The sequence below is a fragment of the Lactuca saligna genome, chromosome 3 (genome assembly GCF_052625555.1).
Source record: "Lactuca saligna cultivar CGN05327 chromosome 3, ASM5262555v1, whole genome shotgun sequence".
NCBI classification, from domain to species: domain Eukaryota; kingdom Viridiplantae; phylum Streptophyta; class Magnoliopsida; order Asterales; family Asteraceae; genus Lactuca; species Lactuca saligna.
In genome coordinates this window covers 5,164,632-5,236,720 of record NC_136419.1, presented here as the reverse complement: position 1 = coordinate 5,236,720, position 72,089 = coordinate 5,164,632, and the positions used below count along the sequence as shown (strand labels likewise).

The 72,089-nt window shown below is 39.0% G+C and overlaps 1 protein-coding gene across 1 annotated transcript; it reads left to right on the top strand.

Annotated features, from left to right (window-relative positions):
• The first annotated feature begins 45,745 nt into the window (after positions 1-45,745).
• On the top strand, positions 45,746-48,016 carry LOC145034302 (uncharacterized). Its single transcript, XM_078982682.1, has one exon. It carries the CDS (start codon positions 45,983-45,985, stop codon positions 47,837-47,839), a length of 1,857 nt encoding a protein of 618 aa, XP_078838808.1. The 5' UTR covers positions 45,746-45,982; the 3' UTR covers positions 47,840-48,016.
• The last annotated feature ends 24,073 nt before the right edge of the window (positions 48,017-72,089 follow it).

Below are 72,089 nucleotides of genomic sequence, written 5' to 3'. Positions count from 1 at the left end.
ATAATTCATCATGTTCATTAAAGCATCTGCAAGCATTGTTTCTTCAATATTTGAGAAGCCTCGATAGTAGTGTGTATTGTGGCTCGTCATCCCTAAAATTAAATAAAATATTAATAGATAATTCTTCATTGTTGTATAATTAAGATGCTTATGAAACAAATACCATGCATGGTTCAATAGATCATATTTAATCTCATGCAGCAATGCTAATGGAAGTGGCAATAGTATTGCATAGTAAAATATAAAGATGTTTGTGAAACAATTAATGAAAATGAAAATACCCTTGAATTTATAAAATAATAATGCATATCCTAAGATAACTACATCGAGGTTATATTTCTTCTAATTATCCCAATAATTCTAAGGCTTTAGGGAGTAGGGTCTTCAAGCCCCTTGCTAGGGTGCGCCACCTATAAGGGACAAATATACCACCAAGTCTGCATAAGCACCATATAAGGAAAGTATATAGAGTTGTATTGTACACAATATATTTACATGTTATAGTTCCTGTATTACCCAGTCAATTCTTTTAATCACTTTGTTACCTTGTTGTACTTTGCCTATAAATGGTTACACATAGAATGTAATTGATTATTCAAAACCAATAATCTCTCTAAGCATTATATGGTATCAGAGCTCCTTTTCTCCTCCAATCCTTCATAATCCAAATTCTGCAATCATCTCAAACATGTTTATTGTTCACATTACCACACATACCCATTTCCCATCACACTCACATCATCAAACTTCCCAATTTAGAGGAAACAAGTATTATCCAAACTCATAGGTCTTAACCTTGACAAGTATGTCAAGGATTCAGATGAAACACCACCAAAAATCATTAATGGAAAACCTCACCCACTCTATTAAACATGGTATCGTCGGGATCAAATACTTGTTGGTGCTCTCCTACGAAGCTGCTTTGACATAATTTAGCCCATCGTCTTCTCCATAGAGACCTCGTGTCAGGATTTCAAATTCCTAAGTGAGAGTTATGCTAGTCTCTCTCGATCTCACATCATCTCTCTAAAATCAAAACATGCAAAGAACCTTAAAGGCTCAAAGTCAATGGCGAAATTTCTCCATGGGATAAAAGGTCTCTCTAATGAATTAGCCTTGGCCCAAGATCCTATTGTTGAAGAATACCTAATTTTCCATATCTCTTCTCTAAGCTTATCGATTATGAATGACCCTTAAATGAAAATCCTCCATCACCCACAATCGTTACTATCAATTTCATGAAAAATCAGCTGACTCGCTGCACTGGACGCATAGTTCATGACTCATGAAACAAAATTCGACCTAATTCCTTTAGGCCACGTAATAACAGATCCCAATTCAGCAGGTTTAATTCTAATCCAAATTGTCATGATACGTGTAACTCGTTATTTTGTCAACATTGTAATATTCCAGGCCACGAGACTAAAGACTGCAGAAAGTTAGCTCGCTTCCTCTATGAAAACAACATCACCATTTCATCAAGTCCATGATCTAGTCCAGTGGTCAACTACTCAACGACTGCTTCTTCTTCGCCAACCCCACCATGGATGTTTGACAGTGGAGCTTCTCACTACGCAACATCTGACTGTTCTTCATTACACACCCTATCAGATTTTGGAGGACTAGATGAAATCATACTAGGAGATGTTAAACATCTACCCATATCTCACACCGGTCACACTTCTATCTCAACCTACTCTCAATCCCTAAATCTAGATAATTTTCTTGTTGTTTCTCAATTACAAAATAATCTTATCTCTGTAGCAAAACTATGCCGGTTTAACAATATTGCGGTTGAGTGTTTCCCCCATCACTTTATGGTTAAGGATCTTTGCACAGGGGCACATCTAAGGTAGGGAATGAATGCTAATGATGTCTATTGTGTTTCCATCAACCCTCTTCATCATTTTTCACTAATAAACTCTACCGCCCTTCCTATCGGATCTATTCTCTATTGGCATCACAAGTTTGGATATCCTTCCATCAATGTTGATACATGAAAAGTGAACCTTTAGCAATCTAAAGTCAAGCCAATCCGAAGTGAAGTGTATTCCAAAGAGTGATGAGTTCCGAAATAAAGCTGCTTTTGAAATAACGACCTAACCAAGAAATACCTTTTATTCAGTGTTACTTTGAGTGTATATTTGCATTTAATGATTCTTTTCATTTAGTCATTTTTTATTGTAAAGAGCATGGGACAAGATCGAGAAAATCCTATGTGTTAGCTCTTTGACTTTGCAACTTTACATAGTCCATGCAGTCCTCCTAGTTTGTATTTTTTTCCCTCTTTGTCTATTTAAAGATATGTGATTTTCTTGCAATGTAACACTTTTGAACAACATTCTCTTTCACATCAATACCAAGTATCTTGCAAGTCAAATCATTATCTCTATTCATTCTCATTGTTCTTCAATTCTCTTTACATTGTTCATACTCATTTTGTCATGCTTGAATACTTTGTTGAACTTCTTATTTCAAGGCAATATCGGTTTACTAGACTTGACTAGACTCTTATATTACCAACATACATTGATCTTAAGTTAATTCAAGGTTTGAGTTTTCAAACCTTGTTCGCACACATATTCTTGCAACCTCAATTGGTATCAGAGCCTAAGTGGATGTCCTTTGAATCCATAAGAACGTGTTATATTCGATTTGAGATTACCTTGGTATCTCAATCATTTTTGTGTTCAAGATAAGAGTTCTTCTGTATACGACTTTAGCTTTATTACTTTAACTTCAATGGCTTCTCCTAATCCAACTCAACAAATGTACCCAATTCAAATACAAAATAGTATGATTTGCCCAACGCATGCCCCATTGCCAGTTATTGAAGAGTATGATCACTGGAAAGGTAGAATGGAGGGATTTTTACTTGGTAAGGAAAAAGGTGAAGAGATATGGGGATCTGTAACAGAAGGTCCTCATGTTCCCGTAAGACAAAAGGTTAGAGATGTTGCTACTACTCTAATGGGTCAAGAAGCACAACGTCCAACACCTCTAACTGCATCAGACCTCGAAAAGCTTCATGCAGATCAAATTGTGTTCTCAGAAATGGTCTTTGGTGTTCCTCCTTCTCTCTTTGAGCACATTAAGTTGTGCAGATCTGCCAAAAAGATTTGGGATACACTTCAAGACTTGTTAGAAGGTTCAGAGAACATAAAGGATAAGCGCTTGACATCTGTTTTGAACAACTTTGATACTTTCGCTACAACTCTCGTTGAATCCGTAGCCTCCGCATCGAATCGGTAAAGGATCGTTGTGAACAATATGACTGCACATGGAATAGTCAGAACTCCACTCAAATATAATCTGAAGTTCATCAACAACCTCGGAAAAGGGTAGGGAAATGTTAAGTCATGTCTTCAGAGTAATGGATCTTTGAAGAAACTAAAGCTCTATTAGTTATTTGACGAACTGCAAGGCCATGAGTCTAACGTTGCTCAAACGTTAAGAGAACTATCAGGAGGTCCTCTCGCATTAGTCAGTTTTGTTAACCCACTAATCCTGAACCCACATGTTTCAGATCCTTTTGGAACTATTCCATCTGTTTCATCTACTTAACCAAATCATCCTACTCCACCTATCCCACTTGTTTTGAATCATTCATTAGTAGAAAATCTTGATCTCGATTCAGTTGATTCCGAACTTTGTTTCCAACAAGAAATTTCACTCCTGTCTATGAAGTACAAATGTCCTTGAAATTTAGTCATAAACCTTTTCAAAACTGATTTTAAGCCCCTCATCAATGCAATCCTCAACGTTTCCCTAAACCAACAAAAAAATCCATTGGCATACCGACCCAACATTCTGAATCACTCCTTGGAACCTCAGAAAGTTCCAAAACCAGTCAAACCTAAGATTTTGTGTCATAAATATGGTATCGAAAACCACTTTACAAAGGACTGTTTCGCTGAAACTTATCAAAAACCAAAGGTAAAAGACTCTGCCTTCTATACTCGTAGAGCACAAGAACTTGCTAAAAGTGAAAAGGCTTTTGTTACCACAGTGTCAAGAAATGTTGATGGGTACTGGTCTTCTGGTGATGAGGGTGAAGAAAAATATGCAAGGAACATGTGTCTTATGGCTAGAAAATAAATTAAGTGTGATGAAGTCTAGTGGTATTCTGGTTTAGAAGTAGACGATGACGATTCTGAGCCAAACTTTTATTACATGGCAACAAATGATCCGCCTGGCAAAAGCATCATCCAACAGGTAAAATCCATGATTACTGACAATACTTTTGATTTACCTGTTTGTGAATCCTATCTAACTCAAATTTTATTAGATGTGATAGTTATTCATAGAGCCTATGAGTCTTCCATAGAAGTTAGTGAGAAGTTGGATAGTGAATTGACTCATCCTAGATTATGATTTAAAGACTGCAAGCTTAAGATTGGATCATTAGAGAGAGAACTTGTTATGAGTAAGGATGAATATATTATTTTAAAGAAAAATGTGAAATAACTTTCAGTGAAAGAAACATATTAGTTCCTAATTATAAACGTCTTAATACAAAAAAATGATCTGTTGTATAACTCTATTGATATTCTTGAAGCAAACAAACGAATGAGAGATAATTTTCGTCACCCATGCTCCAAAGCACTAGGTCTGGGAAGCGATTTTCCTAAACCCATTTTTTGTCCCTTAAAGGAACTTCAAAAGCCACTACTAGAAAAACAGCCTTTTACGACGCGCAAACCATGACACTCATTAATTTATGTTACGCAACCGAGAGTGACATTAAAAACGTGTCATCTATTCAGAAAATTTAAGGATTTAGGTCACGCATTACTACACGCCCTTAAATTATTATCATAAGAAAAAAAATTAAAAACACGGAGGGCGCTGTATCTTAAATGCGCGCCCTCTGTAGGTGTCGTTTTATAATTTTTATGAACACGCGTTCTTTAGTTACAAGCGGGAAAAGAAAAGACGAAAAACATTAGAAAAGCCCGCTACGTCTTTGACCTAAGCGTTTTGACGCATCTTTCATTCTCTTCACACTACTGTGCAACCTTTTCCAAGGTTACGATTTCATCTCCATCTCTCGACTTCATCATCTCAATTAAGAAAAAAGGCTTCTGATTTCCATTATCTGCTTCATCTCTGCTGTGATTTCACCTGTTTCATCTCTGCTGTTCTTGAGAATACTCGCCAACAGTGTTCTTGCACTATTCCTTGACCTGATTCTTTCTGTATTCTTTTCTCCACAATATCTTCAAAGACATTCTCACACACTTTCTCAAAAAAATCATTTTTTCTCTCTCAAGAACCCTAGCCGTCACTCACACCACCATATTTGTAGTGTGATCTGTTCAGATATATATGCATCGATGAAACAAGGAACCGTGATATGGAAGGCCACCCAAGTATTAACTCTTCAAGATTCAGGCCCCCAACACCCCATTTACATCGGACTACCAACACCACCGCAAACAAAGGTTCGAATTCCCCTTCTCCGCCGGTCAAAAATCGCTTCTCCTTACAAGCCCAACATCCGATTGACGGGTTCGATTCTCCTCTTCTGGTTATATAAAGGTATGTTGTGCTTACCATATTTCATCTACCTTTTCTCCATCCACACTCGATACCTTTTTGTATTTGGATCCGTTAACATTGTACGTCTCTTCTTCTTCCTCTCATACCGACGAATTATGGTAAAATCTTCACCATCTTCAGTCAACTATGGAGGCCAACAACACAAATAACTATGAGATCTTGGGTGTTCAAGTCCATCGATTTCTTTGTTGGTGTTGCTTCAATCTTGGGTTAGAGAATTGAAATGGATCTGACTGAAGAGATCGAAAACAAAGGTGGCATATGGGCTTTGGAGCAGAAGACCGATCAACCAATGTATGTTGGTGGTTTGGTCTCACACCTTCTTTACTGTGGGATAGAGATCCTAACCATCTGACCCCTCTCTCTCTCTCTCTCTCATGACGAAGAACACAATTTGAAGTATTATCAATCAAGAATGATTGGTTATGGTTATGATTTAAAAGGCAAATAAAAATGCAGTTGAGGTAGCTGGATCATTTTTTATCATGGGACTTGCGATTGGAGGGTTTTAGGCCCAATTATTCTTCTAATTTTAAATTGCAGGTAGGTAAACTGAATATATCAGTCGATATCGATGGAGGGTTTGTGACAACTAAGGTAATAATTTTGATTTGCTTTTAGTTGGTGTTTCTCTTACTGGTACCCTTCTTTCACATTCTCAAATTATGTGTTCTTCTATGTAGATTGGTTTGACATTTGAAAGAAAGTTTTATGAAGCACTCCAACTGCTCGATGAAATGCTTGAACAAGGTTTTTGGATTCATTCCATTCAGTTATTAGATCGTGCATTACTACATTTAATCTCAATTTAGTTGTGGATTTTGTTGACTTAATCTATGTTATGAGCATATTAGATCATATTTAAATTATTATGTTATTGAATACATGCTAAATTTCAATGTATGTATAGCCCATATAAAGTTTAAGAGATAGAAGGTTATATGCAACTTCATTGAACAAAGAAGAGTTACAAATAGTTATGTCGAATTGACTATAGTCATAGTAAAAGAGATTTGATTTTGATGTGATTTTTTTAATAAGGAGCCTCTAAATAAATGTGAAAATTTAAGGACTAGGAAATAGGACAACCCGGGTTAATTTATATAAATTGTAACTGAATCCTTAAAGGATATTCTCCTTCCTACAGAGTCGCGCCTATTTTGTCACCTACCACATGGTATCATATCCTAGGCTATTTTCTATTTTTTAGGAAAAGAATACGGTCTTTTCCGGAGAGCTTCTTGTCGCCTCTTGATTTGGTTGTTGTTCCAGGAGACAATAAGATGACATCGCTCCTCACCACCTCCTACTGATGGCACACATTTTGTCTTTACTACTTGCCAAACTTCAAAGTTTCTTTCATCATATCACATGAACCATTAGAAAATTAATTTGAAGGCCTGTAGCCATCTCTCTCTCTCTCTCTCTCTCTCTCTCTTCACCCTTTTCTCCCGATTTTTTGGGTCCAATATTTCTTTATTCATTGTCATTGCTGCTTGTTACCTATCTATGGCCACCATGAAATATTAAATAAACCAATTTTTATTTAATTTGGTTGAATGCAGGTAGTTTTTTCATTCGAAGTTTGGATCTTTTTATCTTCCTTTGTTTAGGTTATAATCCAGTTGGGTTGTATCCAGTATATGAGTTTATGGCTTGTTATATGTCAGTAGTTATATATGATAGTTATAATTCTGACCTTACCATGTTCAAATACAGGGCTTATCCCTTTTGTATTATGTATCTTCAATTCGGTTTATTCTTTGTAATATAGCCTTTCTAGATTTTGTAATTTTCTAATTGGTGTAATTTATTTTTGTATTGTTTTAAGCAGAACTTTGTGTTTAAACACTAATTCCAATAGGTTATTGCAGGTTGCAGTCCAGGCAGACATCAAGCTTCTCCACCAGCCTTGCCAGCAACAGTTACCTTCTGTGTCCCTGAGTACCTGTATAAGAATGACAACCTTACATCTTGAATGACAACCGTACCCTTGATGCACCCTTTAACTTCTCTGCTGTGGAAGGGCAGTATCGTAATTATGTTTATGGGCATGAATATTACATATTTTTCTTTTCTTATTTCTATCCCAGAGCATCTACGTAAGGAAGAAGGTGAAAAGTGCCCAACCACCACGCAAGTGATGAGAAATTAAGCATTTAGAAAGAAGTTTGGTCTTCGATCAAATAGTTGTTCATAAAATTGATAAGTCTTACCTTTGCAACTGCTTCTTTCTTACAGGTTGCAGTTCTTCAAATGTTGGAAAAACAGATGGGCCCCGAGTCATTTTATAAAGCAAGATGGTTAGCTTTACCTTCATTCCTTAGTATTATACTACTAAACTAATAAGGCATCTTCATTCCACTGTATTATTATTATTCTTCTTGGCAATGGCAGGTTTTGAAGAATCCGGTTGCACCACCTAAAGATACAACTCGTCCTTTGAGAACTCTTAGCACAAAAGAGGTGATTGCTTTGATTTCACATGAAAAAAAATATTATTATAAATTGATGGTAATTTTAAATTTTAAGATGCAGTTTCGCCACCTGGCTAATGAAGTTGTTTATTTCTTCTACCTATCCATTGAAAAATCTACCCAGTTATAGAATTTTCAAAGTAAGAAATTCTTTTAACATAAAATGCTTTAGTTTTTTGTAAGAAAATTATTAAAGTGCAACTATGACCTTTTCTGCCTTGTTAAGGCCTTTTGGCGTGTTCGGATTGAGGCGATTTTTGCTTTAGCTAGCATAGCATCCGAGGTATTATACTCATTTGTATAAATGACTGGAATACCATTTCTGAGGTTATTACTAGATTTTCTTGATATTGGTCATTGACTGGAATACCCTTTCCTAAAGGTAAATTTTCTTTTCATGCTCAAGCCAAATGACTTTCATGATTTTGCAGAGTATTTTGACTGAAATACCCTTTCTTAGGTTGTATTTCGTATTGGAGTAGTCAACAACCTAACCACGGCCACACGGCAACATTTGTTAATATTTATCACCCGCCTCAACCGGTAACCACTAGTGCCGTTGACCATTGGCCGGTGGTGGACCGGGTAGTGTGGACATGGTGGGACCTGCAGCAGCAGCTAGTGTCTATCAGCAGCAACAACCCTAACCAACTCAAATCAACTGGCCTAACAACTACTAAAGTAACAAACTTCAACAATCAAAACCCAAAACCCAAAAAGGTATGAGTGGATGGAATTGGATTATTAGGGATTTGATTTGAGTGTAAATCATCTTATATAGGAGGGAGAGGAGGTTGGAAGTTTTGATAGAAGAGGTTATGTTATTGTTGGAGGATATAATATATATATATATATATATATATATATATATATGATACATATAAAAAAAATGAATTCCTCTTATGTATCATATATATATATATATATATATATATATATATATATATATATATATATATATATATATGATACATATAAAAAAAATGAATTCCTCTTATAACCGATAAAAGCGACCATTTTTAAAAGGTAGAGAATGATGTGGTGGGGCCTTTTGTTTTTTTGTAAAATGTTAATCGTTACTGAAAGGAAAAGAAAATCAAAATGTAATTTTGATTTATTTAATGTCTCGTGTCTTGTAGTTTCATGATGAGTACTTATATACTCAGATGATGCAGGGAAGACACTTTCAGTAGGCTGCAAGTTAGTATATTTGACATCCATACCCTTGCACTCTTGACATGTGGAAGCTCATGCGTTTCTATTAATGTATAAACACAGGTGCGATTTGCATTTGGTCAGCTTCATATAGGTTCTGGAGTTAGATGGACTCTTGTGGATTTTCTTCGAGGCCATGGTGATGAACAAATAAGTGCACTCTCATGGAGTCCTGGTGGAAGATATCCTAAGTAGCTTTTGTTTTGCTTGCATGCTGCTTTTCTTATTCAGTGCTACTTTGATCTATTTTGAAATGTTGATTTTTAGAGTCTTTTTGCATGACCAAATTTAATATCCAGTTATAATATAATGCTTCCCTTAACGTATCTTCACATATGTAGCATCTGCTTCATATGAGAGCTCATCATTCACAATGTGGGATTTTGCTCCAGGTATATTCTTATGCATGTTGAGTTTTTCAATATACCCCAGATTAGTTTATCATGACTATGCTCTTGTTGGTTTTTTTTAAAAGGAAGTTAAAGGCGTATTTCTCTTTTGATATGTAAAAAAGCTAATGGATTAGAACTTACTAGAGATTATGTTAAAAAGATGATCTTTCTTCATATATTGAGCTTGATTTAAGCAATTCTTGTTGTGGGTATTTGTACAGGGGTGAGCACACCCATTCGGCAAGGATTAGGGAGAATATCACTACTAAAGTGGTCTCCTACTAGAGATTACTTCTTTGCTGCAAAATTGTAATGTTATTTATCATTGGACTCAGATGTATTCAGTTGATATATTCATTCAAGCACATATTAAAAAAGCTTTGGAACTAAAGCAATTATCATGTTGTTATGTAGTGATGGAACATTCTATCTGTGGGAAACAAACACATGGACATCAAAATTGTGGTATTTAACAAGTGGCTTTGTTACGGTTAGTTTTTTTTTTGCATATACAATATTGCTCCAGTGCTTGTAGAGATGTCATGTAAAATTGTTGTAGTATATTTTTCATGTGTAACAAACACAGCATTAGGGTTTATCTTGTTGATCACTGAGTTGTTTACATAGATACCACATGATATTTTGCTGAAGTTGGTGCTAATTGCTATATATGTAGGGAGCATCATGGGATCCTAATGGGCGTAATTTGTATGACATTAAATTAATGCAATGGATTGTATTTTTTGTATCTAATTCGTTTGTAAATTTTTGTTACAACTTCTATTGATTTGGTTTATCATTCCATGGAACGATTATTTGTATGACATTAAATTTATGCAATGGATGCAATGGATTCTATTTTTTGTATATGATATTTTATTTTCTATTATGAAGCATTAAATACAAATTTAATTTGAAAATAAGTAAATCTATAAATAATATTTTTTTAAACATTTAAAATTATGATACGCAAAAATGTGTGTCATCATTATTTATGACACGGCCTTTCTTGACAGGGGCTTTCTTTATATGCATTGCATGTCATTAACACACGCGTCATAAGGTTACGACACGCGAATGCACGTCGTCTTCCTTTATGACAGGGCCTTCCTTGAGACGCATTGCGTGTCGTAAACGCGTGTCGTAATTGCACGTCGTAAATGAGCATCGTAAATGTGCGTCGTCTCTCTTTATGATAGGGCCTTCCTTGACGCGCATTTGCGCGTCGTCTGAGCCTTTTATGACGCGTAATGAGTGTCGTAAAAGGCCGTTTTTCTAGTAGTGAGCTAATGTTTATGGGTGATGTTTCGAACCATACTTATTCGGATACCCCTGTCTAACCTTTGTCATCCCTTCTTGAGACTTCAGACAAGTGTCAATCTCTGATTCCTGAGTTCAAACCTATCAATGTTACATGTCCTGATTCCAAGCTGCTTCCTCCTTTGATATCCTTGGACCTGAATAGGTATTCGAAATATTTCCCTAACATCATGTAACATCCGGATTCCCATGTATTATATTTTTATCATTTTTTTGATAAAAACAGAGGGAATCGACGAGTTAAGTCTTAAGTCGTAGACTCGTAGAGTAGGACCGCAAATGTTGACTGGATTAATGAACGGACTCGACGAGTCGGGAAGGGTGGACTCGACGAGTCTGCACTGTGGATTGAAACCCTAATTCTCGGGGTTTGTGCCTTATTTAAACGCCTTTATGGCCTTCATTTGTGGCTACCATTCCAGAGAGAAAGACCCTAGCAATTGTGAGTGAGTTGTGAGAGAGTTCGAGCATTTTTATCATATTTGGTGTGATTTTTGCAAGGAAAAGGTGTTTCCAGCAAGGGGAGGTCAGGAGGATTGCATTCCAGTGGGTTTCTAGCTTGGATCTTCAAGTTTGAGGTAGCTATTCGATCCTATCCTTCTGTTTTGCTTAAGAGCATTGAATTTAGGGTTTTCTATACCCTTTTATGGCTTGTATAGATGAGTATAGTGTCCTACTGAGTGCTAAATCCTAGATCTGGACCTTTTGAGGTCCAGAGAGCCTGAACCATGCTACTTTTGTGGTTCTATGGAGGAAATGGACTTTGGTTGCCATGTTAGAAGAGATTTCACCAAAATAAGCCTAGAGTGCCTTGCATGTGTACCAAGATTCGACCTTTACATGTTTATTGGTCATGGGGAAGTCAGATCTATAGATTAGAGCAGATCTAACCTCAGGAGGTCAGATGAGTGTTTTCATGGGAGGAACTCGCCGAGCCCATAAGGGGACTCGACGAGTCGAGTCGGTTTGCCCCGCGATTCGCGACTTGTGATAAACCATTGAGTGTGGGATTGACTCAGCGAGTCGAGTGAGGACCAGGGGCGAAGAGGACATGCATGTACTCGCCGAGTCACATGAGTGCACTCGACAAGTCGGGTCAAAGTCTGACCGTTGATTCTTGTTGACTTTTAGGGTTTAGTCAGTGTTTGGACTTATGAGCCATTAGAGGGGTAGAATGGTCTTTTACCTTTCTTATAGAACTTATAGAGAAGGGTTAACCTAGCCTTTAGAAGTTTTATTAATTAGAGTGATTATTTATGTGATTAGGTGGAGGCTAGTGCAGTATTTCAAAGTTCGAGGTTTACCGAGTTACCCGAGGTGAGTCTTCTCACTATACTATACCTTGAGTGGTACTTAGAGTTATGAGATAGAGTATCTTGCATGCTATTTATGTGATGTGTTGCACAACACTATTTCTATGTGATTATGTTGTATATCAGAGTTTACAGAGTTAGGACGGGAAGGTCCACAGAGTTAGGACTAGAGGGTCCAGCGAGTTAGAGCCAGAGGGCTCACAGAGCTATAGCCTCGAGTGGATATTATGTGTTACATGTGGTATTTTGGGGAACTCACTAAATGCTTACAGTGTTTTGTGTTATGTGTTTCAGGTACCAGTGAGGATCGCGGAAAGGCGCCGACATGATCAATACACACTGTTGGAGTTTTTATACATTTTGATCTTGGGAAGTGTTTTTAAGGATTTGATATGTGATACAATGAGATATAAGAATGTTATGAATGAAATTATAAATTTTCTTTTTTAAAAAAAAGCGAAAAATTGTTCTGAAATTTACGTTATTACACATCGGTTGTATTAGAGCTCAGTTTCCGAACTCTGGTCCATCGCACAATTGCGTTATTGAGGAAATCATTTCTGAGACAAATGGACATGACACTGACAAATCCGACTTCATGTGGGCATCATTTGATAGTGATGTAGATGAAAAAATTGTGTGTGACAATTCATCCGACTCTTGTATCTCAAACTCTGATGTGATATCGAAATCGACTCTAGTGCCAATAAGCCTCGTTTCAACAATCCATCGACTAGACAAACTTCCAGGTCATCATATGACTCTCGGAAGAAACCGTTGCTGAATAATAAAGATATTTTTCATCCAAAACCGAAGCTAGGAAAGCCTATAAGAAAGAAAATAGGTCTAGGCAAGATTCTAGATTCCAAGAGAAATCTGATAAGAAAGTGTCTCAAACAGTCAATCCAGCTACTAGGAATCATAATACGTTCATGTCTGTTAAGGTCCTTAAAAGGTCCTCTAGTCCTGCTAGTTCAGATGTTCAGGACAAATTTTTCAATAGTGATATAAAAACGTCATTGTTGAGACTTCTATGAAAACTGACCTTCCCCATACATTTTTCCCTTTTGTGTTTATTGCTAAATCGGTTGGCACGATTTTCAAACCAAAACAATCTCCAAAACCTAATGTTCCTTCGAAAGTAGCAAACAAAGGACAAGTTTTTAGGAACACAGTTGTTCAGAAACCTTCCAAAGGCTAAAAAAATGTTCGAATATAAAGTGGAAAAGTCTGAAAACACAACTGTAACATCTGTGACCACAGTTATTCCTACAACATCTTGAAAAATTGTTTTTCAAAGAAAAGCAGTATCCAAACAACCATCGGTTGAATATAATTTTTGGATAAATGAAAAGACCATGACATTCTTCTTCTTTCCAAAAGAATCTCTGAAAAAGCCTTCCGAGATTCCAATTGGTCAGAAATCACAAACCAAGTCCAAAGCCCATGCTAAAATCCTTAAATCTAACTCAGAGCCTAAAAACTCAAAGTCACTGATTTTGTAGGCATTTTGTGCTTCGGAACAAGATACAATATGGTATATCGATAGTGCTTGTTCCATGCACATGAATGGACATAAAGACTTTATGCATGATCTTAAGCTCGCTCTTAACGCTAGAAACGTTACTTATGGCAACAATTCAAATTCTCAAATTTGAGATTATGGCATCTTGACCAACGAAAATTTCTCTGTCTCTAATGTGGTGTATGTAGGCGTTCTCAAGCATAATCTGATTAGTGTGGCTCAACTCACTGATGAAAACTGGAGAGTCGAATTCTGCAAGAAACATAGCTACGTTATGACAAAAGACCGGAAATAATGTCTTATCAAATTAGATCGCATCAAAAACATGTATCCTTTAGACATCAATATGATCATCGGGAAGCCTCAACTTTGTCTTCTTTCCAAGGTCATTCCTGACGAACATTGGCTATGGTATATGAGGCTATCTCATCTCAACTTTCGATACATGAATGATCTAGTTTCTGGTGAAATGGTCCAAGGTTTGCCACTTCTCAAATTTAAAAATGATCATCTTTGAGTTGCATGTGAATGTGGAAAGCAATCAAAGAAAGGTCATCCTGTGATCATTGAAAAGTCAATTTCGGAACCGTTGGAACTTCTTCATATTAATCTCTTTGGACCATCTACCGTAGAAAGTCTACATCACAAAAAGTATGTTCTTATGATTTTTGATGATACACAAAGTTCACCTGGGTCTTCTTCCTAAGGCTAAAATCTAAAATAGCCTTTGAACTCATTAATTTCATTAAAGGAATTAAATTTTTTGTTAAACTCCCTGTTTGAAGAATCCAAAGTGATAATGGCTCCAAAATCACAAATGCTACCATTGAGAAATTCCGTACTGACAAAGACATCGACCACAATTTATCTGCTCCCTAGACTCCTTAACAAAATGGTGTGGTTGAAAGAAGAAACCAAACTCTCGTTGAAGCCGCTCGATCGATGTTGAACTTTGCAAATCTTCCTCTCTATCTTTGGGCTGAAGCCGTCTCCACTACTTGCTTGACTCAAAATCGAAGTATCATCAATCGTCTTCTACACATGAGATTGTATTAAGCAATGAATGGTCGCAAGCCGAGTATCGCGTTCTTACAAATTTTTTGTTTCAGATTCTTTTTCAAAATAATCGTGATCAACTCACCAAGATTCAACCAAAAGCCGATGAAGACATCTTTTTGGGATACTCATCTAAGTCGAAATCTTGCAGAGTTGTGAATCATAGAACTTGTGTACTTGAAGAATGCATTGAAGTCACTTTTGATGATAATTTTATTCGGAATTTAGACCATACTCATGTTACAACACACACATCATGGAGTCTGATGCTCCACCTCTTAGGCCTCCAAATCCTTAAATTATCTATGAAGTTGATTTTGAAAGAATGTTCGGACCAATAGAAAGTGCTCTTGATTTAGAATCTAGATAAATACCATCCTCATCAACTGAAGCTCCGTTTTTTCAATATGCCTCTGGTCCAAAGCCAACCTTTCCTCTATTTGATTCCGATCCACTTCAAATTTCTCAGGTTGAGGGGGAGAATAGACATCCAACTCTCGATTCAAATGTTGACAAATTTCAAGATGCAAAAGATCAATTCGTTGAATTTGATCCCATTCTGAAAAACAACGAAGACGATGCCAACTTCTTTGAATTTTTGAATGATGACGATGTTAACATATCTAGTTTAGAAGTTCAGGGGGAGAATCATCCTCAAATTCAAACTATTCAGGGGGAGCAACATAACCCCATTGTTGATATCGGATCATCCGCTGCACAAGAACTTATGATATTTCATATCTGGAGAAAGGATCATACTCAAAATAGAGTCATTGGAAATCTCAATGTTGGAGTTCAAACTCACTGTTACCACCATTCAAAATGAGTGTCACTTCTCGGCATTCATATCAACAGTTAAACCAAAATCCATCAAGGAAGCCTTAGAACATTCTGATTGGATTACATCCATGTAAGAAGAGCTGGTTGAATAGGACATAAATCAAGTATGGACTCTTGTCCCTCCTCCTTAGGATCAACCTACTGTCAGTACAAGATGATTTTTCCGAAAAAAACTCGGCGATGACGGAGTTATAATCATAAACAAATCGAGATTGGTACCCAAAGTATTTACTCAAATCAAATGACTCGATTATGATGGGGCCTTTGCTTATGTTGTTCGTCTTGAAGCCATACGAATCTTTCTCGCTTATGATACTCACAAAGACTTCAAAGTTTACCAAATGGACGTCAAAAGAGCCATTCTCAATAATGAACTGGATACTGAAGTGTATCTTCAACATCCCCCTAGATTTGTAAATCTTTCATATCCAAACCACAACAACAATGTAAAGCTTGGACATTTAGATTGGGCCTTGGCCTTGGGCCAAGATATTGGAAGGGTAAAATGGTCTTTTACTATAATCTGGACTCGTAGTGTGAGTCAGGACTCAATTATTAATTTGTGGTCATTTTGGTATTTGATAGTGCGGGGATTTAAGCGGATTTGTAGTCAGAATTTTATTTGTGGGTTTCAGCTGTCTTAGGTGAGTCTTCCTCACTGTAATTTTGGGTCGAAGGCACCAAGGCCGGCCCATTGGATTTATATCATGGTTTATTGGGGATTTTAGCGAATTTGCAGTCAGAATTTATCTGTGGGTTTCAGCTGTCTGAGGTGAGTCTTCCTCACTGTACTTTTGGGTTGAAGGCACCAAGGCCGGCCCATTAGATTGTTATCCTAGTTTATTGCATGTTGATATTCTGTAGTGATCTGTTAGATCTTTATCCTGGTATATACGATGATGTTATACTTAATAATCTATAAGATGTGCCTGATTGTCTGTTGACTGGTTATATGTTTAACTATGTATATGACGTCGTGGTGTAGGTGGGTTGAGACTGTAATGCATTGTGTTGTCATTCAACAAACCTGGTAATGTTTATATCGATATGTTATTATGGGTTACTGAGCTTATATGTGTTTTGTATTTGTATAAGTTGACATGTTGTGTGTGGTTGGGTTGAGTTGGTCTTGCTATGTGCTAAAGGCCAAGAGACCCAAGGCACCCCGGATAGACTACATGCCTGAGGGGCATACCAGTCAGGCCGAAGGCCCGAAGAACATTTCAGATAGGTTGAAGGCCCGATGAGGTGTACTAGTCATGCTGAAGGTTTGTAAGGTCCTCAAAACGGATCTTAACCAATTATCAAGCAATCAATCAATCAATATAACAAGAATTGGAGTAGAGGAAGAATAAAATCAAGCTTACACATGTTTATATATCAAAAACGTCTGGTACAACTTGAATGCTCTTGGCTGTGAACTCTAAACGAACAACCCATACAAATGACCTAGACAAGCCCTATATATAGAAGACATTGGTCGTAAACAGGGTTTATGGCCGTAAACACTAGCCCTGTCCGTAAACACCTAAACACCCCCCAAAATACATAAAATGACTCAATAGACCTTATACAATGGAAAGCCTAGACCAAACCACAGACTAGACCCTTGAATCTCCCCCTTGGTTTAGGACTAGCTTGACTTAGTCCTTGTCGACAAGAAGAACATCTGATTCGCCCGTCGCCCCATTCCACACCTTTTTGTTAATGATATCAGCAACCATAGACGTATACTCTTTAGCAGCTGGCTCAAAAATGTCTTCTGCAACCTTGATCTGATGAAAGTTCAACTGATGAATATCCCATTTCCCAAACTGAAACAGATCTCTTTTGTTATATAAATGAATGCATCCATCTTTAAGCTTTATGACAACGGAAGTTGAAGTTTCATCAAAAACCTAGTAAAGCATGGACGATAATGATCCATCTGGATAATTCTGAAGCACATGGATCTATTTTACTTGACTGGTAGCAAGCCACATCACATTTCAAAGAGGAAGATTAGTTTTGGGATCAAGTACACTTGAGTATAGTTTGATGATTGACTCGGCAGTCTTCATTAAAGGAAAACCCTTTTTCACTTGATGTTCCAAAAAGAGCTTGAATTGTGTTGCCTTGGGATTTTGTGAAGGAATTGCAAAAGGAGCTTTCCATAATTTTGAAAGATCAACCCTGGTCCAGGAATGGAAATCATGAATATCTTTATAGAATTCTGTGTTGCCACTCTTGCGTCTCACTAGCCACATGTTTAGCGTATCATGAGAGCCCCATGAGACAATTCCTGACCTATCACCATATATATCTCTAAAACATTTTTCTTGAAGATCTGTGATGGTAATTTTGGGCTGATCTCCAGGAGCATTTTGATCTGAAATCCTTTTAAACAAAACTTGACCATTCTTAGCTGCTTTGGCCAATTTGGTACGTTTCAGAGCTACGATATTTAGAACTTGAACTGGTTCCACTTCAAAACGATCCCCAACTTGGGATGTTTGTACAGGTGGTGGCACAACCGGGGGAGCTTAAGAAGGCAGATGCATCCTTGACTCATCAACAGAGGACTTAAACTAGTCACCAAGTTCCTATTCCAACTTCTTCTTCAAATCAAAGTAGCTAGCTGTGAGAAGACCAAAGTGAGTCTGAAGATCAGTGATCTGTTTAGTCTTTAGAGTCTTGTCTTCTTCAAGATCAGTAACTTGAATCTTGATCTTGTTATTTTCAGTCATAAGATCAGCTACCCGAATGTCAAGCTCAATGTTCTTTTGATTAAGCACATTTATTTCCTTTTGAAGCTCAATAATAGAGGGATTATCTTCTCCTGAGTGGCCTTCTCCAATATAAATTCATTTAGCTTGGGGAAAAGGAACTGAGCTTTGTTCTTTAGCTAAAAATTTAGCAAGCCTCACAGAGGCATCATCATGATCAGGTCGAGGAGCAGAAAAGTCTGTTGGTACAGAAGAACCACCAACATCAAAGGTTGTGCTTGGTCCTTCAAGAGATGGTCCAGATGGGTCAGCGGTAAGAATAGGTGTTGGATGAATAGGGAGACCTTGAGATGGTTCATAGATCAGTACATCAGGTCTTGGGTCAAGTCTTCTTCTTTTAATTGGAGGCAAGGAGGTCAGAGTTGTTATGGGATCACTCTCAGGCGGCTCTGAGGTAGGAAGAACATTAACAAGGGGAGGAATCCCTGAAACTGTATCCTTAGGAATTGAATCATTAGCCATCTGTTTGTAGGTAGGAGGCATATTCTTGAGAACATCTTCAGTATCCCGTATCTCCGTTGCTGGATGAGCAACATCATTGATACTGTCAAGGAATAAGTCGAGGTTTTCATTGGATTAAAGATTCTCATTGCTTCCAAAATTCAGTGGAATGTCATCCTTGTCATAGCCAGTAATATCGAGATATTCGAAAGAATCTTCAGCATTTGCAGATGCCTTTTTCTTTGTTCCTTCGATGTAGTCACTTTGAACAGGAACAGATGTCATATCATGTTCTTCTACCACAAATACACTAGGAGTAGCTTCCATTTCATGATTAGATACAACTATGACATCATCATATGAATATACTTGCTCTAAAGAAACATGCTCAAAAGCTATTTTGTCAGAAGACCCATGAGATTCGGATGCATCATTCAGCTCAACAAACTTTCCAAATTTCACCAAAGGAAACTTTCCTTGAAAGACAACTTTACCCTTGCGATTCTGTTTAATCAGTCCAACAGTGTGTGGACCAAGAGACTTCATATCTAGGGTCTCTCCTTCTTTAGCCATCTCTGGGAATTGCAAATTGACAAACACCTGAATAAACCTAGGATACATCAAGAAAGTATCTCTAGTCTTCGCGTTGATGTTTACAACGAATTCGTCCAAAATAAACCTTGAAAAGTTGAATTTTGTCCCTTCAGCAAGCGCGGCGATAACTCCTGTGTTTCTTAGAGAAATATCATCTGCAACAGTCCATCTGCCTGATAGAGGTCACAAAGGTGTGAGCCAGGTTTCTCCAGTAAGGCGGTATGAGTTTCTTTATTGTGGGAGGAAAAACGCCTTCGTAGCCCATTTTGTTAAGAACTTCTTAGACTTCATCAACAACAATCTCAATAGGGTAGGATGATTGATCATCAATTTGTAATGCATCTCTGATGGTTTGCTCTATGATGATAATTTTGCATCCTTTCACCTCAGCCTCATTAGACACAGATCTGTCATCTCCTCGTTTCATCATGGATGACATCCAAAATTCTTTAATGATTCCTTGATACACAACAGGACTCGCAATGAGAGTAGTGGACAAACAACACTCCTTTAGCCCATGAATCATTGATCTGAACTCTCCATGAGCAACAGGAGGTTCCACCAGTAGAATTGCAAGATTATGATTGTCAGCGAACTTGAGGCTTGCCATTTAAACAACACAAAACAGGCCAAGTGAGAAAACAAAGTAATTAAACGATATAAAGTTTATGGTTTTCTCAATCAAACAATTTAATTTTGGCCTTAAGAAAAAAATCAACAGTTTATTGACCAAAATAAGTTTATTGACAAACTACAATTTTCGGTCGTAAATAGCCTAGCCGTACACGGCTGGGCCGTAATCGCCGATAGTTAATATTCTTCGATTAAGCCCTCAAAAACCATCGATTTGATGAAAAACTCACATATCAACGGTCGGTTTTAGCATACCTACAAGAATCACGAGCCAATTTCACAAAAGAAATCGAAATTTTTTCGAGAGGGAGAGAGAGATTGGAAGAGTTTACGGCCGTATTCACGAAAATGATGAGTCAAGTTGGGATTTCGGTTGTAAGCTCCTCTTTTATACCTTGTTTGAGTTTAGCTATTATCCACACAGTGTAAAATGAAGTCCAAATCCCAAAATTTTAAAAAATAAAACATTTTGAGGATAAAAATTAAAATTTTTAAAAATAAAATAACAAAAATTTCTAAAGTTTAAAATTTTAAAGGAAATTAAAATTTAGACAACTACAATAAAAATAAAATAATAAAAACTTAAAATAAGATAAAGCTAATAAAAGAAATAAAAATAAAATTAAAAATAAAAATAAAGATAAAAGTGAAAATGAAATTAAAAATTAAAAATTAAAAATTAAAAAAAAATAAAAACAAACTTAATTCATCTCAACTAACACTGAACATAATTTTGTGATACTGGGATCAAAGTTATTAGACAACCTTAATCCACTTATTGGTACCTTTACCTTAATGTCTATGTCTAGTCGATCACTGGTATTGTGGTCCACTTAAACATAAATGATTTATGATAAAATTTAGGACAAGTTAATAGTGACAAGACATTAAATTCTATAAACTTAGATACTTTTCTTAAAAGACCATTCAGCTGACGACGACCAAGAATATTGTTGTCCACCTAAATCAAGCAGCGAGATCTACAGACAACCTCTAATTGGTTCGATTTTAGTTGCACTAGAACGTGTTCCCTATTTCCCGATATACCCTGGTTATCAAGAACTTCCAAAGAACTCTTTACTTTAGGTGAGTAAACAATTATTAAGGAGGAAGTCAGATTTAGAAATGGGTGCATATGTTGTGTCCCAGGTCGGATATATTTCAATCACGCAGAGGGGACAACATATGGCTAACAAGGATAGAGGGATTGAGAAGTAGAATGTTGCATATGTTGTGTCCCAGGTCGTATCTTCCGATCACGCAGAGGGGACAACATATGGCTAACAGATGTAAATAGATAAGAGGGTGTGTAGAGATAGAGTTGCATATGTTGCATTCCAGGTCGGATCTTCCGATTACGCAGAGGAGGTAACATATGACTGATAGAAAGAAAGCAAGAAAATAATTTCCTACAGACCTACTTTATCATAACCCCAAGCATCGTCTTGTCAGACTCAATGGAACTATCTAGGTTAAAGTTTGTCAGGTCTCTAAACTTCTCAAGTTCATCTGATCCTAGTCAAGTCCATTAAAAGATCCTTCATGTCTACCAGTGCATCAAGCATAGAGCACAGACAATTCGACTTAGTCACTTTACACAGATTCAGATTATCTGTTATCACATGATTATATCACCTCCCAATAGACAAAACTAACAAAAACACATAATTTTTATTTTCTGGTTTTCTAATGTTTTTGGATTTTTAAGGATTTTTTGAAAAAATAAAATAGAAATAACACTATTTTTGGATTTTTGATTTTCTAATTTTTTGTTTGGTTTCTGTTTATTTCTCCCCCTAAATTTGTGCATGGGTGAGAATGAAATTAAAATGTGCAAATTTAAACTAACCTATAACAAAAAATCAATCCTCAAAACGAATCATTTTCAAAAATCTCACAAGCACATCGAATAGAGCTTTGTTAAAAGGCTTTGTGAATAGATCTGCCACATTATTAGCAGTGGGGACCTGTTCCTGCCGAATGAGCGAATGCTCATAGCAGTCTGTGATAAAATGAATTTTGATATAAATGTGCATGGTTTTGGAATGCTGGAAATGATTTTTAGTAATCTGAATGGCAGCCTCATTATCACAAAAGATAAGGGTTTCTAGATAGTTCAAACTGTAATCCAACAGCTGATGTTGGATCCATATAACTTGAGAACAACAAGCAGAGGCAACAACATATTTTGCTTCTGCTATTGAGGTTGAGACAGTGTGTTGTTTCTTTCACTGCCATGATACAAACCTATCACCAAGGAATTGACACCCTCCTGATGTACATTTCCTATCAAGCTCACAACCTCCATAATTATTGTCAGCAAAAGCATATAAATCAAATTCATAATTTTTCGGGTACCAAAGACCCAATTTTGGGCTGCCTTTGATATATCGAAAGATTCTTTTAAGAGCAATAAGATGTGAAAGTTTAGGATTAACCTGATAACGTGCGCATTGACAAACTGCAAATATGTTGTCTGGGCGGCTTGCAGTTAGATACATCAACGATCCGTTCATCGATCTGTAGTGTGTCTGATCTACGGATTCGCCATCAATATCTGGATTAAGCAGGGGTCTTTCGACCATCGGTGTCGATGCAGGTTTTGCGTCTTGAAACCTGAACTCCTCAAGTATATCCTCCACCTACTTTGATTGATGGAGCAAGATTTCGGTTGACTTCTGTTGGACCTGAAGCCCCAAAAATATGGTCATCTCCCCTAACGAACTCATATCGAATCTCTTTTTCATCACGCTTTCAAACTCTTTACATAGCTGCAAACTTATAGACCTGAAGATAATGTCGTCAACATAGATCTAGACTAGAATCTGATCATTACCCACATGCGTGTTGAATAAAGTTTGATCGATAGTGCCACGAGAGTATCCATGCATAAGCAAGTGCTTTGTAAGAGTCGCATAACACGCTCGAGAAACTTGATGTAACCCATACAACGCCTTTTCTACCTTGAAGACATGATTAGGAAACTTCGAGTTAAGAAACCTAGAGAGTTGATCAACATAAATTTCTTCCTTCACCTTGCCATACAAGAAAGTTTCCTTAACATCCATCTGATAAACTGTGAAGTTCATGTATGAAGCATATGCAAGGAAGATACTGATAGCCTCCAAGCGAGCTACTGGAGCATAAACCTCAGCGTAGTCAAGACCGTCGATCTATCTAAACCCGTGAACCACCAATCTTGCCTTATTTTGCACTATGAATCCGGAATCGTCCTGCTTATTATGGTATACCCAGCGTGTGTCAGGAGACTTTTTTCCCTTAGGTAATTTAACCAGTGTGCAAACCCCGAGTTTTTAAAATTAATTAAGCTCTTCGTGCATAGCATCTACCCAACTGGGCTCATTCAAAGCCATTTTAACGTTCTTGGGCTCTATTTGAGAGATATTTTGGTAAACTGGAAATTTATGGAAATGGTCTTATGGTAAATATAGGTGGTGGAGTTCGGCTGTGGTTCGAGAGTTTGAGTTTATCACTTCGATTCGATATTTAAGAGGTGAGTTATCCTCACTATACTAAGGGATCTAAGGCACCAATACCGGCCCATTGGATATGTTGTCCTAGCAGTTGGTAGTATGCTGAATATGAGTTAATTTTGCGTGCTAGTTGCTATGCCAATTTGGTAGATCCGTAGGACTACCTGTATTATTATGTGATTATCTATATGTACAATAGTTATGTTATATTTCGACATATTATGTAGGTTGGGTTGAGGGTATACTGATTCGTGCGGTAGCCAACAAACCCTAGAGTATTCCAGATATGAGCTGAGGGTCGGGCGGGAAAAGGCAGACTTATACTGAGGACTCAGGAGAATTGTTAAGGGTCGGGTAGGTCATGCCAGAATCGTATTGTGGGCTCGGGAGCATTCCAGATACGAGATGAGGGTTGGGTAGGGCATACCAGACTCGTATTGTGGGCTTGGTGGAAATCTAGATGTGAACTGTGGGCCCGGAAAGCAATCCAGACTCACACTATGGGCCCAGGGGTAATCCAGTGTGTAAAACTGTGGACCCAATATATGTTGTTATTTGTATATGTGTTATTTGTTGTGTATCGGTATTTTAGGGGAACTCACTAAGCTTTGGGCTTACAGTTTCATTTTTGTTTCAGGTACATTAGATGATCACGGGAAGGCAAAGTCGTGATCGTACAGCTCTTCATGTTTATGAATTGTTTCTGGGATACTCTAATATTATACTATTTTGAAAACAAGTTTTGTAATGATTAATGGTGTTTAAATGTTTTGAAAAAGCTTAAATTTGGCATGATTTTTATGGATGTTACATAAAGGTAACCTGTTATGATCGTCTGATTGATGTGAGTAGAGGAAATCTTAGCATAACGTGGTTTTTAATGTATACGGTAGTCTGTGGGATATGGCTACTTTTGGGACGAATTGGAGTTATCAGGTAGAGCCTTAGGGAAAGGTACAAGTAGGTGTGGAAGGTAGTATTAGGCTCGTACTACTGAAAGCACAGGACCTGTACTCGAACCGATGTTAGACCTAGGAGCTCTAAAGAGGACCGATGTGGGAAGATACCTATTATGGACATCCTGATTTCTTTGTTTTATCTTATTGTAGTATATTATGGTGGTTACATGACATGGAATTGGGGGATCAGGATCGGGATCTGGATCCGGGGCTGGATCAGGCGACACTACCAAGGTCATTGACGAGAGGTTGCTTGAGATTATTGTAGCCAAGGTTACGAGGGGCATCCTTGACGCTACCCCAGTGATCTTTGGGATGGTCAAGGAGGGTATGATGGAGCTTATAGAGTAGAGGCTCAGGGCATTCAGAGCCGAGATTGCTGCGGCCATGTTGGAGCCCGAACTACTAATTCCAGGAGTTCAAGATGTGTAGAGTGCCAAGGTTTTTCAGGGTCAAGGACCCCATTGTTAGCCGATGTTAGGTGGAAGATATTGAGAACACCCAGTGCACGAGTTCTTGCCCAGATGTAGCAAAGGTGGGTTTTTCTTCTTATATTCTGACAGACAGAGCCCGAGATTGGTGGGGCGAGGTTACTAGTCAGGTGTGAGCAACCGGTGCGGCTGAGATGACATGGGCCAAGTTCGTTTGGCATTTTGACTTTGAGTTTGCACCAACCATTGATGTACAACGGATGGTGAGGGAGTTCGAGGAGCTCCAGTAGACCACCAAGACTGTGGCGGAAATCACCGCCAAGTTTAGGGAGTGAGCATTTTTGATCCCACAGTATGCTACCGATGAGGACATGCAGAGGAAGAGATATTAGCCCATGCTGAGGGATGATATCTCAAAGTTTGTAATCTTTACAGGGTGAAAAAACCTGAATGATGGTAGAGAAGGCCCGTGAGAGGGAGATGGAGTTGGACTTCCGCACCAAGCGGAAGTCAGAGCAAGCATAGATAGCAGTGGGTCAAGCTAAGAAGCCCAAGACCTCAGACACTTCCAACATGGCCCAGGAGGGTCGGGGTGTAACAACCATCAAATTCAACAAACTTTAAACTTTTCAAAGCATCCAATTTCTTTAAGTTTTTACAAAAAGGTTTTCAATACATTTATTATCAGAGTATTCCCGGAACCATAACATAAATCATAAATATGAGGAGCAGTACGATCACGCCTTTGCCTTGCCACAGTCTCCTGAAGAACCTGAAAAACATTAAACCACAACTGTAAGCCCGAAAGCTTAGTGAGATACCCCCAAAATACCAACCACATATACCATACGCACATAACATGCTATAACATAACAATTCACAGAACAACCATGCATATCAGGTCTACTATGTGACTGGTCCGCCGTGTTGGGCCTTCAGTCCACCGGGTTCACCCTTCGAGTCTAGTCATGTCCCTTGAGTCTGCAGTGTGGCTGGTCCACCCGCACTGGGCCTTCAACCCACCTGGTCCACTCTCTGAGTCTACAGTATGACTGGTCTGCCCGCATCGGGCCTTCAGTCAGCCTAGTCTACTCTCCGAGCCTCGACACGTATCGTACGCCCTCGTGGGGCCTACAGCCTATCCGGACCGCTCGTTGGGCCTTCAGAATAACCGGTCCGCCCTGGGTATGTTGGCCTACAGCACAAAGCAGGTCCCGCCTCTAAGCAGGATACCGACCTAACCGGTCACTAGCATATACCATCCTAACTACCAGGATGCAAACATAGTAAAACATCAACATAACAACAGTACCCGGATTACAATCCGATAAAGGTCCAGCCTTGGTGCCTTAGACCCTGTTGATATAGTGAGGATAACTCACCTTGCAACTGCTGACTGAAAAGATAAGATCACGCTGCTCCAACCTCCGACACGGACTCCACCCCTGATAAAGCCGAAAGACTAAACCCAATAAATACCACATAATACCAAAATGTCCTTAGAAGTCAACTTGTCAACTCTTCGTCAAAGTCAAAGTAAAAGTCAACCTCCTGGCTGATTCTACTCACCGAGTCAGTCCGCTGACTCACCGAGTCCCCCAACACTTAAAAGTCCCATCTCAACTCACTGAGTCATCCCTTGACTCACCGATTCTTAGCTTCACCAGGAAAGGCTAAGACCTCAAGACCAGACTCACCGAGTCCAAGAACACACTCACCGAGTCCAAGGCTATCTTCAACCAACTCGCCGAGTTGTTCTTCCAACTCGCCGAGTTGTTCTTCCAACTCGTCGAGTTCCTGCCCACCTTCAAGCAACTCGCCGAGTACACCCTTGTGACTCACCGAGTACCATTAGCTCTTAACCCATACAGAAGCCTTCTAGGCCATGCAGTCGATCCAAAACGTAGATCTACCCTTCTACAACCCATCCATCACATAAAGTGGCAAACTTTACGTGAATCCAAAGAGATCTAGGCATTTTACACTTTAGTGCTAGGGTTTGGGACGAGATAACTTCACCAAACACTCAAGAACAGGGACTTTAATGCACTCTAGACCTTCTCCATTCCAGATCTGAGGTAGCAACCTCAGATCTAACCTTCAAACTCGAAATACCACAAGCTAAACTTTCCACACATTCAAAGATGATGAATCTAGACATATTACAGCCCAAGAAACGAAGTAATACCTCAAAAGGAAGCCCCAATAGAAGAGAAATCTGAATCTTAACCAAGCCCCTTGCTCCAAGCCTCCTATCTCTCCAAGATCTTCTCCAAAAATCTCTTCTCCAAGGTTCAAATGCACTCAAATCCCTCACAATCACGTCTTAGGGTTTTCTGGACTTCAATAGAGGGTAAAAAGGCTGGGGAGAGGTTATAATGTACTTTATATAGGGCTCATCCCCCAAAATTAGGGTTTTCTCCACTCAACGCCTACTCGCTGAGTCCAGCCTCCGACTCGCCGAGTTGGCCACTTAACACGCGACCAGAGTTACGACCCTACTCACCGAGTCCACCCATGTACTCACCGAGTTGCCCTTTCATATTTACACTTTGAACCCTGAACTTGCACTCCTGAACTCGAGATGTTACACGGGGCCGGTGTGCCAGGTGCGGTAAATCGCATAGCGGGGCTTATCGGACAGCATGCTATGGATGTTACTCTTGTGGCCAGCAGGGTCATTTGAGTAGGGATTTCCCCAAGAAAGGCTTGATATGCTTCCATTGCAACCAGACTGGCCATAAAAAGGTTGATTGTCCGTGGTTACAGGGAGCAGGAGGAGTAGTGGCGGCACCCACACCCGCCACAATGATGATTACTGATGGCCGCCCTTCTAAGGCAGATGCTCCAGTGGTGAAGAGTCGTGTATTTCAGCCAACTACCGAGGAGGCTCGGGTAGCACCAAATGTTGTGGCTGGTACATATTTATTCTTATCTGCTCTATGTTTATCTGTATTGCTTATGTGTACGTTGTGCTTGTATAAGGACCTTTTTGGTCAATGGTATGTCGGCTCATGTTTTGTTTGATTCGGGTGCTACCCGATCGTTTGTGTCTCTCGTGCTTAGCAAGAATTTTTGGGATGCTTCGGGAACTTTGGATTCCCCGCTTGAGGTAGAAATTACGGATGACCGCACTGTGAGTGTTGCGAGGATGTATCAGGACTGTGTCCTAAGTGTGCCTGGTGTGAGGATTCGCTTTGATCTAGTCCCGATACCACTGTGAGGGTTGAAGGTGATTGTTGGGATGGACTGGTTGGGGGCCAGTACGGCATGATTGATTGCAAGAACCAGTTGGTGAGGGTTCGAACCCTAAGTGGGGGATAATTGGTTATACATGGTGAAAGGCCTCACAGGGACCAACTCTCTGTTCGGATGCGAGGGCGAGGAGATTTCTGCAGTAGTGATGTATGGGATTTCTGGCTTATATATCAGATACGAGGGTTGAGACCACGATGGATGTGGGCAGTGTGCAGTTGTACAAGAATTTTGGGATGTCTTTCCCGAAGAGTTACTAGGATTGCTACCAGAGAGGCAGTTGGAGTTTCGCATTGATTTAGTGCTAGGTATCGCTCTGATAGCGAAGGCACCATATCGGTTGGCACCGCCTAAGATGCAAGAGAAATCTATGCAGCTTCAGGGGCTGCTAAACTGAGGGTTCTTCGTTCCGAGCAGTTCCCCGTGGGGAGCACCGATCATGTTCGTGAAAAAGAAGGATGGATCATACAGGATGTGCATTGATTACTGACAGGTGAACAAACTAATGGTGAAAAACCATTATCCGTTGTCTAGGATCGATGATTTGTTCGATCAACTGCAGGGCGTGTCTTGGTTTTCCAACGGTTGGGGTACCATCAGATGAGGATTCGAGATGAGCATATACCGAAGACAACCTTCAGGACTCGGTATGGGCATTATGAGTTTGTGGTGATGCTGTTTGGGTTCGCCAATGCCCCAACAATGTTCATGGATCTCATGAATAGGGTGTGTAGATCGATGCTGGATCAGTTGGTGATCGTTTTTATTGATGATATCCTGGTCTATTCTAAGACCATGGAGAAGCATGAGCAGCATCTGAGAGAGGTATTGGAGACCCTAAGGGTGGAGAAGCTGTATGCCAAGTTCTCCAAGGGTGATTTTTTGATGCAAGAAGTATAGTTTTTGGGGCACATCATCAACCAGGAGGGCATTTCGGTTGATCCAGCCAAGGTTGAGGCAGTGATGCGGTGGGAAGTATCGAAGAATGCGTCTGAGATATGTAGATTCTTGGGTTTAACAGGCTATTATCGGAGATTTATCCAGCATTTCTCCAATATTGTTGTGCCATTGACCCGCTTGACCAAGAAGAATGTGATATTTCGGTGGGGCACAGATCAGCAGTTGGCTTTTGATACCCTGAGATGGATGTTATGCGAGGCTCCACTCCTAGTACTACCTGAAGGGTTAGATGATTTGGTGGTGTACTGTGACGCATAGATTTCAAGGTTAGGCGCGGTACCGATGTAGAGGGGGCACGTGATAACTTACGCCTCAAGGCAGTTGAAGCCTCATGAGGCGAATTACCCCACTCACGACTTGGAATTGGTGGTAGTGGTGTTCGCCCTCAAGATCTAGAGGCACTACTTGTATAGAGTGCAGTGCACCATCTATATTGATCACTAGATTTTGAAGTATTTGATGGATCAGCAGAAGCTCAACATGCGACAAAGGAGGTGTTTTGACGTACTGAAGGATTATGATTGTGAGATCCTATATCATCCACGGAAGCCTAACGTAGTAGCCGATGCTTTGAGCCGCAAGACGGTGGGGTCCCCGATTAGGAACATTTGTATGAGGATGACGTTGATCTCTTCATTGTTGGATATGATCAAGGAGGCCCAGGTCGAGGGAACGAAGAAAGAGAATTGGAAGATGGAGCGGATTCGGGGACAGTATCCTTTGTTTGTCAAGGATAGTCGTGACCTTTTAACACAGTGTGGCCGAGTGTGGGTACCGGTGACTGGAGGAGTGAGACAGAGGATATAAGAAGAGGCATACAACTCCAAGTTCTCTATACATCTAGGGGCTACAAAAATTTATAGAGACTTGAGACTGAGCTATTGGTGGCCTTGCATGAAGCAGGAGATCGCCCGGTTTATGGAGCGGTGTTTGACCTTCAGGAAGGCCAAAGTCGAGCATCAGTGGCCTCATGGCAAGGTTCAGACGCTACCCATTCCCATGTGAAAATGGGAAGAGATCACTATGGAATTCATCACGAAATTACTAAGGATGAAAAGGGGTGTGGAGGCCATATGGGTGATCGTGGACAGATTGACGAAGAGTGCCCACTTCAAAGTAATGCCAAGTTGAGTAAGACTCAAAGTCCGAGTACCAAAGTCGAGATAGCAGAGATGAGCCAAGTACCTTACATTTCCATAGTTGGCTCAATCATGTATGTTATGACTTGTACTTACCCTGATGTGGCCTTTTCCTTGAGCATGGTCAACAGATATCAAGGGAACCCTGGAAAATCACATTGGATCGTAGTCAAGAATATTCTTAAGTACCTTCGGAGGACCAAGGAATGGTTCTTAGTCCTTAGTGGGAGTGATGACTTAAAGGTGTGAGGGTATAGTGACGTCAGTTTTTAGACCGACGGGGACAAATACCGTTTACAGTCGGGCTGGGTCTTTACCCTTAATGGAAGAGCAGTGACTTAGAAAAGCTCCAAGCAAGAGATCGTAGCTGATTCAACGTATGAATCAGAATACATTGCAAAGAGCGAAGCATTTTTGGCAATATGTGTAGCACCCAGTTCTGATTCAACGTATGAATCAGAATACATTGCAACGAGCGAAGCATTCTGATTCAACGTATGAATCAGAATACATTGCAAAGGAGGCAATATGTGTAGCACCTAGTACCTGGTATGTATTTTATTTAACGTATTTTGCATTTTTGGCCTCGGACTCGGCGAGTTAAAGGCCCAACTTTTCGAGTAGGAGCGGGTTTGGACGGGACTTAAGTGACGGAATCGTCAAGTCGGCGTCCAGACTCGACGGGTAGGCTCTGACTAGACAAAACCCTAATTTGAGGGTTTGCACCCTATTTAATCATCTCTTTCAGCCACCACTCGTCCCTATTACTCCCAAAGACCCTCCATAGCAAACCCTAAGTGTTTTGGTGCAAGAGCTAAGGCTTTTGAGTGATTTTTGTGGGTTTTGACCTCAAGTAAGAAGGAAGAGCATAGAAGGATCAAGAGGAGACTGAAGGATTCGATTTTGGTTCATCATTTGCAGTCCATGTAAAGTATAAATTATGTACCTTGCTTGCTTGTTTGTTAGATCCCTTTTTGGGGAAGATTTAGGGCTTTTAAGCCATATAAGGTGACCAACCATGATTTGCAAACATGGTTGGGGGTCAAGACTTCGGATCTAAGTCTTGGGAAGAGTCACAAGGCAGTTTTGGGTTGCTTTTTCTCCTAAGGAAGGTCCTATGCAACAAAAGAGCCATTTCAGAGCCTTTTTGGCTCAAAGTCCCATGTATGCACGTAAAGTTCGTAACTTTACGTGCTAGATCGAGCTTAAGGGCTTGGATATATCATTTGGACAAGTGTTGTACATCAGAAATTGAGGATTTAGGGTGTGGACGTTATTGACTCGGCGATTCCGTTCTTGGGGCTCGATGAGTCCAAGGCATTTAGTCCCATATCTGTTGAGGGTCGAAAGAACTCAGTTGGGTGTTAGAAGGGTTGTAGTAGGTCAGAAGGAGTGACCCAACACATTGGACTTAGTTTTAGACCTAGAGTTCATGGGACTCAACGAGTGCTAGAACAGACTCAGCGAGTCCAAGGCAATCTCCTTATGTTTGAAGATGAACTTGACGAGTTGTTCATACAACTTGGCGAGTCAAGGTCAGGACTTGTTCATCAGATGAAGGTGAACTCAATGAGTTGTTCATACAACTCGACGAGTCGGATGAAGGTGCATTGATGTTCGTAAAGAAGGGGAACTCGTCGAGTCGTTGCCAAAATCGACGAGTCGAGTCATGGATAATACGAGTAAAGGGTAGAGACTCGATGAGTTGACGACCCAACTCGGCGAGTCGGGTCAACTGAAAGTTGACTTTGACTTGGACTTGGTTGGGGGTAAAATAGTCATTTTACCCTAAGAGTAGATATCATATTCTGACTGAGTGTTTTGTGGGGATTATAGCCGAAGGATTTCTGGAGCAGCAACAAACAGAGGTTTCCGCATCGCATCACACACACACACACACACACGATTCCGCATCAGACTTTCTGGGATTGTACTTTGATTTTCATTATTTTTGATGTCATAGTTTGGGACACAACATTATGATTTTGTAACGTGTTGCATTATTGACAATGTTATGGTAAAATGTTCTAAAAATTATTAATTCAAAAATAAAATTTCCGGGCTTGAATTTTGAGATGTTACAATATGGCTGAGAATTTCATTGGAGACCTTGGAGTTGTGCCAGCCATACAAGATCCTATGGAAACTTTCTGTGATAATGAAGGAGTGGTTTCCTTGACCAAGGATGTCACACCCCAAAACCTGAACGGCGGAATCGTTCGGGGGTGGAGGACGTCATGTACAGTATCACACAATGAATAGTAGTAAACAAGCAACAACATCATCCATTGCATTAATAATATAATTGCATACATGTGTGTTCTATCAAGGTTATAGACACCAAACATATACATATCAAAATAAAAGATGAGTCTTGAACGAACTCCATCTTCTCAAAAGCCCATCACCTGTACCTATCTAGTGGTGACCTAAGAATACAAGTTATTTTGAAAGCGAGTATCAGCTTAATGCTGGTGAGATCATAAGTATATTAGTGTCTGTGTTTGTATGAAAGCATTTGGAAGGTGTTTGTAAGATGTAATGTATAAGTTTTGTAAAGTTTTAATTTGTTTGAACTCTCCTAGAAAACCCTATATTTTCTACTAAATGTAGCCTTCGACCAATGCATCTAGTATTTGTGTGTGTGTCTCATGTAAGAGCGTGTATTTTCCCAATCCGACTATCATTAATCAAAAATATAGTTTTTACATTACCTTGCATCGTGTTCATGTTCACGAAGTTAATGTAATGGGAAAATATTATAGTATTGTAGTGTCGTATTAAGTAACTACTACTGTACCAACTACCTTAAGCAATTGTAAATTTTAAAGGTAACATGTGATCGGCCTGTATCTTGCTACCGACTCGATAGTAAAACGACAATGTAAGAAAAACCATTTGATTGGTAGTTATTAATCACATGTGATTGATATAATAACTATAATTGTTCAACTTGTATTCCCCCCATAAGAGCATTTAAAAACATTTCAAAGGTTAATTTAGGGGTATGAACTCACCTGTAGTGAGTGGTTCTAAAGAAAATGTTTGATCAGTTGCTAAGTGCCAAGTGTTGACTTGAGTACACACGCAAATCCTATTTAGCATATATCGATACATATATGAATATAATTAGTGTTATGAATAACTAATTAATTAATTAGGACCACTTTAGGGACTGGTAAACACTTATATTGAAGTGTTACAACCATATATGATTGTAAGAAGGGTTATAAGGCTATACAAGAGAGTGTATGGCCAAAAAACACACTATATGTGTGTGCGGCCAGGTGTGCTGCCAGCACGTGTGTGCGGCCATGTGTGCGGCCAGAAGGCGTGTGCTACCAGAACATATGGTGTTATTGGTGTTCTTGGTGTTCTTGGTGAAGGATGTTACCTTTCCGGATGATACTTGAGAGGATTTTCGGGTCCTAGCTTTGTAGAAGTGTAAGAAATGATCAAAATGACCAAGGATAGTATATATAGGAGGGTGTGTGTGGCTGGAGGGGTGTGTGGTTGGCCTGTGTGCGGCTGGCTGGCCGCACACACCTGGTTTGGTGTGTTTGGCCCGATTTTTCGATGCTACAACCAACCTACCCATCCTCCGACACGTATCTCAATTATACTAAGCTTTAAGCACTCTTTTAGACCCAAAAATTCATCATAAAATAGCAAAACGAAGCTAACTTTGATAAAAATGAAGAATGTAAGCTAGAAATTTCAGGTTGTCACAAAGGAACCAAGGGATCATGGTAGATCTCGACACATCGACAGAAAATATCACTTTATTCGACATCGGGTAGAAGAAGTACTCCTCGTAGTGAAAAGGGTATTGTCAGAGGCTAACTCAGTAGATCTGCTTACGAAGGCACTGAGTAGGGTTAAGCACTTGTAGCATGCTACGAGCATTGGGCCGAAGGATGATATTAGTTTAGATTAGATAGTTTAGAAACGTGTAATAGATAAATTATAATTAACATTTGATGATTAAATAAAATAGTATTATTTATTAGTAAAGATACTATCTTACGTTAATTGTTTAACTATTGTTTCATTTTGCATGGTTTGACTTCCTGAATAATTGAATTTATTCGAACGGTCCACAGTCGTTCATATGTTGGAAGTAGATATGAATGAAGACCGTCATGAATTGGTGTGTAGATTGTCTAAAGTGTATTAGACATAGAAAAAGTTTCCTACAACGTTCATGAGTGCTTATGAACAAGATTTGAGCATTGGAATAAACTCACACTTGTTGAAATCACTTCATGGAATTAATCACAAGTGATCGCAAGACGATAATATCATATGGTCTTAAAACCTAGATACATGGTTTATTGTTTGCTAGTTGGTTGTGCATTGATAATGCGTAAACACATCAATAACTTGATGTTATAAAACACATAGTTGTGTATGATTTGATTAGTGAATGGTAAATGCATATAAGTTAGAGTTTATCTGTTCCTTTTATTCTAAGAGGATAAAAGCAATATCAAGGCCCCTTACTGATTTGGTTTGACTTATGTGTCAGGCCTAATCAAAACTGAATTGATGTGTTCAATTAAGTTCTATGTCAAACGAATCTGAGATCGAGAAACAAACTGTTGGACAATAAGTATGACTTTGTTCCATGTAATTGTCCGCACGATATCTAGATTAGAGGATTATACGATCCCTTATCTGAAGGACAGGTTACTAATAAGATCAGAGTTCGACAGTGTCTTTGAGAGCTACGATTGCTAATCGGAGTGTATTTGCATTTATAGTTACTAAGACTTATCCAAGTAGGAGACTATTGGATTAGTGTCTAAGCCTGTAACTATATTTGGTAAGTATTTGACCCGGTTGTGCATGGTCTTTTTGGGGTCCCTTCACCGAAGCAACATGATAGGATGATTTATGAATAAAGAGGTTATTATGATTTATTAATATGTTATATGAATAATATATTAAAAGAGAAATCATATAGTTTAATTAATATTATACAAAAATTAATCAAGAATTAATTTTGTGGCTAAAAGAGATTAATTAAATAAAAAGGATTCGAACTGTCAATTGTGTGATAGTTGATTTGGGTTGAGAATCCTTCATGATTACGGGGTGGACGAAATTTAGGGTGGGAACCCATCAAAATTTTGTCCAAGGCCTTATTTTGGAAGATTCTTTGGACTGCTTAAGGCCTAAGTTATCAAATTAGGGTTTTGATTGAAACCCTAGCAGCACAAGTATAAATAGACCCCTTAGGCTTCAGAAATCGGCTATCCCTTCTTCCAAGAGTGCAAGAGCCGAATTTCATAGCCTCCAACCTCTCTCCAAAATCATCTTCTTGCTTGTGGTGTTTGTAAGCCATTAGAGGAGTGACATTTGTGACTCTAAGCTCCAAGAGCAAGAAGATTCAAGCTTTCAAGAAGAGGTAATCATCTAGATCTGCTTCGTTATGTTAATTTCAATTATATAAACTAGATCTAGGGTTTGCAAGTCTTGGATGAAAAGCATGTACAATAGAGAAGCCTAGATCCAAGCATTAGGGTTTGCATGAGAACATAGGATGTTATTTTGTGTAAAACCCATCATGTTCATGGATTCAACTTTTATCTTTGATTTCTGCACAAACTCAAGATGAACATATGAATGTTTGCATGAATGACTTTATCTTGAACAATTGGGCTTCTTTTAAAGATCTAACTTTGAACGCACATTGGGCATATGAGGCTTCTTGTAAAGGTTCTTGAAAAACAACACTTTTAGCTTTGAGAAACTTCAGAGAAAATAACAGAGAGATCGATTCTTCTGGATCACTTCAGCAGGTACATAGATAGCAACAAATTGATTGAGGAGGATTCAATGTAAATTGTCACATAAATTCAAATACAACTTCCCATTGCTTCTGGGGTTGAAAGATTTGGTCGACATACATTTGCATCTTTTGCAAGTGCACGGTAAGAGACTCTCCATGACCCATCTTAGCGGAAATCATGTTCGTGAAAATTTCATAACGCTCTTGTCTCGCGTTTTGATGGTATCTCTCCAATAAGTCTTGGTGCATTTCGTACGGATACATATCCTCGTAGGACTTTTGGATTTCGAAGTTCATTATCGCGATCATGATGCAATGCACTTTCGTTGCATCACGCTCGTGAGTTTTGAAAGTGGTGATTTCGACGGGAGTAGCAATTTCGGGGTTGATTTTCTCGAGCTTCTCATCGAGGACATACTCCTTATCCTCATAGCGAGCAATCGTGCCAATGTACCTTATCCATTCGCTAAAGTTCGTTCCATCAAAGGTGACCTTTTGACAAAGGCTCATCAAAGTGAAAGAACTCGCAGCAGCATCGTTGGCGTTCGACATCTATAAATAGAAAGGACAAAGATAGATTAGAATATGAATCCCTAATTATCACCCAATAAAAAAATTAGGGCTAGGATCTAAAAACAATATTTACACATTAGAAAAGGGATGCCGTAATCTAACATGCAAACAATTTGAAGGTAAGTGAATGACGATTCACTAATTCTCCACCATGAAAAACATAACTTTAAGTCCTAAATGTATTGAGAATTCCTAGGTTCGGATGAGATTTATTGAAACTTTTCAATGGCATGTTTAAATCTCGATATGCCCCTTTTGTTTGTGACTGGGATACCGAGGATCACAAAGCGGGTGTGAATTACCATGCAAATTAACATGGTGCCTTCATTGTAACGATCACCTATTCGATGTGCCGGTAAACCACACACGCTCCATCAAACTATGATAAACAATGAATCACTCTTTGCCACCTTCTCTTAGAACCAATTAGTGTGCCGGTACACCACACACGCTCCACTAACTTCTTAGCAAGGTGCAAAGTGTAATTTCATGGGATTGCATCAATTCACTTTTCCTAAAGTAACTAAGATTGCGAAATTTTAAGAAAACATGCAGTTACTTTATATTTCTTATTATACTTTTAATGAGAGGATGAGGTTGCCCTATCTTACCCGTTCGGCTAACGACCCTCCACCAATCAAGCGAGCGGTGGGTGTGAGTGTACACCCATTAAGCGCCATTTTATAGGCCGCAACCTTATACCCACCTTATAGACCAAGCTTCATGAATGAGGCCTACTAACGGTAAGACTAGCATTTAAGTCATACATATATAGATATTAATCTTGTAATATTATATTAGTATAGGGTTGGATTTTAAACTTGTAAAATTCTAGGGTTTGAAATTTAAATTGTCTAAATTAAACTTTTAATCACAAAACATAAATTTCAAAACTTGAGGATAGATTTTAAACATTTAAAACATAAAGGATCAAATAACAAATAATTAAAATTAACAATTAATCACATAATTATCCATATTTGATTAATAATTATCATATAAGGAAATTAAATAGTTTATTTATTGATAATTATCTTCAATTAGATCAAAAATATAGTCATATATATCATAAAATCGGATTAGGGTTGATCTAATATGATTAAGGTAAGTTTCCATAAGATAAATATGAAAAAAATCCCGTTTTTGGCTAATCCTGACGCTCGGACTCGCCGAGTACCCACACTGGACTCGCCGAGTCAGGCCAACTCCACGAGTCCACTATGGGACTCGCCAAGTCCATGACTCAGAAACAAAAAAAAAAATCGAATTTTGCAGTTAAGATTCAAACATTCAAGCATCAATTTAATAGAAACCAATCTAGTCTTTGATACCACTGATGGGTTTTGTACATAAGAACATTCCTAAGTGCGCATACAAACCCTAATGCTCGGATCTAGGTTTCTCTAATTAAACATGCATTGAATCCAAGACTCCTAATGACTTATTAGGTATAAGAACAACACAAAACCAGAGTTAGAAGCATACCTTGAAACACTTGTTTGATCTTCTTGTTCTTGGAGCTTTAGAGTCACAATTGTCACTCCTCTAATGGCTTACAAACACCAACTAGCAAAGAGGATGATTTGAGAGAGAGAAGAGATGAGGAATTCGGCCAGGGTATCCTTACTTTAGAGGAGGTACCGAATTTCCTTTGCCATAGGGTCTATTTATACTTGTAGACTCCTTAAGGGTTACAACTTAAACCCTAGTTGGATAACTATTACTCAAAGCAATCCAAATCCTTCCAAGATAATGCCTTGGATGATTTTGAGGCTTATCCTAGCCTAGAAATCATCCAACCCCTATCCAATAAGGATTTACAGTCTAAAGTTTAACTATCAAACAATTGACAGTTTATACTCTCTTATTTAATTAATCTCCTTAAGTCACCAAATTAATACTAATTAATCTATGACTTATATTAATCAAATAACTATATTATTATTCCTTATATTATTCTCATAATATATTAATAATATCTGTTCTCTCATAATAAATCATCCTACCAAGTTGCTATGGTGAAGGCAACCCAAAAGGACCATGCACAATCGGGTCAAATACTTGCCTAATATAGTTGCAGCCTTAGACACTATTCCAACAACAATGACTTCTAAGATCCTAAACACAAAATTTTTGGTAACCGTCAGCCGAGTTGTTTTATACTCGAACCTCAAGGGGTACCGATACGTGGAAATGATTTAATGGAGAAAGTTTAGATAAGGGTGAAGAATGGTTGGGTGTTTCACATTAGTCATGGTGAAAATGATTTTTGATCATTAACATTTGATGTGAAGACTCCTATTAAGACTGTTATACGTCTCAATATGGAAGAGTCTATCATTCAGATTTGAATTTTCCGTCAATTCCTTTCCAAGTTTCTTCTCATTGCTCAGAATATTCCGATACAGTCTCCTTGGGTCTCTTCTTCTTAAGAATTCATCTTTCAAGACAAAAGAAATTTTGAGATAAAAACAAAATAAAACAAAACTTAGCACACAAATAAAGCAACTAAGAATAAAATTAAATTAAATTAAAATACGCTCAAAATAATGTTTTTGGATTTTGGATTTTTTAAAAGAAATAAAACAGAAACAATACTATTTTTGGATTTTTAATTTTCATATTTTTGTTTAATTTTAAAAAAAATTTAATTCTCCCCGTTAAATTTGTGCATAGAGGAAAACTATGAAAAAATTTAATAAAAACAAAAATATTTGGGATCAAAGTTGTCAAGCAATTCAATATCGTTTATCAGCACACGCATGCATGTTTAGATCTGGTCAATCACCGATATTGTGGTCCACTTGAACAGCGAGATCTACAGACAACCTTTTAAGTAGTTCAATTTTAGGTGTACTAGAATGTATTCCCCACTTCCCGACATACCCTAGTAATCAATAACTTCCAAAGAACTCCTTACTTTACGTGAGTATTCAATCATTAAGAGAGAAGATAGATATAGAAATGCATATGTTGTATCCTAGGTCGTATGTCTTCCAATCACGCAGATGGAACACCATATGTCTAACATAGATCGAGGGTTATAGAAAGTAGAGTGCATATGTTGTGTCCCAGGTCGGATCATCCGATCATGTAGAGGGGACATCATATAGCTAACAGACAAAAAGAATTGCATAGATAAGGGGATGCGTAGAGATAGAGTTGCATATGTTGCAATCTAACTCGGATATGTTCCAATCACGCAAAGGAGGCAACATATGACTGACAGATAGAAAGCAAGAAAATAATTTCCTACATACCTACTTTATCAGAACCCCCTAGTCGCCCTATCAGTACCAGAATTAAGGACATAAGTCCATACATCGAGGAAACGTTAAACCACAATTCTAAATACATATGACTTTAGTGTATCCTATAGGTTCTCATGTTTATCTCACTGATCAATCTACCCAAGCATCGTATGGTCAGTCCAAATGAAACTATCTAACTTCATATTGTCTAGTCCTTTCATTTGTCAATCAATGTCTAGTCCTTTTGTATTCTTTGTGCCTACCATCACATTAAACATAAAGTCTAGACAATTCGGCTTTAGTGCATTACACGCATCATAAATTGCCCTTTAGCACTATACTTCATATCACTTCCTAATAACACCTACCAAAGAAAGACATATAAGAAAATTAAAAAAATTGTCTTTGAAACGAATTTTGTAAGAGAAAACTCAGGAGTATCGAGAAGAAAACTCAAACCATAAGTCACCAATTGAATTTTCATCCAGATGGACTAAGAGCAGCACACATATTTCAATCTCAGAATAGATCCAAAAATTATTCACATCATTAAGCATACACCCTCTGTTTGATCCCATTTTTTCTTCCTTTCCCGCAAAGGACACATACCCTTACTTAAGGTTCTGAGTGTTGCACAGTGGAGAGATGTCCCCTCTCATGTGCTTGGAACAACCACTATCAACAAACCGAAGTCTGATGATATGCCTCCATAGCTGCTCCAGCACAGAGTGCGAGATTAGTTGGTCATTAGAACCCAGTCCATTTTGAAACTGGGTTGACCTTTGTCATCTTTTCATGGTAATCTCTCCCATGACGAATCCTACTTATCATAAACAAGAGATGAAGAAATGTTAGAATCATTAGGTGATTTGGGAGTATGAACCTTTGGAACCCGTCTATAGTCGGGTTTAACCCATTTATTGTTTGTTCGGATGGATGCCTCAGCACTTGCTTTTGAACTTGAAATGGGCCGTTGAGATAGCTTTGACCTAACCGGTCTTGGTTTCACCGGAGCATCTCTTGAACTTGGCTTCTTGGCCGGCATTCCCTTCTTGTTATTGGGAGTTGGATTCTTGGCCTTTTTGGCATTCCAGTCACCATTGTTTGAATGTGACCTTGAAGGATTTCTTTTGAAAGATCTCCCTCTTGTCGCATTCATCCAACCTTGTGCATAGTAGGGAACGTATGCGCGATTTGAACAATTTCTGGCAATGTGATCTGAAGTCCCACAGTTAAAACAAGTCTGTCTTTTCACATAGATGAGATTATGACTTGGTCCTTATCCAAAAGAATTCTGTTTCAAGGGACTTCCACAGGCACTTTAACAGATTGTTTAACAGAATTTTGTGGCTTGGGTTTTTCCACAGTGGGAGTATCATCGTCACAAGCTTTTGAAACACTTTCAGCAGACTCATAATTGATTTTGATCTGCTCACTCCCATCTTGCACTGCTTTTTTATCTCCACATGAAGTAGAAGCGTTAGAATTGTTAACCTTATCACAAGTTTTTGAATCTTTTTCAACAAAACAAGAGGTATTTGTGTTCTGCTCATGCCCATCATGCACTTTGACCTACTCTGCACATGAGGTAGAAGCATTAGTATCATTCACTTCAATATTCTCAATTGGACCAAATTGTTCATTCTTAACTGAAGCTGGCACAGGAGGCTGGCCATACTGAGCATGTAACTCTACCCCATTGGTTTCAAGGGGCGGGGTATAGTTATCATTGAAGGGAGGTGGAACATTGTGATATCCTAGACCCGTATTCTGATTATCTTTGAATTTTAACTATTTTTCTATCATTGTCTCAACCTTTTTACTTGACACAACAAATTTTTTTAAATTAAAGTTTGCATTTTCAAACTTATTTTTTAATGTGTTAAGCTCGACAGTTAGACTGACAATCATTTCTTGAGCATAGTTATAATGTACACATTTATCGCTATATTTTGCTTGAAATTTTCTAAACTCTTTGATTTTGGCCTCTAATTGATTTTTAATGGCTTTTGTTCCTTTCTGATAGTATATCGTTCATATTTAAGGTCATCAATTTCCCTAGTTAATAATTTATGTTTAAGATTTAATTTTAGCTTCACAGGACCGAGAGCATTAAGCGTTATTAACCTTGGTGATTGAAGAACTCATTATTCACCAAAAAGAATAATTTACCAAAAATAGATCTGATTATGAAGCCAAGAAAAAAAAACCCTTTGATCTGAAACCTCGAAAGTCAAACTTGAAAGTCAAAAGTTGAAAGTCAAACTTGAAAATTAAAATTGAAAACTTGAAAGTCAAACGAGAAAGTTAAAATTAAAGGTCAAAGGTCAAACTTGAAAATAAAAGTCAACTTTGAAAGTCAAAGGTGAAAGTCAAAATTCTTTGTCCAAAAAGAATAACCTTGACCAAAAACAAAAGTTTCTAAACCGAAAACAGAAATTTCTAGACTAAAACCGAGAATATTTGACTACACAACGAGAGTCTTTGACCAAAAACGGGTCTTTTTGATCAAATATGAGGCCTAAGGACCAAAAATGAAATTATTGGATAAAAAATATGGCAATTTGACCAAAAATAAACCAAAATATGGAAATTCTAAATTTTAGGCCAAGATTGCGAGAGCTTAGTGACCGAATTCGAGAACAGTGGAGTGAGATCCGAAGCCGAGAACACGAACCGGAATCTGAGAAGAGAACCGAACACTTTCGACCAAGATCTGAAGTCGCGGAACCGAACACGTGCGAGTCCGAAGTGTTCGGACCGAGAACCTTTGCTGACCGAAGACCGAAGTTGTAGACTGAGAACCTGCGAGGCACGTCCGAGATTTCTGAGGCTGAACCACATTCACTATTGTTTGACCGAATCCGCAGGTTTTGCTACTGTTTCGCAAATTTTGGCAAAAAATCACCCAAAACTTGCCAAAAACACGGGATTTTCAATATTTTAATGCCAAACTCGATCTAAACTCCTAAAATATGAAGAACACAAAGAACAATGGCCAAAAATTTGTCAAAAATAAATTAAAAACACCAAGAATTTCCAAGAAAAACTCTTAAAAATATCTTGCAATGATCCGATTGATACCAATCCAAGCTCTGATACCACTTGTAAGTCCCGAATTCTCCTACAAATCAATCGGATTCACTTTGATGGTGCGGAATCTCAATCAAAGTGTATAATGCAAGATAAAGATGAAATAAGAACACAAATAGTTCATCTTCAATGCACACTATTAGATTGAATAGTCGGGTACATAAGATTCACTGTTACACACTGTTATCTCTTGGTTCTCTCCAAAAACATGTTCTAAGCAATATGGCAGCCCCTAGAACGTCCCTTGCTCCAATCTAACTAATTTTCAAGCCTAAATAACACTATATATACATAGGCCTAATAACCAAGCCCAAGCCCAAAACCTAAACAAAACAATATAAAGTCTAACCGAAATCACACATGATTTCAGTCCAATTACAAGGAACTCAAGGGGATTTCGGCCCTAGACCGAAAACCATAAAGGCTTAGAAAAGCAAAGTATAAAACATGAATTATGACCTAACACTTACGGTTTCAATTTATTGTTTAAGGTGTTTCAGATGCATTGGAAAAGCGAATGCATGATCGTACACTTCCTCGCGTTTTGGACTTATGATTTATGGGATACTCTGATAATGTTATTGTTTTGAAAACCATGAGTAAAATGATTCTGATTTTAAATAAAGGTTTTGGAAATAACGGTTTTGTAAACACTTCTATAGAAAAATGATTGTTTTGAAAAGTTTAAATTTTACTGGAATTTTATGGATGTTACATAAGTCCTTCATCTCGAACTCACTGGCTAGTTGCTTCTTTAGCTTGTTGATTTGCTGCATGTTGGATCCAACAATTAACATATCATCAACATATAACAATATGATGATATAAGAGGACTTGAATTTCCTCATTGGTTTTGTGTTTGGTTCCTCGTATTTCCATTTTTCGGTTCTTAGTGCTACCCGGTTTGGTGTCTGTAAATTTGGATAAAAATTACCAAACCAGACCATATTACAACCCTCATAACTCTTTCGTACAAGCTTCAAATAAGCTTATTTTATTCTTGGGTTTTCTTCTCTGTCTTGACTATATGTTAAGATCAAGAAGCTACTAATTTCAATAAATATAACCTAGATTATATAGCTCTAAACATGGGTACTTGAAAACTAAAATTTTCTTAATGATTATGTGCACAATTTCCCTCATGTTTTTACTTACTATTAAATAATATATAATTTTCCTCTGTGGACACTCACAACTCTCTTATGTGAACACAAATAAGATTTTTATTTATTTATTTATTTATTTATTTATTATTATTATTATTATTATTATTATTATTATTATTATTTGTGCATTTTCTTCATTGTCTTCGTTACATGTTAGACTCAAGAATCAACCGATTCGGATAATATAGCTTGAGTTACATACTCATAAATATGGGTATTTGAAAACTTAAATTTTCCTGACTTTGTCATTTTTTTTCTTACTAGACATGTATATAATTTTTCCTCAACTTTGAACGTTCATAGCTCTCTAATATGTACTCGGATTTTGGGCTTATTTTTTTATATGCGTTGTTTGTTGTTTTAACCTCATCTCATATCAAGAACATTCTATTTTGTTAAACTCGAGCACCCAGTTCTATAATTGCAAACAGAAAATCGATACTAAAATAAGAATGTACTGAATTACTCGAATCAGAATCAAACCAGTGTCATATAGTACATATCGGTTCGATATGCAATCCATAATTCGGTGTTGGTATTTTCAAGTTCGATACAGGATCAATATGGTTCCGGTACCGAGCTCAACCATATTTCTCATATACACCTTTACATAAATAAAAGTTACAATTTCCACCAACAACTATTATCTTCTAACTTTCTAACTATAAGTTAATTTTACCAAAAAAATATCCTTATATCCGCAACTGGTTCACGAAATTACCCTCGAAGGGATAATTGCTTAGGGCAAGTTGTGGAAACCCACTACATATGCCACGCCATTGACCTACAAAAAGATAAGTTGCCGGCCATTTTCATAAAATAAAGTAAGTAGGAAAAAAAAATGCTCTTTTCTCCTTCCTACACGTTTAGTTTCTTTAGGTGTGAATAAAATAATTTTTGCTATATAATACTTACAAGTTATAGCGAGTCAAAAAAGAAAAAGAAAAAAACAATGAAGTTATGATAATAAAAATAAAACATGTCAAATGATATTTGGTGTATTTTTATGCATTTACAAATTTCTAACTATTTCATTTATGTGAGAACAACTTAGTTTAAGCTATAATTTTTTTTTAAGGCTGTATAAACTATAAACCAATGATATCAAACTGGCCCTTCCTCTACTCTATTTACTATGTTTATTTTCTTTTTAAACCCAAGTATTTAATAAACAGTTTTATTCCGAAAGATAAAAATAAAACTGAATACACAACTAATTACACGTCAATCAACGAGGTAACGTTTTGCCCCGAAGACAAACTACTTTTTGTTACGGAATATGAGCCACTTCATGGAATAGTGGAGTGCAAGAATTTCCACTAAGGACCACTAAAATCATCATCCACGTAAAATACAACTTGACCATAAAGCTGTTGTTCTCATGACACAATTATTGGTCATTTAAAATTATCTTGAAATTCAATTCCCACACCTTTATTAACAAATAATTACTAAAAAGTACACGGATTTTGCTATAAAAACAATATAAAATTTCGAGTTTCCTGGAATCCGCTATTTGATAATACAAGTCAAAGAGAGCTGTATTTATCTTAGTATTAACAACAAAAATGATATAAACAATGTAACATTGTGAAGAAAAGTAAGACAATGTTAATTGTTAAGTGTCCCGTGTCCCTCTTCATTTATAACCCAAACACCCTCTTCATCAGGCAACTTCTCAAAAACAACAAATTTATGAATCAAAACACCAAATTTGAAACTTGAGAGCAAAACATGACTTCGCCTTGCATCAAGGAAGTCTCTAGAGCCTGTTTCAGACGTTGCTGCCCCACTCAAGTACTCGGGCTGCCCGAGAAACAGAATCCCGAACAAGGGATTTCACCTTCCAGGTATGATTTCATTGCTGCAACAGCCTTTTCGCTTCCTCCAAATGCTCAATTCACTAACCATGAATCATTACCCGACCTCGAACGATCGTTTTCCACCATGAAAAAAGCTTACCCTCACTACCCGGAGACTGACCGAGCTGACCGAATCCGGAGTCACGAATTCTATCACCTCTCCAACAATAACCATGTATGTCTTGATTACATTGGTCATGGGTTGTTTTCGTATTCGCAACAGTTACATTCCAACGCGCCTTTTTTTAACATTATATACAAATCAGTGAATTTGTATGCACAGATTACGCATGGTGGTCAAGAACAGGAATTTGAATCGGTTATTAAAGAAAGGATTTTTAGGTTTATGAATATTTCATCGGATGATTACTCTTTGGTTTTTACAGCTAACCAGTCATCGGCATTCAAAGTGTTGGCAGATAATTACCCTTTTCATACAAATCGTAATCTCTTGACTGTATATGACCATGAAAACGAAGCTGTGGAAACCATGATTGAGAGTTGTAAGAAAAGGTCAGGGCGAGTTGACTCGGCCCTGTTCTCGTGGCCTAACATGAGAATCCAATCGAAACGACTCAGAAAATCGGTTTCGGTTGCGGATAAAAACAAAAAGAAAAAGAAAAAAAAGGGACTTTTCGTTTTCCCGCTTCAATCTAAAGTTACGGGAACTCGATACTCGTATCTATGGATGAGTTTAGCTCAAGAAAACGGGTGGCATGTTTGTCTTGATGCCAATGCATTTGGAGCAAAAGACATGGAGACATTAGGACTCTCTCTTTTCCACCCAGATTTCTTAATCTGTTCATTTTACAAGATTTTTGGAGAAAACCCATCTGGATTCGGGTGTCTTTTTGTTAAAAAAGCAAGATCAACGATTCTCAATAACTCATCTACAACCACAGGATTGGTTAACATTGTTCAAGCTTCTAACCGACCTCTGTTTCTCCAACAATCCGGGAGTCTCAATACAACCGGAAAACGAGAAGACATAGCCATGGCAAGCTCAAGCTCCAGCTCCAGTTCATCACTCTCCAATCAAGAAACCTTCGAAATACAAGAAATCAAAGAAATTAATAAAGAAAAGACGGAATTGTCCTTTTCCGAACTCTTGAAATTAGACAAATCTGTCGACAAAAACGAAGCAAGCACCAGTGGGGTTACCTCAGATATCGAGTTTCGAGGGTTAGATCATGCAGACTCGTTAGGTTTGATATTGATAAGTACGAGGGTAAGGTACCTGGTCAACTGGCTGGTCAATGCATTCGGTAGTCTTCATCATCCACATTCGGAAGAAGGGGTGCCTTTGGTTAGGGTTTATGGGCCAAAAGTGAGGGTGGATCGAGGTCCTGTGGTGGCTTTTAATGTGTTTGATTGGAAAGGTGAAAAGGTTGAGCCTACACTCGTGCAGAAGTTAGCAGATAGACATAACATTTCTCTTAGTTATGCGACTTTAAAACATGTTAGTTTTGTGGACAAGAATTGTGAAGAAAAGGAACGATTAGTAGAGGTAAAGAACATTGAGAATGAAGGGCGTAATAGCCCGATGAACAAAAGGAAAGAGAAGATAGAGATAGGGATACCTGTGATCATGGCTACAGTTGGGTTTTTGACAAATTTTGAAGATGTTTATAGAGTGTGGGTGTTTGTTTCAAGGTTCTTGGATGCAGATTTTGTGGAGAAAGAAAGGTGGAGATATATGGCGCTTAATCGGACAACTGTTGAGGTTTAGATTTGAAGGTCAAAGATTTCATTTCAATAATTTTAATTCATCATTCAATTATTCATCTGTTCATAGAATTTCCGAAACATGAATATTTGTCAAATGGGATCTCTCATTTGTAGCATCCGTGATGCAAGTAGGAATTCAAGAATCAATAAGCTAAATAAACTGCAAAGCATTTTATAATTCTCCTGCTGTGTTGTTCAGAGTTTATCTTTTCTACATGTCCATTCACGAATTCGTTCATACGACCTACATAGTGTTCTATCAGTGATGCTAAGCCCTAAAAACGTTTGAGGATCACAAATTGATCAAGAACTAAACCTATAAAAGCAAGTACCAAAGGTAAATATAAGAAGTTAGTGAATCAAGGGTCAAACGCCTCTTGTATTATTTAAACCGATATATGAAATGAAATTATCTTTTATTTATGACTTTAAATAGAGAAATCTTCAATAAATCTCAATTTTTCGGGTCAGTTTACGGTTCAGTCAAAACTTTTATTATTTGAACACAGAAAAGTTCGATTTTTTTATATTTAGCTCAAATTAACAAACAGTCTTTATATTTTTTAATAGAAAATAACAAATTATCATATAGAATTAGATGATCGGAACTTTTCTATTAAAAAAAATAAATGTTGGGACTAAACCGTAAACTGACCCAAAATATTATGATTTTATCGGAATTTCCCTTTTAAATATAATGAGAAAAACAAAACTGAAACTCAAAAATTAAAATGCTAGTTATTTTTTTTTTTTCGTTAAGTTCAGTTTTAACTGAAAAACCATCCAAAAAAATACAAGTCATACACGTTTATATGTACCTATATCATTTATGTAAACAAGTCAAATACACTGTACATGCACTATTCATATAAATAAGGCAAAGATGATAAATTGTCCATGGACTATTTTTATCGATAAGGAAAAGTTGCGGTCCATTGACATTTTTTGTAAAAACCACAAAGGATCTAACTTTTATTTTAAAGCTAAACCGAATCAAACAGTCAAAACTGAGAAATAAAAAAAAAAATGTGACAGTTTCTAAAATTAAAAAAATGAGAAACTGTATATGGAAAATCAACACGTTAATATCATTTGCATTTGATACGTTTGGTTTTTTTACACCGGATACGGTGAAGCTTTTTAGTAGAGTACAACGGATTATGAATAGCAATGTTATATCCCCTAGATCTATGGATGTAGTCTTCAAAAGAATTGACTATACCATACAAAAAGGATTAGCAACGCAACTTATTGTATGTTTGCATTCTCATTCGTTGTACGATGATAACTAAGATATAAAGCTTAATCATTAAAAAGTTAAATATATTCATAGTTTCATTTAAAAAACCAAAATTCCGATTTTGTGTTTGGTTCGGCCAAAAATCGCATAGCACTTGCCCTTACTTTCAATAAAGCTCTATTTGGTTCTACATCAGAGATATTCAAATCATCGGTTTTACATCAAAATGTATTTCGGTTTCTATAACGTTTTTGAGTTTTTTGTATGTTAGTGTTTTGTTTCGTCTTCAAATATTGGAGTCTGAAGTGCTACTGTTTAATGTTTCAACTGAAAATTGTTATATACATTTCCATGCGCCTTACTTCCATAGGGTTTAAACCAAAAAATGTAGTTTTTAGTTGTTTTCCCCAAATGGTAGCATCATGGAGTATCATTACCAACAAGTTTTTCGTATTTTGGATTTCGAACATGTTTAACTTGTTTATATCTTTGGATTTCGATTTTCTTAGTAACATGTATTACTCGTTTATTTCTCTTTTTAGCTAATACTAGTCATTAAATACTGGAAAATTAGTATAAAAAAGACGATGGTTACTGGGAATGAATCTAAAAGAGTAACGTGCTAATGAAACTTTTTAAAATTTTCTGGATTTTAAACCTAATACGATCTGTAAGAAACCTAAGCAAGAAATTAGGTTTTAGTGTAAAATGTGTCTCAATAAAGCTACTAATAACGCATTTAAACCCAATGGCCAATAACTTTCCTGTTAGGATTTTGTGTAAAATGTATGTCCATAATGGCTCTTAGAACACATTATTGATCCATCATTTAATGAAGGTCTAGGGTTTATGTTTTAGAGTGTATGATATTTGATAGGGCTTAGGGTTTGTGTTTGAGTGTATTGTATTTCGTTATATATAAAAGAAAAAAAATTGTTTGGTTTTCCATATTTATTTTTATCGTATCATGTCTTCTTTAAACGAATGCTATGGATTTTGACTTTCTATGATGTTTCTAATTTCGGGATAAAAGGCCATAATTTGATCGATTAAAGGTATTGGGCTTCAAAGGAATATAGTTTAGACCATATCGGATATTTATAATGTTGGTTAAGTGATTAAAGCCCTCGATTTATGCTTTAAAACAAAGGCTAAAATTGGAAAGGTGATATTTTGGGCTTATTGCATGAATTAATGATTTTATTCGGTATGTTTGAGTCAAAATAATTAGATAAAATTATGGGGCCCATCAATATATTTTCATGCATATAAAGATCACCAAAAACGGAATTGAAATGAAGAAGTTTTTGCTGTTTGAAATTGAAGTGGATTTTGGGAAAAACGAGTGCACCATGGCGTGGAGCGTTGTACAACCCAAGCTCATTAAATTAGGGGTTGGCTTGTATTAATTTAAGGACTTCAACCCCTTGTTTTATGTCATTTTCCAGCCTCCATTGCACCAAGAAACCCTCTTTTTAGCAAACCCTAGCCTCCCTTCATAGATTTATCCCATCCCCTCTCCTTGGACCTCTTTTGGGAGCTTTTGGTGGTGATTTGATGAATTTTGAAGGTCAAGAAAGTTATTTTGGTTGCAAGGATTGTTGTTTCAAGTTTGGATACATCAAAGACACTCCATTTGTAACGACCCAAATTTTCACGTCCAAAAATTTCATTTTTGATTAAGTGATTTACAAAACATTTGTAACAAAATATCATCCGATCATATCATTTTAGACGACGCGTAAAAGCACGTCGTCTCTCTTTATGACAGGGCCTTCCTTGACGCGCATTTGCGCATCGTCTGAGCCTTTTACGATGCGCAATGAGCGTCGTAAAAGGTTGTCTTTCTAGTAGTGACGGGCCATAACTTCTGCGTTATAACTCGGATTTCGGCGCTCTTTATATGTATGGACCCTTTGTAACATATACTACAGAAATTGGAGCAAGTGCATTGGAACCATACCATAAAGGGTACGGATCTGACCGCCTACATTACCAAGTTTAACGACTTGGCAGTTCTGTGCCCTGGGATGGTTACCCTGGAAGCCAAGAAGGTGGAACGCTACATCTAGGGACTATCCCCCCAGATTCAAGGAATGGTCATATCTATCAACCCAACCACCTACGCTAGTGCCAAAGGTTTGGCACAAACTCATGTCGACCCGCAAGTCCGCTATGGAATTATGGCCCCCACACCTGAGCAACCAAAAAAGGGAGATAACAAGCGAAAGTTTAGGAATAAGAAGAAGCTCTAGCTGACTCAAGAGCCTGCCAAAAGTCAAAAAATTATGGATGTCCATGCCGCCACTGTCCCTGTTGCCCTAGCGCCGACTAAACAATATGTTGGGAACCTATCTAAGTGCAACTTACATCATAATGGAGCATGTCGAGAGTTGCACTGCAACAACTGCGACAAGAAGGGGGATACCGCTCATTTCTGCAAGGTGCCATCTCAACAGGCCACCCAAGCCGCCAATACTGGGGTGAGTCAAGAGAGTTACGGATGTGGGGAGACAGGACATTTCAAAAAGGAGTGCCCAAAGACAAAGAACAAGAATGTCGGGGGCGTAGGAAGGGTCTTGACAATGGGACACAAGGAAGCAATGAAGGACCCCCGCTGTGGTTACTGGTATGGTTCTCATCAATAACTCATATGAATGCATACTTTTCGATAGTGGTGCATAGAGGAGTTTTGTAAGAAACAAGTTTAAGCACATACTCAAACAAAAACCTCAAACACTCACTGAAATATTCATAGTAGAAATGGAAAATGGAAAAACTGAAAACGCCAAAGACATATACATAGGATGCGTCCTAACTCTAAAGAATCACTCTTCCAAATCGACATAATGCCTGTTACAATAGGAAGTTTTGATGTGATTAATTTCATGGATTGGTTGAGCTCTCACTATGCCGAATTCATGTGTCACAAAAGAGCTGTCTGAATTAGCTTACCGAATAATGAAACCATTTTCATCCATGGTGACAAACATGACACAAACCTCCAAATCGTCTCTTGCATCAAGGCTCAAAAGTACCTATGCAAGAAGTACCACGCATTCCTAGGTCACGTTGGTGATGAGAAGAGAGAAGTGAAAGACATCAAGGATATTCCAGAAGTCTGCAACTTTCCCGACATATTCCCAGAAGACCTTCCGGGAGTACCACCCATGCAGCAAGTCGAGTTCGGAATCAACTTGATTCCTAGAGCCACTCCCATAGCTGAATCACCATATCGATTAGCCACGGATGAAATGCAGGAATTTTCCAGTCAGCTGAACGAACTGCTAAGTAAAGGATTCATCAGACCAAGTTTCTCACCTTAGGGAGTATTGGTCTTGTTCGTAAAGAAGAAAGACGGATCATCCGTATGCGCATTGACTATTGAGAGTTGAACAAACTCACTATCAAGAATAGGTATCCCCTACTTGAATTGACGACCTGTTCGACCAACTCCAGTGATCGAGCTACTTTTTCAAAATCGATCTAAGGTCAGGGCACCATCAACTTAGAATCCAGGAGGAAGATATCCCTAAGACGGTGTTTAGGACTCGTTACGGCCATTACGAGTTTGTTGTGATGCCCCTTGTACTGACTAATTGTAACACCCCGACTCCCAGGTATAAGTTTTAAAGCATTATTTACATTTCTATGGCCCTACTCGACGATTTGGTTACCCCAAATCGTCGTGTAGAGGCGGGTTAGCCCGCATGGATTATTGAACCTACTCGACGAGTTGGAGGACACTGACTCGACAAGTAGGAGCTGGAAAATGAAACCCTAATTTTCAAGGTTTGCACTCTATTTAAAGGACCTTAAATCCTTACCTCCAGCCCCTTACCACCTTTTGACGGCCAGAAGAAACCCTAATCAGTCTAGACCTTGTTCTTGAGTGTATGTGAGATTTAAAGAGTGATTTTGGTGCATTTTGTAAAGATGGTTTGGAGTTCAAGGAGCTTGGAGCGAAGAAGAACTTGTGAATCTGACTCTACCTTATCTTGGCATCATTTTGAAGGTAACAAGTTGCTACTGTGACTTCTCTCTAGCTAGATCTCTCCATGTTTAAGTTTAGGGCATTTTATAGCATATATGTGAGCCATTTTCGGTATTAGCCATGAAATGAAGTTGTAACTTCAGATTTGGACTCCTCCAGGTCCCATATTCATAAGAATATCAGCTTTATCTTGTATTGACCTCTCACTGTGCCCTAAATCTCATTCTAGACTTGGTTTCGGTGTTCTAAGACTTTAAAACCTTGCATGCACGTAAAGTTTGCAACTTTACGTGGAATTTGTGCCTTCGGAAACTAGATCTACAACTTAGAGCTTGGGGTAGCTTAAAAACGTCTGAATAGGAAATGGACTAAAGGGACTCGACAAGTTGCATGGTCAACTCGGTGATTCCGATGAAGATTGGTCGTTGTTAGCTTCTACATGGACTCGACGAGTCAGTGAGATGACTTGACGAGTTAGTTAGGGTTTTTCCCAGCTTTTGGACATACATAGACTCGAAGAGTTGTTTGGAAACTCAGTGATTCAACTAGGTTTTTCGCGATTTCTCGAGTTCTTGAAGGACTCAAAGAGTCAGTGAGATGCACTCGACGAGTTGGGTCAACATGCACAATTGGCCTTGATCGCTGACTTTAAATTTGACCGAGGGTTTACCAGTTTGACTTTTGGGGGGTATTTTTGTTGGATAAGGTGTCTAAGTCCATAACTTATTTGGTATATAGTTGACCCGACCGGCATGGTCCATTTGGGTTGCATCTCATCCAAACTATTATGGATAATTTTATGAGAGTTATACACATATGTTTATTAATATATTATGAGTTATAATATATTAATATGAAGTTACGTTATTTAATTAGTTTTAGTCTTAAATTAATTATGAATTAATTTAGAGATTAAAAGGAAGACTAATTAGATTATGGGCTATTTGTTTTATATAGTGTGGGCTAATACTCATTTGTTAATGGGCTAGGCTTATGTGGAAGTCCATGGATGATCCATGGAGCTTTTAACCCATGGATCCTTGGAAAGGAAAAGACATGGGTTATTAGGGTTTCACCCTAACCATGCACACTATATAAGCATGCTTATGGAGCATGAAATGGATCCTAAGAGAAGACTAGTGAACTAGTGTGTGTGTGCATGTGTGTGGCCGATTTTATACAAGGGTGTATACTCTCTCAAAGTTTTCCAAGAGTTTGTGGTGTTTGTGATTCCATTTGAGGCATTCACACTATTGGTGCTTGGCCCTCAAACTCCTTAGAACCAAACTCACCAAAAGGTATGTAATCTCTTCTAACTCTTTTATGTTGAAATGTTCCCCATGCCATGTTAGATTGGTTATAAACCTTGGAAAATTATTATTTTGCATGTATTTAGACAAACATAGATCCAAGGTTTATTAGGGTTGCATGCACACTTAGGAAGTGTTAGACTGCTCAAAACCCAACAGTGGTATCAGAGCCTAGGCTTGCTTGTTTGATACTTGATGCAAAATAGTGATAAAAGTCGAAATTGTTGTTGTCTGCATGGTGGACTCGTCGAGTCCATTGGGGGGACTCGACGAGTCCAAGGCAAACTTCAACCTACTCGACGAGTAAGTTCATGCACTCGACAAGTAGGTTCGAAAGAGTGCAGTTTTTCGACTTTTGCTGCTGGAAATGGACTAGAAACATTACCCTAAACTGTTTTGGTGTTATAAAACTTATTTTAGTTGGTGTAATGGTTGTTCTAATCCATTTACAATAGCATATATCAAAATTCCATGATTTTATGTGTTCATATAATTCTTGAATTTTTGATGATCATGTTCATGTTCTTATGAATTTAGAAAATGATAGGAATTATTTGCTGAATTGTTTAGAATTAATTCTTGATCATTTATGTGTTTTAATGGAGTCCATAATTTGTCCTCAAGTTATGGATTTCCAAAGGTCACTCTTATTTAACACACACTTAAAACACATAAGTTACATGAAAATGAAGAGTCTTCATTTTTATGAACCTTTAATTCATAAGTTATGAAATGAAGAGTTTTGCAAAGTTACAAAACTTACCCTCAAGTTTTGGAATTTGTAAAGTTTCACACACTTTAATAAACTTTAATTCCAACCCTTAGAGTTTTAATAGTTAAAATTCAACCCTTATACTATTTATAACATTAATGGTTAATTATTATATATATGTATAAGAATAAGTCGTTTTACCGTTAGTAGGCCTCATTCACGAAGCCGGTCTATAAGGTGGGTATAAGGTTGTTGCCTATAAAATGGCGACTTAATGGGTGTATACTCTCACCCACCGCTTGCTTGATCGGTGGAGGGTCGTTAGCCGAACGGGTAGAACAATGACTTTAAATCCTCATTAAAAGTATAATGAATATTATAAAGTAACTAAACTCTTTTAATTCCCAATCTTAGTTATTTTAGGAAAATGTGAACATGGTGCTAGTCCATGGAATTCACACTTTGTACCTTACCAAGTCGTTGGTGGAGCGTGTGTGGTTAACCGGCACACTAACTAGGACTAGTAAGGATCACGAAGGGTGACTTAATGTTTGTCATAGATCAATGGAGCGTGTGTGGTTAACCGGTACATTGATTAGGTGATAGTATTAAGGGTACCAAGTGAATTAGCATGGTTATTCACACCTTGTTTTGTGATCCTCGGCATCCCAGTCACAAAACTTGAAGGGCACAATCGAGATTGAAACATGCCATTGAAAAGTTCAATGAATCTCAAAAGAATCTAGGAATTTCAAATCCAATTAAACCTAATAAATCATTTCGTTTTCATGGTGGAAATTGGTGAATCGTCATTCACCTACCTTTCAAATATATTATTACTTAGATTACGGCATCCCTCTTCTAAGTGTAATATATTGTGATTGGATCCTAGCCTTAATATTACATTTGGGTGTCTTATTAAGGATTCTATATATCTAATCTAAACTTACTCTCTTTTTCAGATGTCTTCCAACACTAATGCTTCAGGCTCTAACCCAACTGGTTCTTTCTCTCTCATGAATCTTTGTGGGAGGGTCATCTTTGATGGTTCCAACTTCATGGATTGGATTAGGAACATCAGGATGGTTACTCGTTATGAGGACAAAGAATATGTCCTCGATAAGGAGTTAAAAGAACTTGATGAGTCTACTGCTACTCCTGAGGAGATCGCTGAATTCAGGACTCATGAGAGAGATGCTACTAAGGTGGCATGTATCATGATGGCCACGATGACAGCCGAGCTCCAAAAGTCATATGAAGATTTCTACCCTTTTGAGATGCACCAAGACCTGATGGAAAGGTACCATCAGAGTGCTCGTCAGGAGCGGTATGAAATAATCTCCTCCACCGCATGAAGGATGGTGAATCCGTCACGGGCCACATGCAAAAGATGCAAAGGTATGTGGACCGTTTGCTGAAGCTGAATGTTAACATCCCTGAGGAGTTGGCAATTGACATCATTTTTCACTCCTTGCCTTCTTGTTATGATCATTTTCGAATGACATATCATATGAATAAGGAGGAAGTTACCCTCAGCAAGCTTCAAGGACTCTTGAAGACTGCGGAATCCGGTCTTAAGGGTAAAGCGGTTGTTACCTCTACTACTCCTACTCCAACATCTACCCCTGTTTTAGCTATTGGGCAAGGAAAGGGGAAGAAGAGGAAGCACCCTTCGAAGGGTACCAAGGGAAAGTCTCTTGAAGGCTCCTCATCAAAGACTAAGAGCGGTTCTGCCACTCCTTCTGCCATTCCCAAGGATGCTGAATGCTTTTATTGCCATGAAAAGGCACACTGGAAGCGAAACTGCCCTAAGTACTTGCAGGATCTAAAGGATGGGAAAGTGAAACCCACCCATGCAGGTATTTACACTATATTGTCTAATTACTCAACATATTCTAACTCTTGGGTGCTTGATACAGGATATGGTATTCACATATGTTCTGATTTGCAGGGCCTAAGAAGAAGTGAGGATGTGGAGCATGGAAAGATAAACTTAATCATGGGGAATAGGAAGGCTTCACCTGTTTCCAAGATTGGAGTTTATACTTTGTTGCTTAATAATGGGTTAAAATTAGATTTGAATAAATGTGTGTACTCGTCTGAAATGGCGAGGAATATTATTTCTTTTCATGCTTTGTACAAACAAGGTTTTACCTTTTCGTTTGATAATGAATGTGGTGGTATTAATGCTTTCTTTAATAATGTGTTTTATTTTAAAGAATTACCTTGTGATGGTGTGTATGAAACTGTGTCGATTGTTGACAACTTAGGAAATAATGTGTTGTATATTGATTCTTCTACTAGCCTAGATAAAGCATCATTGTGGCATTGTCGTCATGGACATGTAAACAAGAAACGCATAGGCCAACTCCAAAAGAGTGGAGTCTTGGAATCATTTGACCTTAAATCGGATGATAATTGTGAATCTTGTCTACTTGGAAAGATGACAAAATCACCCTTCACTGGAACCTGTGAGAGGGGTGAGGGTTTATTGGACCTAATACATACTGATGTATGTGGGCCATTCAAAACCGCCACAAGGGATGCTAATCGGTATTATGTGACTTTTATTGATGATTTTAGTAGATATGGGTATGTCTACTTAATCAAACATAAGTCCGAAACCTTTGAAAGGGTTAAGGAATTCAAACAGGAAGTAGAAAATCAATTGGACAGGAACATTAAGATGCTTCGATCCGATCGAGGTGGTGGGTATCTTAGCACCGAGTTCCTTGACTATCTTAAGGAGTGTGGGATTGTCTCGCAATTGACTCCTCCCAGGACACCACAGCTGAATGGTGTAGCTGAGAGGCGTAATAGAACCTTGTTGGACATGGTTCGCTCTATGATGAGTCGAGTTTCGTTACCAATCTCTTTTTGGGGGTATGCCTTAGAGACTGCCGCCCATATCCTTAATCTAGTCCCTACAAAGAAGGTTACCAAAACACCTCATGAGATGTGGACTGGGAAGGTTCCCAATTTGGACCACATCAAAATTTGGGGTTGCGAAGCTTTCGTGAGGCGTGAAACTCATGATAAGCTTGAACCCCGAAGTGAAAGGTGTATTTTCATCGGCTACCCACAGAAATCCTTCGGTTACCTATTCTACAGACCCAGTGAGAATGTGGTCTTTGTAGCACGAAGAGGGATCTTTCGCGAGAAAGAATTTATAAGCCAAGGAGACAGTGGGAGGCAGATTGATCTTGAGGAAATTCAAGAATCAATTGGTGAAGGAACCTCAGACACTAGCAATCAACCTGAGGAGGAAACTCCTGTTGATCCAGCTGACGAGTCTGTACCTCCAAGGCGTTCTACACGGGTTAGGAACACACCTTCGTTTTATTATGGTTTTCATATTACTACGGAAGGTGATACGTTCATCAGTGATAGTACACTGGTAAATTTGGATGAACCTAGCAGTGTTAAGGAAGCCATAGCAGGCCCAAAGTCTGCTAAATGGAAGGAGGCTATGGACAACGAGATACAGTCCATGTATGACAATCAAGTTTGGAACTTGGTTGACCATGTACCATGCTGTAAAACAGTCGGGTGCAAATGGATCTTTAAGAAGAAGACAGACATGGAAGGAAAAGTGCATACTTATAAGGCTCGACTGGTTGCGAAGGGTTTTAGTCAAACTCAAGGTATTGATTATGATGAAACCTTGTCGCCGGTAGCAAAGATTAAGTCTATTAGGGTTATGTTAGCCATTGCAGCATTTCATGATTATGAAATATGGCAAATGGATGTCAAAACCGCTTTCCTTAATGGAAAGTTGGCTGAGGATGTGTACATGAATCAGCCAGAGGGTTTTGTCAGTGCAGAGTACCCTAATAGAGTATGCAAGCTTGAGAAATCCATTTATGGATTAAAACAAGCATCTCGTAGCTAGAATCTTTGTTTTGATGAGAAGGTAAAAGAGTTTGGCTTCTTGAGAAGCGAAGATGAGTCTTGCGTGTATGTCAGAGCTAGTGGGAGTATAGTTAGCTTCTTGGTACTGTATGTGGATGACATACTACTCATAGGAAATGACATCCCAACCTTGCAGGAGGTTAAGTCCTGGCTTGGGAAGTGCTTTGCTATGAAGGACCTAGGGGAGGCTACCTATATCCTAGGGATAAGGATATTAAGAGAAAGGAGTAGAAGACTAATTGGACTTAGTCAGAGTATCTACTTGGATAAGGTGTTGAAAAGGTTCAACATGGAGAATTCCAAGAAAGGAGATTTACCGATCCAAAGCAATACCAAACTAAGTAAGACTCAGAGTCCGAGTACAGAGGCAGAGATAGCTGAGATGAGCCAATTATCGTATGCTTCCGCAGTTGGCTCGATCATGTATGCTATGACTTGTACCCGTCCTGATGTGGCATTTGCTTTGAGAATGGTCAGCAGGTATCAGGGGAACCCTGGCAACGCTCATTGGACAGCGGTAAAAAACATTCTCAAGTACCTGCGGAGGACTAAGGATTGGATCCGTACCCTTGGTGGCAGTGATGACTTGAGAGTATTAGGGTATAGTGATGTTGGTTTTCAGACTGATAGGGATAATTTCCGCTCTCAGTCGGGCTGGATCTTTACCTTAAATGGAGGGGCAATTTCTTGGAAGAGTTCCAAGCAGGAGACGGTGGCTGATTCGACTTGTGAATCAGAGTATATAGCAGCGAGTGAAGCAGCGAAGGAGGCGATATGGCTAAAGAACTTCATCAGAGACCTTGGAGTTGTACCAGCTATTAAGGAACCTATAGAGATTTTCTGTAACAACAATGGTGCGGTTACCTTAGCCAAGGAACCCAGAGATCATGGCAGATCCCGACACATTGACAGAAAATATCACTTCATAAGACACAAGATTAAAGAAGGACTCCTTGTGACAAGGAGGATATCATCGGATGAGAATCCTGCAGATCCCCTTACGAAGGGACTGGCGAGGGTTAAGCATTTTCAGCATGCAAAACGCATCGGGCTGAGGGACGATATTAGTTTTACAGATTAGATAGTTTTCCTGAAACTTGTAAAATGTAATCGATGTTTGATGATGAATAAAATTTGTGATTTATTTATGAGTAAAGTGTTACTATCATTGTCAATTATTTACTATTGTTTCAGTTTTGCATGTTTTGACTTCCAGAATAATTAATTTATTCAAACCTCCACAATCGATCATACGTCGGAAGTAGGTATGAATCAAGATTGTCATGAATTGGGTTTGTAGATGCCTTAAAGGTGTTTAGACATGGCAATGGTTGCTGCAACATTCATGAGTACTCATAAGTTATGAGTATTGGTATAAACCCACGCTCACTTGTATCACTTCATGGAATTTATCTCGAGTGATCGTGAGATGATAACATCATATACATCTTTAAACCTAGAGATATGAGTTGTTACCTATGAGTTGGTTGTGCATTGATTGCACGTAAACGCATCAGTAACTTGATGTTATAAAACGTGCAATAAGTAGTAGAACAAGCATATCAGTCGAAGTTTATCTGTTCCTTCTAGAAATAGAAGCGATATCTGGGCCCCTCGATGATTTCGTGTTGACCCATGTACCAGGCCTGGTCAGAACTAAACCGATGTGTTCAGTGAAGTTCTTCGTCAAACAAATCGGAAAATCGAGAAACAACTGCTAGACAATAAGCAATACATAGTTCCATGTGTTTGTCCGGCTGATATCATGAGAACAGAGGATTATGTGATCACTTATCTAAAATGGCGCTTCATAGTTCGACAGAGTCTTCATAGTTCGAGGGAGTTTTCGAGAGCTACGATTGCTGGTTGGTTCCTGAAGTTATAGGCAAATACAGTTATTAGACTTATCCAAGTGGGAGTCTGTTGGATAAGGTGTCTAAGTCCATAACTTATTTGGTATATAGTTGACCCGACCGGCATGGTCCATTTGGGTTGCATCTCATCCAAACTATTATGGATAATTTTATGAGAGTTATACACATATGTTTATTAATATATTATGAGTTATAATATATTAATATGAAGTTACGTTATTTAATTAGTTTTAGTCTTAAATTAATTATGAATTAATTTAGAGATTAAAAGGAAGACTAATTAGATTATGGGCTATTTGTTTTATATAGTGTGGGCTAATACTCATTTGTTAATGGGCTAGGCTTATGTGGAAGTCCATGGATGATCCATGGAGCTTTTAACCCATGGATCCTTGGAAAGGAAAAGACATGGGTTATTAGGGTTTCACCCTAACCATGCACACTATATAAGCATGCTTATGGAGCATGAAATGGAGCCTAAGAGAAGACTAGTGAACTAGTGTGTGTGTGCATGTGTGTGGCCGATTTTATACAAGGGTGTATACTCTCTCAAAGTTTTCCAAGAGTTTGTGGTGTTTGTGATTCCATTTGAGGCATTCACACTATTGGTGCTTGGCCCTCAAACTCCTTAGAACCAAACTCACCAAAAGGTATGTAATCTCTTCTAACTCTTTTATGTTGAAATGTTCCCCATGCCATGTTAGATAGGTTATAAACCTTGGAAAATTATTATTTTGCATGTATTTAGACAAACATAGATCCAAGGTTTATTAGGGTTGCATGCACACTTAGGAAGTGTTAGATTGCTCAAAACCCAACAATTTTAGTAATTGGAAATTTATGTAAGTGGTTTTATGGCGATTATAGGTGGTGTAGTTTGTGGTTGCGATTAGAGAGTTTGATCTTATCACTTCAGTTCGACATTGTGAGGTAAGTTGTCCTCTTTATACTTAGGGGTCGAAGACACCAAGTCCGACTCATTGGATCAAATATCCTAGTAGTTGATGATATGTTGAGTATGAGACATTTATGCATGATAGTTTGCTATGCTAGTTTGGTAGATTTGTAGGACTACCTATGTTATTGTTTGAATATTTGTATGTGGATTTAGATGTTATATGTCGACATGTTTTGTGGGTAGGGTTGAGGTTGCACTGCTTCGTGTGGTGACCAACAAACCCTAAAGTATGCCAAATATGAGCTGAGGGCCGGGAGCTCATACTGAGGACTCCTATGCATTCTAGTTGCAAGCTGAGGGCCAAGGTAGCATGCCAGACTCGCACTGAGGGTTGATCCGTTATATTCCAGTCTTAGGAATTAAGGGGGCAAGCCAGTCATAAGTTGTAGGCTTGAGACCAAACCATACTTATGGTGTGGGCTAGGAAGCAAGCCATATGTGAGTTGTGGGCCTAAAAAGCAAGCCAGAATCACACTGAGGGCTCAGGTGTAATCCAGTCTGTAGAGTTGTGGACCCATTACATGTTATTATTATGTGTGTTATTTGTTATGTATCAGTATTTTGGGGGAACTCAATAAGTTTCAGGCTTATAGTTTCAGTTTTTGTTTCAGGTACTTGAGATGATCGCGGGAAGGCAAAGGCGTGATCTTACAGCTCCTCACATTTTATGAATTTGTTTCTGGGATACTCTGATATGGAACTATTTTGAAAAAAAAATTGTAATAACTGTTGGTTTTTGAATGATTTAACATGTTTTAAATTGGCATGATTTTTATGGATGTTACAAGTTGGTATCAAATCCTTAGTTTGAGTGAATTGGAGGAACACTCGTGTGAATCTAGTCTAAAACTAAGGAAAAGATTTTCAAATGGTTTTCAAAAGGTTTTTAAAATAATTAAAGGAGGATGCAGAGTGTACGATCAGTCGGAGCCAGTAAGTAGAATCCAAAATACCATGCAGTTATTTGATATTGAGATATGTTAGAAGAGCATGCTAGTACTAGGATTGGGATCTTCAAGAATTGCATGATAAAATTTCCTGATTATATGATGCCTGGTAGCCTAGGGTATTCCTTATATGAGATTAACATCATTACTATAGTTTCTTAGTGTATGCACCATGGTTGTACATAATTATGATCTTATAGCCTAAAAATGTTTGGTTTGGCCTTATTTCCTATTCTTGATTGATAAAGGGCTTAGGGTAGGATCAGGTATTCGAAATTCTATAGGGTCCAACATTATGTATGGTTAACATACACTAGTGCTGCAGGGTTAATGGAAGTTTTATGGGTAGGTTGTGCGAGGTCGGTAGGCTAGTATGAGATATTTAACATTTGTCTCAGAGTGAGGATTGAGCGATCACCATGCATATGTATATTGTTAAGGTGTTGTGATGATACTTGAGAAAAATATGGGTAGGTATGGAAGGTAGTATGGGCCTGTATTACTGAAAGTACAGGATCCATACGCATAGCAAGGAAGTCACAACCCCTAGGGTTTAGTTGGGAGTTGGTTCCCTGTTATTTATGCGGATTATCTGATATCTTCCTGGTGTAATTTCAGTATGGTGGTTACGAGGCGTTTTGTGACTGGATCTGGATTGGGATCAGGACAAGGTGCCCCGACAACTCTCGAGATTATCGGCCATGATAGGCCAGCATTGACAGAGGATCGTGTTAGGGAGATCATCCGTCAGGAGGTGGTCGAGATTGTTCGGGGTTAAATTTTGGAGATGTTTGGGTCTATTAAGACCGCCATGATGGAGTATTTTGATGACAGGTATGCAGCCCTAGCTGAGACGGTTGCCGCATCAGCTACATCAGTTGTAACAACAGCACGGGGAGGAGCCAGTCGGGGCTTTCAGTACCGAGACTTCGACAATACGAAGCCCCTGAAATTTGATGGGACTCAGGATCCGATCAGAGCCATGATGTGGTTTTCTGATGTGGATGGTTGTTTCTTCACGTGCTCATGTCCTACTGACCCGAAGGTTAGATGCACCCTGAACTTGCTGAGGTCTGGGGCAAAGGACTCGTGGAGGTTGATGATGGGATCTCACACTGATGACTAGAGAGTTGTGGTTACTTAGGAGCAGTTTAGGGATATCTCTCACGCTCACTACATTCCACGGGTCGAGTGGGGGCGGTTAGCTCAGGAGTTCTTGGAGTTAAGACAGGATGGTGAGATGGTGACGGGGATCACACATACGTTCACAGAGAGGGTGATTTTCTGCACGGAGTTTGCTTCTGAGCAGGCTCAGATGACATGTTATCAAAGCATGCTTAAGATTGACATTCTCCAATTTGTTGATAGCCAACTATGTGATAATCTACTGGAGATACAGGAGGCCGCTAGGTAGCGTGAGCTGGATATTGAGTTATAGTTACGGGAGCAAATTCAGGCACCGACGGTGTCACAGCCGGCACCAAAGCAGTCCAAGACCACTGATTCTAGAACTGGAGGTTAGCACGATTGTACTTGTGGAAAGTGCGAAAGGGGTCATTCTCGGGTTTGTCGACCAGGTAGCGGGTGCCACAAGTGTGGAAAGTAGGAGCATTATGTAAAGGATTGTCGCCAACCCGCCCCGGTTCCAAGTGTGAGGATATCTTACCACTGTGATCAGATTGGTCATGTGAAGGCCAAATGTCCGTTGCTCGCTGCCAAGCTGGCAAAGGCTCCCGCGCCAGTTAAACTGAGGATTACAGATGGGATTCAGGGTAGACCAACAACATCGAAGGCCCAGGGACGCGCCTTCCAGCTTACCGTAAAGGAGGCCAGGGCAGCACCATACGTGGTTGTTGGTATGTTTCTATCCCTTATCTTACCGATTATATCTATTTTATGCGTATATGTTTGTACCGATGATTAGGTACGTTTTTAGTGAACTCCTTTCCTGGTTTGGTATTATTTGACTCAGGGGCGAGTTGGTCATTTTTCTCTCAGACATTTAGTAGGGAGTTCGGGTCGCCAGTAGGAGAGCTAGAGTGTCCGTTGCAAGTCTCTATCACCAACGAACATAGGGTTTCTGTTGCTTCAGTTTATCGGGGATGTGTGTTGGAGATCATCGGGGTGTCTTTCCCGATAGACTTGATTCTGATTCCCATAGGGGATGTGTGTGTGATCGAGGGTATGGACTGGCTCAACCGTTTCGGTGCCATGATCAACTGCTAGGGTCAACGAGTGGTAGTTCGAACCCCAAATGGGGGAGAACTGATTATCTATGGCGAGGGAACCAGATTGGGACCAGGGTTTTGTTCAGCTATTAGGGCTTGGGAGTACATTCAACACGAGTATGCGGGTTATCTAGTGTATATGGTGGATACGCGGGTCAGGGATCAGATTTCAGTTTCAGAGGTTCCAATAGTCAAGGAGTTTGCTGACGTGTTTCTGGGGGATTTACCAAGAGTGCCTTCGGAGAGGCAGATCAAGTTTAAGATCGACCTAGTGCCAGGTGTGGCTCCTATCGCCAAGGCGTCGTACCTTTTGGCACCACCAGAGATGCAGGAGCTATCATCACAGCTACAGGAACTGCTGGCCAAGCAGTTCATCTGTCCGAGTAGTTCTTCGTGGGGAGTACCGATCCTCTTTTTCAAGAAGAAGGATGGTTCACATTGGATGTGCAATGACTACCAGGAGTTGAACAAATTGATGTTGAAGAACCCTTATCCGATGTCGAGGATAGATTATCTTTTCGATCAGTTGTAGGGAACAACTTGGTTCTCCAAGATAGACCTGAGGTCCGGGTACCATCAGGTTAGGGTTAGAGAGGAAGACATGGAGAAGACCGCATTCCAGACTCGTTATGGAAATTATGAGTTCATGGTGATACCGTTTGGACTCACTAATGCGTCGACAATATATATGGATCTGATGAATCGAGTCTGCGGACCAATGCTCGATCGCTCGGTCATTGTGTTCATAGATGATATCTTGGTGTGCTCCAAGACCCGAGAGCAGCATGAGGATCATCTTTAGGAGCTATTCGGAGTTTTGAGGTGAGAATGGCTATATGCCATGTTCTCAAAGTGCGAGTTTTGGTTACGAGAGGTTCAGTTCCTTGGATACCTCGTTAACCAGGAGGGAATTTTGGTCGATACGATGAAAATCAAGGCATTTATGCAATGGGAGGTTCTGAAATCTCCATCAGATATTAGGAGCTTCCTAGTATTGGTAGGGTACTACCGGAGATTCATAACTGATTTCTCCAAAATTGCAGTACCCCTCACTCGTCTGATAAGGAAGGGGTGGATTTCCGGTGGGGACCTAAGAAACAGAGGGCATTTAAGACCCTCAGACAGCGACTTTGCGACTCTTCGGGACGGATTTAAGGATTTTGTAGTGTTTTGTGACAAATCCATCACAGGACTGGGAGCGCTCCTCAAACAGAGAGGACGGTTGATAGCCTATGCATCACCACAACTGAAGCTGCACGAGACAAGATGCCCTACTCATGGAGTTGGGAACGGTGGTATTCGCTCTCAAGATTTGGATACATTACCTCTATGAGATCCTCTATACCATATACACAGACCACAAGAGTTTAAGACACATCATGGATCAGCCTAACCTGAACATGCGTCAGTGCAGGTGGTTTGATGTAGTCAAGGACTACGGCTGTGAGATCCTTTACCACCCAGGTAAAGCGAACGTGGTTTCGGATGCTCTAAGTTGCGAGTTAGTTGGATCTTCTACTCCAGTGACATGTATGAGGATATCGTTGGATTCTCCACTTATAGGTTCGATCAGGGAAGCTAAGGCTGAGGGCATGCGTCAAGAGAATTGAAAGAAGATTAGGGTGACAACATCCGCTTTATGCAGGATAACCGGGGGTTATTGACCCGCTATGGTCGTGTCTAGGTTCCGATGTCTGTTGGGGTCAGACATATTTTTTTGGAGGAGGTTCATAAGTGTCTTTTCTCTATTCACCTGGGGGCCACCAAGATGTACTGGGATTTACGTTTGAGTTACTGGTAGCCAGGCATGAAGATGGAGATTACATGGTATGTTAAGAGGTGCTTGACATGTTGGATGGTTAAGTCCGAGCATCAGAGGCAGCATAGTCAGCTACAGTCCCTGGAGATTCCCGTGAAGTGGGAACAGGTCACGATGGATTTCATCACCAAGTTGTCGAGGACGGCGAAGGTATTCGATGCTATTAGGGTCATCGTGGATCGATTGACTAAGAGCGCCCATTTTTTAGCGATATGGGAGAGTTCATCGGCCGAGAGGACTCTCGAGGATATGCTGAGAGCCTGTGTTATTGACTTCGGTAGGAGCTAGGACTCTTACCTACTCCTTGCAGAGTTCTCCTACAACAATGGATTTCATTCCAGTATTAGTTCCCCACCATATGAGTTGTTAAATGGATGGAGAGGCCATACCCCATTCTGTTGGGGTAAGATCGGTCACAGGGTGATGGGACGGACAGAGGTAGTTATGCAGACTATCGAGAGGATTCAGCAGATTAGACAGCACATGCAGACCGCTCAGAATTGGTAGAAGACTTACGCTGACAGACATCGATCTGAGTTGGAGATTCAGGTGAGTGGCATGGTACTCCTGAAGGTCTCACCCTGGAAGGGTGTGATTCGCTTCAGGAAGAGGGGGAGATTGGGTCCCCGATACATTGGTCCATTCAGTATTATTTCCAAGGTTGGTAAGGTAGCATATAGATTGGATCTCATGGAGGAGCTTAATCAAGTCCACAACACTTTCTATGTGTCACGGTTTCAGAAGTGCATAGCAGATGAGGGGGCAGTGGTATCATTAGACGATATTCAGGTCGACGAGAGCCTGAATTACGTGGAGAGGCCAACGTTCATTCTTAATAGAAAGGTAAAGGTTCAACAGAATAAGGAAGTACTTCTGGTAAAGGTATAGTAGGAGCACATGAGGGGATCCTTGTGGACATGGGAGCCGGAGGCAGAGATGCGGGAGCACTAACCAGACTTGTTAGCCACAACAGACTTCGAGGACGAAGTCTAGTTCAAGTGGGGGAGAATTGTAACACCCCAACTCCCAGGTATAAGTTTTAAAGCATTATGTACATGTTTATGGACCTACTTGACGATTTGGTTCCCCCAACTCGTCGTGTAGAGGCGGGTTAGCCCGCATGGATTATTGGACCTACTCGACAAGTCGGAGGACCCTGACTCGATGAGTAGGAGCTAGAAAATGAAACCAAACTTTTTAGGGTTTGCACCCTATTTAAAGGACCTTAAGTCCTTACCTACAGCCCTTACCACCTTTTGACGGCCAGAAGAAACCCTAATCAGTCTAGACCTTGTTCTTGAGTGTTTGTGAGATTTAAAGAGTGATTTTGGTGCATTTTGTGAAGAAGGTTTGGAGTTTAAGTAGCTTGGAGCAAAGAAGAGCTTTTGAATCTGACTCTACCTCATCTTGGCATCATTTTGAAGGTAACAAGTCATTAACTTGACTTCTCTCTAGCTTGATCTCTCCATGTTTAAGTTTAGGGCCATTTTTAGCATATTTGTGAGCCATTTTGGGTATTAGCCATGATCTGAAGTTGTAACTTCAAATCTGGACTCCCCCAGGTCCCAAATTCATAAAGCTATCAACTTTATCTCGTATTGACCTCTCACCATGCCCCAAATCTCATTCTAGACTTGATTTTAGTGTTCTAAGCCTTTAAGACCTTGCATGCATGTAAAGTTTGCAACTTTATGTTGAATTTGTGCCTTAGGAAACTCGATCTACAACTTGAAGCTTTGGGGTAGCTTAAAAAAATCTGAATAGGAAGTAGATTGAAGGGACTCGACGAGTTGCATGGTCAACTCGGTGAGTCTGATGAAGATTAGTCGTTGTTATCTTCCGCATGGACTCGACGAGTCAGTGAGATGACTCAACAATTCAGTTAGGGTTTTTCCCTACTTTTAGACACACATAAACTCAACGATTTGTTTGGAAACTCGACGAGTCAACTAGGTTTTTCATGATTTCTTGAGTTATGGAAGGACTCGATGAGTCAGTGAGCTGCACTGGACGAGTTGGGTCAACATGGACTATTGGCCTTGACCGTTGACTTTGAATTTGATCGAGGGTTGACCAGTTTGACTTCTAGGGGGGATATTCTACTAATTGAGAATTAATGGAAGTAGTTTTATGGCAAATATAGGCGGTGGAGTTTGTGGTTGCGATTTGATAGTTTGATCTTATCACTTCAGTTCGACATTATGAGGTGAGTTGTCCTCGCTATACTTAGGGGTCGAAGGCACCAAGGCCGGCCTATTGGATCTAATATCCTAGTAGTTGATGATATGTTGAGTATGAGATAGTTATGCATGTTAGTTTTCTATGCCAGTTTGGTAGATTTATAGGACTACCTATGTTACTGTTTGATTATCTGTATGTGCATTTAGCTGTTATATGTCGACATGTTGTGTGGGTAGGGTTGAGGTTGAACTGCTTCGTGTAGTGACCAAAAAACCCTGGAGTATGCCAGATACGAGTTGAGGGCCGGGAGAGCATACCAGACTCATACTGAGGACTCCTAGGCATTCCAGTTGCAAGCTAAGGACCAAGGGAGCATGCCAGACTCGCACTGAGGGCTGATCCTTTATATTCCAGTCTTAGGAATGAAGGTGGCAAACCAGTCATAAGCTGTGGGATCGAGAGCAAACCAAACTTATAGTGTGGGCTCGGAAGCAAGCTAAATGTGAGTTGTGGGCCTGAAAGGCAAGCCAGACTCACACTGAGGGCTCAGGGGTAATCCAATATGTAGAGCTATTGACCCATTACATGTTGTTATTATGTGTATTATTTTTTATGTATCGGTATTTTGGGGGAACTCACTAAGCTTCGGGATTACAGTTTTATTTTTGGTTTCAGGTACTTCGGATGATCGCGGGAAGGCAAATGCGTGATCATACAGCTCCTCATATGTTATGACTTTATTTATGGGATACATTGATATGAAACTATTTTGAAAACAAATTTGTAATAACTGTTAGTTTTTGAATGATTTAAAAAGTTTTAAATTGGCATGATTTTTATGGATGTTACACTATTGCACCCACGGTGTTCATGGATCTAATAAACCGCGTATACCGACCTTACCTGGATAAATTCGTGATAGTGTTCATCGATGAAATCCTAATCAATTCGCGAAGTAAGGAAGAGCATAGTCAACATCTGCGACAAGTCTTGGAGACACTAAGGGCAGAAAATTTGTATGCAAAGTTTTCAAAATGTGAATTTTGGATTCGAAAGGTGGAATTTTTGGGGCACGTGGTCAGTGAAGAAGGGATACATGTGGATCCCTCCAAAATCAAAGCAATTGAAAACTGGGAGACGTCGAGGACATCGACATAAGTCTGTCAGTTTTTGAGCTTTGTTGGCTACTACCGAAGGTTCATACAGAACTTTTCCAAAACTGACAAGCCACTTACTAACCTGGACCAAAAGGGAGTGACCTTCAAATGGGAGGACAAACAAGAAACCGCTTTCCTAACACTAAAGCAAGCTTTATGCAGTGTGCCGATCCTGTCTCTTCTAGAGGGAATAAAATACTTTGTGGTCTATTGCGATGCATCCAAGTAGGGTCTAGGTTGCATACTCATGCAACGGGGAAAGGTTATTGCCTATGCCTCGAGACAACTAAAGACTCATGAGTTCAAATACACTACACACGACCTTGAATTAGGGGGATTAGTGTTGCCTTAAAGATATGTAGATACTACATTTATGGTACAAAGTGCACAATCTTCACTGACCATAAGAGTTTCCAGCACATTCTCAAACAAAAAGAGCTTAATATGAGGCAACGACGATGGATAGAGTTACTAAATGAGTATGAATGTGAAATTTGTTATCATCCGGGAAAAGCTAACATGGTAGCAGATGCCCTAAGTTGAAAGGAGTACTCGGACTGTTGAGTAAAATCATTAACAATGACTATCCATTCACATATGTCCACTCGGATCAAGGAGGCGCAACTTGAAGCCTTGAAATTGAGAATGTCGCAAGTGAAGCCTTGCGAGGAATGAATAAAACCTTGAGGTTAATGATGACGGAGCTCGTTACCTCATGAATCGAATATGGATACCGATATTTGGTGAATACAGAGACATTATCATGAACAAAGCTCACAAGAAAAATTACTCCATTCATCCTGGTTCAGACAAGATGCATCTAGACCTCAAGAGGCTATATTGGTGGCCTAACATGAAGGCGGAAATCGCTACTTATGCGAGCAAGTGTTTGACTTGCGCCAAGGTGAAAGTAGAGTACCAAAAGCCCTCGAGTTTGCTACAACAATCAGATATACCCGAGTGGAAGTCGGAGCGGATAACCATGGATTTCATAACTAAATTTCCCAAGACAACTGGTGGGGATTACACCATATGGGTAATTGTCGATAGGTTAACCAAATCAACGCACTTCCTGCCAATAAAAGAGATAGAAAAAATGGAGAAACTAACAAGGACGTACATCAAGGAGATTGTATGATTACATGGTGTGCCAATATCTATTATCTCTGACATAGATAGCAGGTTTACCTCACAGTTTTGGCAGTCGCTACAAAAGTCCTTAGGAACCAAACTCGACATGAGTACAACCTATCACCCACAAACCGACATGCAAAGTGAGAGAACTATTCAAACATTGGAAGACATGTTGAGAGCTAGTGTGATAGACTTCAGTAAAGCTTGCGATACCCACCTACCACTCATCGAGTTCTCATACAACAACAGTTATCATTCTAGTATTAAAGTTGATCCAATTGAAGCCCTCTATGGGTGCAAGTGCAGATCACCTCTATGTTGGTTGAGGTGGGTGACAATCAACTAGCTAAAGTACAAGTGCCTAACAACACTCTTACCAGCCCTGCGATCATACGGGAAATGATAGAGAAGATCGTTCAGATTCGTGAACGACTGAGGGCATCACAGGACCAACAAAAGAGTTACGCGGATAAACGATGCAAACCCTTGGAATTCCAAGTCGGTGACCGCGTATTATTTAAGGTATCACCCTGGAAGAGAATGATACGTTTTGAAAAATATGGGAAACTAGATCCAAGATACATAGGGCCATTCGAGATCCTTGCCAAGATCGGTCCGGTAGCGTACATACTTTGACTACCGCAGGAACTTAGCAATATCCACCCCACTTTCCATGTGTCTAATTTAAAAAAGTGTATGTCTGATGAGATTCTTGTCATTCCACTTGAAGAGATCGAGGTAAACAAGAGTCTCCACTTCGTTGAGTAACCTATGGAAGTCATGGA

What these genes read in the sequence shown, in the direction of transcription:
- LOC145034302 (XM_078982682.1), top strand. Translation starts at nt 45,983, where the DNA reads ATGACTTCGCCTTGCATCAAGGAAGTCTCTAGAGCCTGTTTCAGACGT.